Source organism: Helicoverpa zea, chromosome 13, assembly GCF_022581195.2.
Source record: "Helicoverpa zea isolate HzStark_Cry1AcR chromosome 13, ilHelZeax1.1, whole genome shotgun sequence".
Lineage (NCBI taxonomy): Eukaryota > Metazoa > Arthropoda > Insecta > Lepidoptera > Noctuidae > Helicoverpa > Helicoverpa zea.
Window position 1 is genome coordinate 5,571,888 of NC_061464.1, and position 58,762 is coordinate 5,630,649.

General features: G+C 35.1%; 3 protein-coding genes and 1 long non-coding RNA gene across 6 annotated transcripts; 2 read left to right on the forward strand and 2 right to left on the reverse strand.

The window, feature by feature from the left end:
- Positions 1 to 14,993: 14,993 nt before the first annotated feature.
- On the reverse strand, positions 14,994 to 16,540 carry LOC124635926. The gene is made up of 3 exons (XR_006985079.1): positions 16,305 to 16,540; positions 15,796 to 15,919; positions 14,994 to 15,324 (listed from the first exon to the last, which is right to left on the reverse strand). It is a non-coding gene; the product is annotated as an uncharacterized LOC124635926 (long non-coding RNA).
- A 235-nt stretch (positions 16,541 to 16,775) lies between these two features.
- Positions 16,776 to 19,590, reverse strand: LOC124635689. Its single transcript, XM_047171641.1, has 7 exons — positions 19,155 to 19,590; positions 18,845 to 18,873; positions 18,585 to 18,631; positions 18,409 to 18,497; positions 18,127 to 18,159; positions 17,416 to 17,539; positions 16,776 to 16,994 (listed from the first exon to the last, which is right to left on the reverse strand). The coding sequence occupies exons 1-7, from the start codon at positions 19,240 to 19,242 to the stop codon at positions 16,841 to 16,843; spliced, it is 564 nt and encodes a 187-aa protein (XP_047027597.1). The 5' UTR covers positions 19,243 to 19,590; the 3' UTR covers positions 16,776 to 16,840.
- An 890-nt stretch (positions 19,591 to 20,480) lies between these two features.
- LOC124635653 lies at positions 20,481 to 50,789 on the forward strand. 3 transcript variants are annotated; one of them, XM_047171590.1, is made up of 8 exons: positions 20,486 to 20,910; positions 21,534 to 21,737; positions 26,383 to 26,421; positions 32,991 to 33,101; positions 45,970 to 46,134; positions 46,450 to 46,541; positions 47,157 to 47,304; positions 48,135 to 50,789. In XM_047171590.1, exons 2-8 carry the CDS (start codon positions 21,626 to 21,628, stop codon positions 48,413 to 48,415), a joined length of 948 nt encoding a protein of 315 aa, XP_047027546.1. In that variant the 5' UTR covers positions 20,486 to 20,910; positions 21,534 to 21,625; the 3' UTR covers positions 48,416 to 50,789. The 3 variants fall into 3 exon arrangements, with proteins under 3 accessions (XP_047027548.1, XP_047027546.1, XP_047027547.1); XM_047171591.1 differs by having other exon boundaries at positions 20,486 to 20,904; XM_047171592.1 differs by lacking the exon at positions 26,383 to 26,421 and having other exon boundaries at positions 20,481 to 20,910.
- On the forward strand, positions 24,295 to 26,058 carry LOC124635652. Its single transcript, XM_047171589.1, has one exon. It carries the CDS (start codon positions 24,443 to 24,445, stop codon positions 25,655 to 25,657), a length of 1,215 nt encoding a protein of 404 aa, XP_047027545.1. The 5' UTR covers positions 24,295 to 24,442; the 3' UTR covers positions 25,658 to 26,058.
- Positions 50,790 to 58,762: the final 7,973 nt, after the last annotated feature.

Genomic DNA, 58,762 nt, shown 5'->3' on the forward strand with positions numbered 1-58,762 from the left:
GTTCACACACATTTATGGCACGTTGTAGCAGGCGCGAGGTATTACAAATTACAATTTAAAATCAGCTCAAAATGGCTTAATAACAACTACTTTTCATATAAATTGCGCTTCGCATTGTATGAGGGTACCAAAAAGTGAAAATTTCCTACAACCGCTTGGCACCATTATTTACTTGTATCAGTTTTCCTGCGTTGGCAACTTGGGAATAAAAGGCACATTTATTAATGGTTAGTTAGTTTCAGTTTGATGTTGACCTTTTACTATAATTCTCTTTATACAAGGTGTTGATTTGCATTTGTGCCATAGATCAGGAGGAGGTCATAAAATACGTAAATAATCGATTGGAATTACAGTAGACGGGAAATGGCTAATGTGCACTGGTTTTTTTGTAATTGCAATGTCGTAGTATTTCAGAAGTAATCCAATTTTATGAATGAAAATTATGAATGATCGTTGCGTATGCTTTGTGTTTGCGTTTGTGTGAGGGCGCAGCACAGTTTTAAGGCCAGTAACACACGCGCCAAGTTTAAATATGGCCAGATGACATTGACGAAATTCCGAAAAAAAAAAATACGTAACAATTTTTTTGTTGATTTGGGTCGAGAATCATTAGCACAATTATAGTTCGGCCATTCAGAGAATGCGTTCCTGACACGTCGCGATTGAACTGACGACGTAACTTTGCAATGGCGTTGCAGTTACGATAAAAATATTTTTGCTGGTTGTTTACCGTTTTAACAATTGAGGAGCATTAAAACAACATTATTATATCAATAATCAATGAATGTAGTTACGTCGTCAGTTCAATCGCGACGTGTCAGGAACGCATTCTCTGAATGGCCGAACTATACGTCCTTGAATATGGCACGGATGCAAATCAACAGCTTGTATAATGCTATTTATGAACATTTGAATCAACAACACCGAAAAATAAACATTTATTTTGGATTTCAATCCAACACAAAAAAATTAAGCAAAATCTCCTGAACTGTCAAATAAAATATGTAGAAACTTGTTGTTTCTGGAAAAAAAGTTTCATCAGTGTTTATGCACCTAGGATTGACAAAAATTATGATGCCAAGGCCAATTTTTATGCAGAAGTTTCATGAAGAACACAAACGCTATCGAAAATCCCCAAAAGGTCAGATACACGTGATGGGTGACTCTAATGCGAGAGTCGGGCAAGTTTAGCAAGACGTAGGCACTCAAGAGATGGGCAGAGCCTTTTAACAACTTGCTTAATGTCGATCGAGATGTAGACAGTTAACCAGCTAGGCGATCCTCTGACTGCGAGAGGTCATTGTTACCTTTCAGAACCCGCAAAACAACAAAGAGGTCCGCATTAAAATGTTCCTGGAGAGCTCTTGAAATATAGGGGTACGGAGTCGCACGGGACCATCTTGAAACTCTTCGTTAGGATATGTGACGAGGTACGAGTACCTGATGACTTTCGAGTCTCGCTGGTGAGCTCTATATAAAGAGATTAATGACGCCTTTCGCTAAGACAAAACAAGGCTAGTCATAAAGATAGAGATTAAAATAACAACACGTTTATACGGCAGTAAATCTTTACTCAATCTCGGGGAATAGTGAACACTGTAACATAATCGCCTTGCATTCAGTAACAAACAGGATTGAGTACGGCGTTGATCGCGTTAAGCTTCATGTGCTGTGTAGGGAACGAATAGGCACCATTTTCAATTCAAAGCGGACCGTTTAATTGCGTGAGTTTATTCGAGTGAATGTTATATATCAGACAGCAATGTATAAACAAAAATATGATATCTTATTAAATCCAATACCAAAATTAGGGCACAAAAAAAATGGTTTTTAAACTTACAAAAATATTCTGAAACTTTTAAAGTTGTTTGCTGTAGGCATTCGGTATTGCTTACAATTACAAAGTACAAACATCCTCTTTTTTGGGAAGTTGGTTCAAGTAAAAGGTTAAAAATATTATTTATTTATTCTTCTACCTTGTTAATTGTAGCTTAAATATGCATGATTTAAAGTGTTACATCAACATTTGTAATTTTGTATGTAAGTGCTGTGTCTTCTTTAAGTGATTTATTCACCATAATGTGATGCATGTGTACCTAACAACTTACGTTTGCTTGTACAGTATTGGATAAGTCGTTGAAATACCTAATTATACCTAATAATTTAAACAATCTTTATTTTCATTTCCATTATCAAAGCAATATTAATATAAACTGACAGGCTAATGGCACGATTCGGGACCTTATTTAGTGTTATCGTGTCATCGTGTCAATCAAAGGGTCGAGGACACTTTGGAACTAAATCATCTCCTGCTAAGTGGAGGGCGGTCTGTTGATTGAATAACGTGGACACTTTGAGGTCTTCTTAATTAAATTTTCAGTGTTCAAGAAGGAATATAATTCTATAAATTATTAAGTAGAAAGTTTGCTCTGATATTTAAAATGATATTATGTATTTTAGATTTAATCATTATTTTTGAGTGCCATCAAAAAGCAGGTTTTAATTCAGATTAAAGTTTAACTTGTATTTAGGTTTGTGACAGTTTGTAATCAAAGCATTGTAAACTTGAGAGTTTATAATGATAGAGTGTAATAACGTTCCTTTAGTAAAGACACAAATTGAAACCAGCTCCACAAAGTATTTGAGGTATAAGGAGTGAAGCTATAATTCCCTATATAAAAGCATAACAATATTCTAATCAATTTTAATTGATATAGAATTAGTAATTTCGGATCTGCTGAAAAACAAAACATATTGCCAAAACAAGTCGGTACAACAAACCGGTATTTCGCCCGGCTGGGTCTTCGCAGATCCGGTCCAATCGGATTAATCTCCGGATATTGTTTCAGAATTGTCTTCTTGTTATTTTGTATTAGATGATTATTTATTGTTATTCATTATCTTTATCCTACCAGCCCTTTAGCCATGATATTATTGAGCTTCTGTCACATATGAATAATAACAATTTCTAAATTACATTCTGCATTTTTGCACAAAAAAAAACAGAATCTTCCCTAAAAAACGTAAATAAATGAAGAAGAGAAAATACGTAAAAAATATTTTTACTACGCTTTAGATAGCTGCACGCCGACAGTAGATTGGACGACGAATGAAAACCAACGGACGCACGGAAATTGGAAATCTCATGGCGTAATAGAAATTTCACTGTTCAACTGCAGTATGATGCTTTTTGAAAATGCACTCTCTTATGATATGTATTTTTATGAAGTATTCTTGTTTCTGCGTTTACCTGACGAATATCTACCTAAACATATACAAATTACATACGTATGTATTTTGCTTATTATAATTTTTATATGAAATCGCAATGATATAAAGCATAGTAGAATGATATACATTTTCTGGTTGTATGTGCAAGAAAATTTGTATGATGCAATTTTCTTTTCGTGGTTTACCCGCATTCTGAGAGAACTACTTCCCGTGGCTAGATGCCACTCATAAAAATTAAAAAATAGTGAATACCAACTAGCATTTGTGATGATCAACAACCTGTTTTGGACAATTCAACACAAATAGTGTAGTTGAATAGAGTACATGAAATAGAATACAAGAAAAAAATTACTTCTAGGAAGTCAATACCATATTTCAAACCCATGCTTACCAACTTCTGAAATCAACGTAAACTAACAAAACAAAATAAAATATGAAAGACGTTTCAAGATAATTTAGTATTCAACGAATTGTGACAACCGTAATTCCGGTAACAATTCAATGTAGATCTCTCCGGATTTAGGTTTAAACGCAAATATACTTCATCCCTCGAAATTAGAACCGGGGAACCTCATCCGGGATACCCGTATTGTACAATGGCAATGCCGCAGCTGCCGGATGTTAGCGTCCACTGATCTAATTCTGATGAAAGATTTTTTCTATATACCTGCTTATGTACTTTAACACTGACACACCATTGTCTAAAGGTAAATACGCATAGAAGCGTCCTTACACCCTAGTGCGCCCTAGTGCAATATCTAAACTGACATTAATTTGAGTGTTTAAAATTAAATAACTATCGCTCAAAAACTTTTTTTATAAAGGCTAGTCGAAAGAAGTGTCCTAGCCGCCAGACTTTTGGCGTTCATGAAAAGCTCAGGTTTTTTTGGTAAATGATCATATTCCCAAAATAGACTCAGGACGATATTCAATTCGTGGATTACGCAACAAAAATCACAAAGGAATTGAAAATCATATCATCACGACTACATTTTTCGTTTTTATTTCTATACGGTCAATTGCATTACCTTTGCTTCTCCAACTTTGACCCGGAGTTAATAAAAAGAAATTGAACTTACCTTTAAAACGTTCCTGTTGGATGTGATTTCAAAGCAATACTCAGGAGAAATATATTTCTAGTATACTTAGGAATACGGAATATTACAGACTTTAGAGTTTCGCATTTTCCAGTAGAATTCGTTGGGTAATGGAGCCTAAATAGCCTTGAAGAATTAGCACTTGATAGGCAGAAATGGAAGGATGCACTTAATAGAGCTTTACACATTTTTCCTTTATACATACTTTATAAAAAATGAGCCTAATTGGCAAGAGCCAATCTGACCTACCGGAGTTAAGCCTTATTAAAATTTAGTGTAGTGTTTTGTTTTATGAAGTAACCTAGTAAAGACAAAGTTTAGAACAAAAATCACTGACGTAAAATGTGGGTACTATGAAATATTGGACAGATCAATAACTGAAAATTCCAATAGCAATATCAAATTATAAAGTTTGTAAGTCAAAATTCAACAGAAACGAACAGACTAAAGTTTCTGACTGTGTACGTAGGTATCTACAAACTTTGTTTGCGTGTTTACATAACGTGTTTCACCTCAATGAAGACGAAACTTCGTGGAAACAAGCTCATCGGCAGCACTTCTAGTACTCACTTTGTGAACCATTTATACCACGCGATTTATCGTCACGATCCATTGTTTCAAAAAAATAAAAAGTAAGTAGCAAAAAGACATAATAAATATATACCCATTTCGGTGCACTTATGGTTCCGAGCAAATACAAAACACTCAAGCGCACTGTATTGCTCGATTCGATCCTGACCAGTGACCACCGCGAAGCCGAGCAAATATGAAACACTCAAGCGCACCGTATTGCTCGACTCGATCCTGATTACGACTACGATGCCGAGCAAATACGAAACACTCAAATCATCATGCAGCATCTTGTTGCTCGTCAAGATGCAGATTATGGTATCAATGAACAAAATGCAGCTGAGTCTCGTACTACAAAGGTTTATGTCCAATTGGGAAGCTGTTTGTGAAGACTATCTTTCTGCAGCACAAGAGGAGCATTCCAACCCATGTCACTGTTGTGGACGTTTGTGGCATAAGAATATTAAAATTTCAAAATCTTCATTGAGATTAAAAAGTGTTAAATATACCGATGACTATTCGTCACAAATATTCCATCTCCAACCAGATGTAGATAAAGGTTGTTTTTGTAACACATGCACAACAGATGTACGGTGTTTTAAAGTTCCTCGTTTAGCCAGAGCAAATGGATTGATATTTCCTGAAATACCTGACTGAAACTCCTAATATGGGCTCGAATATAAAATAATTTATGAAAATAGGTATGTAGAGCTATATTCATATTGACGAGAATTGGTCATTTGATTATCAGAATAATAAAGATATGTGTACGTGTCATGAGCTGAATAATGAAAATAACACCAGTGAAGACGAAGATCCTGGTTGTACTGAAACCTTTTTAGATCAGGTTTTCACTTTGATTATTGCTCCAAGTGAAGGAAAACGGCCGCTATGTCTGCAACGGTCTGATAACATAACTGGTTTACGTCTTGTTATCACAACGGGGTACCTATACTCAAATAGATAATGTGTTCAGCAATATGGATTTGAATGCTAGAACTGTACACTCTTTAGTAACAAAGCCCTTTATGGATACAATTTAGAACTGAGTAATAGATTTTATCAAGACTATCCGGAAATCAGAATAAAATAAGTATAATGTTAGTAATCAGAATAAGTTTATCTCCCATAACATATTTTTTTGTCCGTTTTATAACTAATGGTACGGAACCCCTTCGTGCGCGAGTCCAACTCGCACTTGGCTGGTTTCTTTTATTTATTTCAATTTCACGTATGTGTCCGCACTTATACGAAGTATTTTTGAACTGGGTGGCAGATTTTACCATTGCATGCATTGTATCTCAATTTATATAGAAATCACGCCTAGCACAACAGACTACCGACTCGGAAATGGGCGAGTTGGCGCCCCACGCGCAGTTTCTACCAATTTATGTGGGAGCGTGGGGGGCGGCGGCCACGGGATATGGTTTGCATGATTACTTGACGATTATTAACTGATTTGATAAAACCAAAATTGTATTGTAACTGCAACATCATGTAATTGAATAAGTTCGTCCATTTACCACAACGATCGACAACACAGTGATGAGTTCATTTAGCGCGAGGCCATCGTAATCAGCGTCTCCGCGCGGGGTAGCAAATTACACCGCTAGGTAAGGCAGATCTGCGACTCCGTCGCCGCTTGCGTTATCTGTCGCTCCGCGCACTACGGCGGGACGCATTCTCAGTGGGTGGAGAGCTTTAGTGCATTTTTTTTGCAGGAAATTAATAAGTGAAACACTTTTGCTGAAAAAAATCAGCAAAACACAATAACACCATCTACGACTACCATACTGAACGTCAAGCAGGAACATCTTCAAAAAAGAGAAAATATGATGAGTTCTATCTGGGCCTATGGATTTATACAAATAAAAAATGCTGAAAATTCTGATGGAAAATGTTCAAGGTTTTGACAAGTAGCTCCCTGGAAGCCAATCATCCTCATCTCAAAAATAAAAACATAAATTTTTTGAAAGACAAGAAGATGTTCATCAGGCAGGTGTGACCGCTTTATAAAAATATGCAAAAACCGATAGTGAAAAAGCCACGAAAGCCTCATTCATGCTTAGTTACAAGATTGTGCGGGTTGGAAAACCTCACACAATAGCCGAAGATTTGTTGAAACCATGCATGACTGAAGTTGTTGCCTGCTTGCTTGGAGAGGATGTAGCTAAGAAAGCCTCAGCGGTGCAGTGTTCAAACAATATCGTATCTGACCGTATTCACAACACAAACAAAATGCCTCATGTAAATTTATTTTTGCACAAAATTGACCAATTTAGAATAGTACCTATTATGAAATATTACTTTCTTATCATTTGCCTGTATTGATTCTTCTTTTTTATTATTATTATATGTATGTCTCTTCCAGACCTCGGGACTATAGAGTCCCGGATTTTTGGGAGGCGAACGTGGGGACATTATTATTATTATTTTTGTTATGTATTTGTTGTTATGTATAGTTTGGTTTTGTTTAATTTAATTTGAGTGATTTTTAATTTGAGCGTTGTGCGCACCTTTAATTAACTTATTTACGTAGGACTAACCATAATTGAAAATTTATATATACGAAAGTTATTGTAAATAAGTTGTTGATGTGCCTTGTAAATAAATAAATAAATTTCAGATCAATGTATTTTCTTTGTTTCAATACAACGGGAGAAGAAATTTTTAAAGCTATTGATGATTACATAAAAAAAGACTACATTGATTGGAACAAATGTATTAATGTATGCAGCGATGGAGCTGCAGCCATGATTGATAAATTAAAAGGAACGGTGACAAGAATTAAAACCGTTGCGCAAAATTGTACTAGCAGTCATTGTATTTTACATCGTCATGCTCTTGCCGTGTAGAGTGCCATTTCATTTAAAACAGGTCCTTGAACCAGCCGTACAAATCGTCAATTTTGTGAAAACACGTCCACTGCAGGCAAGGCTACCTATTCAAAAAAACGTGTGAAGATATGAAAAGTCAGCATCAATAACTCCTTCTACACACGGAAGTGAGGTGGCTTTCCAGGGGAAGGATTTTTAACAGATTATACGAATTGCGCGATGAACTACGAGTTTTCTTCCAGAGCCTTCCTTCGCCTGCAACTGTTAGCCATTTTGGACTGTTAAGTGTTTTTTTTATGTTGTCAAGTTATCGACACAATACTTAAGTTTTCTTAATTCTAGCAGCAATTTGAACTTAAGTTTTGATAAAAATAACTATGAAGATCAGTTGAATCCAGAAGTGAAGAGAAAGCATTTTCAATTCTCAATGTGTTTCTTGCATCCCATAAAAATTACTTTCAAATGGCTCGTTACGTTGGGAATATTGTTAAACAAAATCAGATGTTATACCTATTGTTCGCCGTAATCAGCGTCTCCGCGCGGGGTTTAAAATCACACCGCTTGGTAAGGCAGATATCTGCGCCTCCGTCGCCGCGCGCGTTATCCGTCGCTCCGCGCAATACGGCGGGATGCATTCTCAGTGGGTGGAGAGCCTTACTGCATTTTTTTTTTGCAGGTATTTGATAAGCGAAACACATTTATTGAAAAAAATCAGCAAAATACAATGACACCATCTACGACTACCATTCTGAACGTCAAGCGTTTTCAAAAAAGAAAAAATATGATGAGTCCTTTCTGGCCCATGAATTAATACAAATAGGAAATTCTGAAAATCCTGATGGAAAATGTGTTGCACAAGGTTTTGACAAGTAGCTCCCTGGCACCTGCAATGCTTAAGCGTCACCTTGAAACCAATCATCCTCATCTCAAAAATAAAAACATAAATTTTTTGAAAGACAAAAAGATGTTCATCGGGCAGGTGTGGCCGCTTTATAAAAATACGCAAAAACCGATAGTGAAAAAGCCACGAAAGCCTCATTCATGCTTACAAGTTACAATATTACGCGAGCTGGAAAACCTCACACAATAGCCGAAGATTTGTTGAAACCGTGCATGACTGAAGTTGTTGCCTGCTTGCTTGGAGAGGATGCAGCTAAGAAAGTGTCAAGGGTGCAGTGTTAAAACAATATCGTATCTGACCGTATTCACAACATTTCAGATCAATGTATTTTCTTTGTTTCAATAAAACGGGAGAAGAAATTTTGAAAGTTATTGATGATAACATAAAAAAAAACTACATTTATTGGAACAAATGTATTAATGTATGCAGCGATGGAGCTGCAGCCATGATTGATAAAGTAAAAGGAACGGTGACAAGAATTAAAACCGTTGCGCAAAATTGTACTAGTAGTCATTGTATTTTACATCGTCATGCTCTTGCCCTGTAGAGTGCCATTTCATTTAAAACGGTCCTTGAACCAGCCGTACAAATCGTCAATTTTGTGAAAACACGTCCACTGCAGGCAAGGCTATTCAAAAAAACGTGTGAAGATATGAAAAGTCAGCATCAATCACTCCTTCTACACACGGAAGTGAGGTGGCTTTCCAGGGGAAAAGTTTTAAACAGATTATACGAATTGCGCGATGAACTGCGAGTTTTCTTACAGAGCCTTCCTTCGCCTGCAACTGTTAGCCATTTTGGACTGTTAAGTGTTTTTTATGTTGTCAAGTTATCGACACAATACTTAGATTTCTTAACTCTAGCAGCAATTTGGACTTAAGTTTTGATAAAAATAACTATGAAGATCAGTTGAATCCAGAAGTGAAGAGAAAGCATTTTCAATTCTCAATGTGTTTCTTGCATCCCATAAAAATTACTTTCAAAACATTTTGGGAATATTGTGAAACAAAATCAGATGTTATACCTATTGTTCAATGACTTTAATTAAAGTTTACGTAACATTAATGTGTGTAGGGTGAGGATTTAGGATAAAGACCCGTTGGAATATTATACAGGTACATACATGTAAGTACAAACTCATGGGTTTCCCCGTGAGTTAAGTACCGTAAGCCCAACAAGACCACAGCGAAGGATTTGCTAAGGCTATTCAATCCAATCCATTGTGGAATGGTTTCAATGCCTATGTAAATAACAATATATTAACCACAAATACCTAAATACCTTTGTGTAAATTTATTTTCCGAAAGAGTATCTTACAAACTCTTCTAAATAAAGTTTCATGCTTATCCGCCGCAATACCTTTGTGCCTCTAACTTTAATGAATGCGTTAGAACCCATCTTGTCAGTCCTTATACGCCTACGAGTAGTGCAGGTCGACGTGTCTTTGTGTTGCTGGGGAGTTTGTTGCGCCACTTCTTCTTCCCAGCAAAAACATAGGAAGTGGTGAAGGGTGGGCGTTTTGGGTGCCGTCTTTAGTAAATTTCTGACGTTCGAAAAGTGAATAAAATGAATACTCGCTAATTTTAATAAAAGACTTTTGATTTTATGCTTTGGCAGAATTGAATAAATTGATTTATGGCGGCCATAAAATCTGAGTACCAGTTCGTTATGAAGAAGCTAATAGATAGTGACGATCACTGCTCGCAGTGAAGATACCATGAGGAATAATCAAACAATCATTAAACAAATATCTTCTTTTTACAGCCTTTAAAAACCTTCAATTTCTAGCTTTCCCATAAAAGTATTCTATTGTTTTGTACCGCAATAGCATGTGGAGCCTCTAAGATTTCTATCAAAGTAGGCTGCCGGTCCCTAGATTAATCTTGGTAGGCTGAGTAACGACCCCTTTACATATATGTATCTCGTGGCAAGTTACCTGTGATTACACCTTGGTCCTTTAAGTCGAGTCGAGTGAGGATCCCCTAATGTCAACAAGAAAACTGTGCTGATGTACAAAAAAAGCCCACAGAACACATTCATGAAACTTAAGGTGGTAACATGAAATTGAAGAATGAAATAGTTAACGAAATTGTATTGTGATATTTTACTAAGTTTTTTTTTTGTTTGCACGAACCGATGCCAACGGCTGACCGCGACGCATATGAAGAAGAAAATATTAAAACCATTGTGGTACATGAGAATGAAAATTATAGACAGAGACAACCAGAAACGTACACGTTAATGAGAACTACATACGAGTGAAGGAAACTGCCAAAAAGAGTAAAGAAATCATGAACAAGTATAAATTGCAAGAGATACAAGATAAATAAGAAGACAAAATAAGTTCTGATGACTAAATAACAGAAATATTACACTGATACCTACCTAGAAGGAACATCAATTTACAAACAATCCGTTTTTTCTTGTCGTAACAGATATTTTACAAGGAATAAACGAATAATAAGAATTCTTATACCTCGTTATTTTTTCTAGACCTATAACAATGCTATCAAGTACCGATACTCGAGTTCAATTTTTATTTAGCTTAATTTCTTACGAGAGAATTTGGGTCAAAATAATATAAAGAGAACGACTGGAGGCTGCGTCAACATGATAACAGTGATAAAGCTATCTAAAAGCGTGATGCGAATAATCCTGTGAGGTTGAAGGACGTGATACTAATAACAAGTCAACTGCCTCTATTTTGTGTGGTTATTGCACTGTAAACAACAACTACTTACCTCTAAAAATGTATTTATTATATTATATTTATAACACAATTATCTATACATATAATAAATTTGTAAAAAAACTGTGTCTGTACATTGAATATATTAAAAAAATAATAATTGGGTGGGGTTTAGAAACAGTAATGGAGCACAAATCCAAAAAAAAAAATTCTGTCTGTTTGTCTGTATGTCTGTATGTCTGTTTGTTTGTACACGCTAATCTTCCGAACTACTGAAAGGATTTCAATGATTTTTTCTTTGTTGTATCAGTATTAGGCTTGGTCAACATATAGGCTATAATTTGTCTTCGAAACTTGAAGACCTGATGCAGAACTCCAACAGACCAATAAAACGAATATAAACGTATATAAACATAATTGGGTTGCTGACAAGAATACTTACAGTAAAATAAATAACAAATCAACATTTTTTTTAAAACTTAAATGGGGAGAGCAAGAAAATATTGAAACTTGCTTTTAAGAAATTACTTTATTTCCGTTTTTTAAAGGTTATAATACTTTGTTCTTTAAATCGAATCTTAATTCTTTCAGTCACACGAAACAAATGGCAGTATATATACATTTTTGAAGCAGGCGCATCATCAATAGATAGTAGATAGTGTAGTTAAATTAAGGATATAGAAAATGTTTGGCATATTCTTTACTTAATATAGTCTTATTGTGCGCTAGACTTTAGAAGAATATAATAATTACAGTAGGTACCGACATAACAGATTCTGAAACATTTCTCCGCCATTAATTTCGCCGATGAACGATTCATTTATTTTCACCGATAGAATGTTTCAATGACGAACGGTTCGCCGACTCAACTGTTCCCTGGATATAAAAAACATACGTATCCGACAGAAATAATCGGTGTCACTTGATTCAGGTGTAAAGAATAAATGAAAATAGCTCTAGTCTACATGACAGGCCTATGATTTATATCCCAGGGTCAGACAAAAAGTTGTGTCGGCTAATCGTTCGTCATTGAAACGGTCTATCGAAGAAAAAATTATAAGAAACGTTCTGTCGGTGAACCGTTCATCGGCAAAACGAATGACGGAGAAATGTTTCAGAGTCACATAATATAATAATATTTATTACGTGAAGGTACAATAAGGGCTATCAATCTTTTTTAGCTATCTTTAATATAATTCAATTGATTGTTTCTCTCATCAAATTGGTACTAAGTGTTCATGTTAGAGTTAAACGATATTAAAATAGAGTTTCATAAATAATATATTTTTCAGCTATTCAATTTTATTTGGGCGTTGTTAATTTCGAGTACATTTAGCGATTTAACTCACACGTGTAGGTATTTCCAAAACATTTACAGAAAATTGGCAGAGACATCATCTTTCTGGCTTTACCCCAATTTTATAAAGGGTCAGCGCAGCCTGTTTTACTACCAAAAAAGTGGTATACTGTGTATAGTAAATTTAAAGTCATTTTCAAAAATGTGGCGTCAAATATAAGACTATAGGTAGGTATTAATGAGAATAGATCAATATACAAAACTATTTTAGGCGGAGTATTGATCATTATTAAAAAAATACAAACTCGAGCATTTAGTTTCATTAAGGTAGTTATGTAAAAATATATCTGAATAAGAACGTTCACACTATTAAGGCAAGTTTTTCCACAAAAATGTCTTACTTCTATAGGCATAATGAGATTATAAACCACTTTATTTTAAAGTGAATAAGTTCAACTGAGCTAAAATTCCCTTAATACATATTTTTTTATAAATTCTATGTTTTTACCTGTAGCAAATGTTGGACACTTCTACGCTTAATAAACATATTTACCTCGTATTTGATACAATTGGGAAGTCAGGAGCAGAAAAGAATCTAGATTAGAAATCATGAAGGTATGTATGTGTAAATCTAATAACCAGGCCATAATATGTCTATGGTCATTGGTCATATTAGAATTAGGGCCCTTCGTAGGCAATGCAATACTCACGTGCATTAGTGATAAGATCTAACTCAATGGAGTATTTTAGTACTACAATAATCATTACTATTTAATTAATTTTACTGTCTTTATGTAAAATTACAGTTTATCTTTTACTGAAGTAATAAATACCAAATACTCGATTCAATACAAATACAATCTACCGGTACATAAATACCATCTCACTTTATAATTGAACACTTGAAAGCTACTGAAATTTAAGAAGTATAATACAATTCTGTTTCAATTGCGCTTCTAAGAAGCAAATAATTTACAAAGCACTACTATGTAGCTTGCTAAGCTCCAATGAGCCAAGGTGACCAAGACAATTATTTTTGTATTATTTTTAATATTAATATGACCTGTAAATTGCATTTTAAAATACTATACTATTACTAAATATGCACAATCTAAACCTAATCTGTCTTCATATTAATAAAATGTACATAAAAAACAGCCTTTCTTGGCCAACAGGTAAAAAATAGACAAGTATTGAGTTATCTTGTAGGCAGCACTAAGTCTATTTATCATTTAGGAACTTCAGAGAGAGCTACAGAAATATGAGCTTTAAAACAGTCAAAAAATACCAAATTAAGTTATCAAAGTATCAAAATAAAAATATAATAATTACCTAAATTCTTTAGTCATAAATTAATACTGGTTTTCCATTTAGTAAAAACTATGCATTCCTATTAAGGAATGTCAAATATAATTATTTGACACATGCAACATCCTAGAATTGGGATTTAGAATATAATTTCACATTACACTATAGCTAATATTAACCGCACAGTGGTTTTAGTTTTTTATTTGGCAATTTTCGCTTATACAATACAATGCAATAAGTTAACATGGGGTTTACCCCAAATATATTACAATAGATAGCTACAGAATCTTAGCCTATCACAATCAAACCATTGATCAATATCCTGAAAAATGCTTCAGTTCAGTCCTTTAGCAGAATACAACAAGAACTCTTCTTAAAAAGATTAAAGATTCTTATAAAAACTTGAGTATGTACCCCAAATAGAATCATATCATACTCATATATCTCAGATTATTTAAAAGCAAGTTTTATCTTTAGTTTGTAAAACTACCTTCTCTGTGACTTCTAGTTAAACAAAAGTTTAGTATCAATCTAACTTTTAAACTATTCCAGATTGTTCCTTCGAGAAGCTGATGATAAGTATGACAACTGTTCCCAAGAGTACCCAAGTCAGTGTGTTCTACAAGTTGGGTCTATGTGCCAATTCCTATAAACTTGGAAAAGGCTAACTTGCTCAGGAGCCCAGTGTCTTTAGAGTTAACTTATATACTATATACATTGGCAAATTCATTGGTATCCCCACAGATATAGAATAGTAGATAAATTGGCAATTGATTTTAGTGAAGCCAAAACTCAAATATAATATAGTGACTGACTTTTACATGGGTGTCCCCAATACATATGTGCTGCATTCCTCAACTTCCAAATCGGTATTTGTGGTGTTACGTGATTTCAATAATAGGATTACATATTTAGGGCCTTACTACAAAAACTTTAAACCCTGTTTTACACTTGTCTAATAAAATTTTGGCTGCAAAATGAACCATATGTCAATGTCATAATTTGACATTTTTTTAGACAAGGCATAAACTGACGTTTAAAAGTTTTTGTGGTAAGACGGTTAAAATTTAAAACATTTTTCGAGATGTTGCTAGTTTTTGTTAAAGTGCCTATGTTTTAGACTCATCCCACATAATATATCCTACATAATCTTTGGAACAATAGTGGGATCCTAAATCTATGGGTATCCCAAAACAGTATACTGCTTTAAAAAATAATGCTGACCAAGCAGGTTAAGCTAAAGAACAATGGCAACATCTGGTATCATTATTGTGCAGTTCTCGTTTAACTGTGGCGACTCACATTGTTTGTATTTTGGATCCAGTTTATCTAAATCCACTTTAATACCCTTCTTTTTAGCCATTTCCACTACATAACTCTTCATCTTGCGGTCACTGGAATGATTGGAAGTTAAAAATTAATGATTAAATGCATTTATTTTTTTATATAAACAATTCTACAATTATTATTGATAAATAGATCAAAATCAAATGTCTCTCGTGGAACAATGTCACTATAGGATGACACAATATATTTATATTATAGAACAATGATGCACTTGAAAATTTTAAAGTCTATTACTTCACATGAATTTGTAAATCCAGGATATAACAATGTATAAACAAGTTAATGTCTGTTTTTTTTTTACTTGACCTCTAAAATGACAGCAAGGAGATCTTAATTTAACAGTAGATGTTCATTTGAATATGGAATGCAATTGTGATTGATTGCAGGATATGCTTGGCTCTTTTCATTGAATGACTCAAGGAAGTTTTCAATTGCTATGTCAAGTTGCGAGTTTATAACAAAGACCAACAGCAGATATTCAGTATAATATGCTTCAATAACAATACACTCATACAAACCTGAATTTCATACAAATACAGCATAAACAGCTTAACATCGCCATACTCAATAGTACGCCCAGAGTAGTCAGAACCATATCCATCAAGCTACCGTCCAGCATGATCACCAAAAAGGTTGTATGCCCTGTAAAAAGGTACACATACACATTTTTAACATAATAAAAATTTATTTATTTATTTAACTTTATGCAATCAAACAATTACAAAGGCGGACTTAATGCCATGGGCATTCTCTCCAGTCAACCTTAAGGTGATGCAGAGATAACATGGTAGGTGCATTACTTAGAAGGACATGTATAAGATAACTAGAGATTAACAGAATTGAATACTAAAATAGACGTAAGTACATAAATATTATTACACAAATATAACATACAAAAACATAAAAATACATTACATAAAAATGTAATGTAAAATATATTTTCTTCACTATTATGAAATATAAACAGAAATAATAGGTATCAACAGTAAATAAAAAATAAATGTAACTTGATGATTAACAACCGCACCTTGTTGGAAATCGCGGTAACGTCACAATAGTTTGACATCAGTTATAAAAGCTCTAGCTTATAATTAACAGTATTTTAGTTTTATTTATTCAGAAAACCTCGGAAATTCAGTCAATTCAATACATGGCGCAGGCAGAAAACCGACGAAAACATAAACTAGTCTGTCAGTGTCAACTGCCAAGTTTGTCAAGTTCTTGCTCTTGCTCTACGTCAATTTTTAATCCACCAATAGCGAATGAATATGATTTTTCTAACCAATAAGGTGAGAGCGTTTGGTAGTGTTTCGTTCAGAAACGTCCTATTTTGAAACAGTTTGGTAGGTACATTGCTCGTAACTATATACTGACAATCATCACCTTTTGTAATTTCGTTATTTTCCGTATTTAGATGAATGGGTCTTATTAGAATGAAAAATAAAGCAGCGCTCTTCATCCTTATAGATAAAAGAATCAAATAATATAACAAAAAATGTACTGCGAGAATCAATGTATTATTTACTTTTAGTTATTGATACAAAATTTTATTCACTTAGTAAATTAAGCAACAAAGACACCCGCTGGTTCCACAACGACGCTACAGCTTTCAGATATCGCTGGTAATGGAGCAGGCTTTGGAGACATTTTCTTAGGATCGTAGTTTGTTTTCAGGTTCTTTGCCAGAGCCTTAACGTTATGTTTCAATGTCCAATCCCTGTAAAACAAAAAATGCCTTTTAAATAAAACTACTTTTACGGATTTTATCTCGGTTATATTAATATTATTTAATCCTGACGTTTCGGATCCTTTACAACATCCATGGTCACAGACAGACTAAGGTGTTGGCGTCTTGATATCTTAGTTAGGTACTAAAATAGGTATACTTATTTTTACTTAAATACTAGTTAGGTACTAGTTAGGTCCAGCAGTTTTTGGCTTGAATTTTGATATAATAATTTCTATGATGGGGTTCCAAGCTGGTGGTACGCTCCAGCCATCTTCTCTGTTGAAATTTGGATGTGTTTTTTTTTTTAATTTCAATAGTTGGCGAATCATCCTAGGCACGATACTACAGCAATTAATAATTAAGTTTTTCAGAGAAGCATCATTCCTTACATCAAATAGTTGGCACTTACGAATAATTAATTCTGCAGCAGTAGATGCAAGCAGCTAGAACACAAGCACTTGCGCACGCTATGAACAGGATTACTGAGATCATGATCCCTCTGAATAGATTTTCACCTTCGACGTAAATTGATCCTGGAAATAAAAAATCAAATAGGCTCAAATTGTTGGATAAAAAAGCGCATTGAATGTAGGCATGGGATTTAATCAGTAGAATTTAGATATATGTTTATAGGTATCTTCTTGCCACATCCAAAGTGAGAGGACTCATTTTATAATCATGACTTGTTGTACAAAGTCCATAGATATATCAATATACAGCGCTATACTATAAATCTGCCATAGCAGATCGGTGTTATAAAAACATGTTATTTAGGATTAGTTAACAATCAAGCCACATTACATTTTTAGTGAAAGCAATAAAAAAACGGTGCAAAAAGTAGCGGAGTTGGATTCTATTCTATGAGATCAGCCGAGAACATTTTTTTTTTATTATTGCAGAAAACAGTTGCGATTTATTTTCAATAATAAGCTTAGTAAATCTTATTTAATATTAGTAGAGATTACTGAAGCCACAAACAACAAAATCCTGAACTTCGAGCATTTTGTTTAGTGCAGGAATAGTTACAATGGTCGTGTTTTTACTACTATTATTCGTTCGTTTGAATTTCTTACACAAATGCATTTAAACTCAATGCTTGATCTTGTTCTATCAGACTTACTTGCTAATTCATCATCGGGTAAAGAGTTGACATCTGTAAATCAATTTACAATTAAGTAACATTCGTATTTTTACGATTAGAAGGACCGAGTAAAGACCTGCTACAAAGGTATGTGTAGATGCATTGCTTGCCAATGTTAAAACGCTTACTTAGGTACACAATTACTTTTTACCAGTTTTCACAAGTAAGGTCATGCTTTATGTCCATATGATTATTTTCCTAGATTTTCCTTTTTTATTTCCATATGATACCGGATATACCTATCATTAAGAATTTACTTACCAGCCTTAGCGTAAGGTACCATGACTTTTTTCAAAACTTTTTTGAAATTCACCATACATCTGTCATTAACGGCATCGTAGACAAACATTCTGAAAAAGTTATATTTATTTTTAGGACAACACAAAAAATTAAATTAAAAAAACACACGACAGAAAATTATTTATTTATTTACGCACTCGTCACATCCACATTTCGAAGTTTCATTGTCCGATGGCAATTGCATCTGCAAAATAATTAAATCTGTTATTATAAATTAAAATCCTAGGAAGGTCTAAATTTTGAAGGGTCAAATGTGACTTTGTTTGCCATTCGGTACATACCTATCGTGTTAACTTTCATATTAAATCTACTATAAAAAAATGATATTTCTGCCACCATATTTTACTAGAATCTGCACTTATAATTATTCACTGCTGTTTAATAGGTAGGTACTTACTACATTTTCGGTTGAAGTGTCTTCTGCAACTGTGTAACAGAAAAAAAATATAACTTAAAAATAATATTTTCGCAATTGTAGGCTGGCAAAGGAGATGAGGTCTTGCTGAAGGAAAAGTATGTATGTAATTAATAGATCAATAATAACTGGCAAATCTTCATAACATGATAATTATTACAACAAAGTTAAGTAAAATCATTTTACACTAAAACATTTATAGCAGATGACACGGCACAAGCCACTCAATCAGAGGGTATAATTTCAGTTCTAGATCTTAGAGAATATAAATAAACGAAAAAAAATCACTTACTGGCAATCGCGTTGCAAATAAGAATAAAAAACAGAAAAATACTGTTACAAAACATTATCCGCACCGAATCTGTCCGTACTTGCATCATATTTAGGTATCACTTCTGAATGAAGTTGTGTCCTGTTATTAACCACACAAAGCCGCCTGCTTAAATCCTATTTGATACAATGTTACGAAAGAGTCTATTAATAATATGTAGCGCACTCAATATTTCACTGATAGAAATTAAGTACTTTGTTGTATTGCTTTTCAATAGAAATTATTAGCAGCGCAAAATACTACTGTTTGGTTTGCACCTTTTAGCCAAAGAGTATCCCTCTCAGAAGCGTGGGTTACCGAAATAGATGTATGACCTCGCTGCCATTCGGCTTACGAACGGAGTTATTTTATTTAATCTTCACCGTGCAGTTTATCCACCCATTCCGAAAGTTTGCTATACTCTTTGATATTATAAAAAAAAAATGTGAAAGACACTCTGCCTTCCGGGCTTTCACGTAAGAACTATCAAACCTGTGCCCATGAAGTTGAATTCTAGAAGCCCGCGCTACCACTGCACTTTGTATACTCTCTTTTTTAAGGAGTTCTATGTGCTTCTGGGTGTAGTTCTACGTTATAGTCCCTCATAGATGAAGAGCTTTTTGAGTTTATCCATTACAACCAAACAAACAAACAAAGTCCTCTTTATAATATTAGAATATTAGTATAGAAAATATCATTTTGTCTAACATTATGATATGATATGTTTATTTTTATGTTTATGTGATATGATACGTTTTAGTAGGTATCGTAAAATTATGATGTTTTGTATTTGTGTACTAAAAATAAAGATACAATAATATCAATTTCCAAAATTCTGAAACGTGTTAGATTTTTCTTAAATATTCCCGGGCTTTTAAGTGACGCAATGAATTCCCGCTTTCGTTCAACAATAAATATTGAGTATAACGAAATGTAATTTTTCGTTCAGAAACATGTTACATATTCTCAATCGCAAGAAGTAGCAAAAACAAATGATAATATTTAATGTTTTACGACTGTATTACATTATTTGTCAAGTTACTTACGAGCAAATAAATCAAACACAATTTGATGAATTTAAGTTTAAAGCGATGTTCATCTAATCATTCAATGAGTGCACATTGAATGCAACGAATAGGTAATGAAATTCTTACTAAAATTGTTGTTATCCTTATCTAACTTACACAATACAGTATATAGGTTTTCCGTTAGAGCGAAATAGCAATATTTCACTTAATTGTCTGAATCCCGTGGTTGCAACGCGGCGTAGCTCGCTCGCTCAAGAATTGAGTGAGTCAAGAAGTTGAAATCAAAAAACCAGTTTATTTACCGACCACGTCCACGGCGCGCGCGTTCTATGGCCCGTGCCCAAAATTATAGTCCGAGTTTTCTCACAGAGATTGATATCACGAAGTTAATCTGTGTGGCTAGGTGGAATTATATTTCGTGAAACATTACAATCTACTAGCAATATTCTAGAGTGTGATAAATTGTTTTGGAAAGTCATAAATAAAGTAACCATTGGGAGTGCTAAAAAGGTGTGTCGTGTTTCGAATTTTGAATCGTGAACAAACTTTTGTGCATTCACGTGAAAAATACAAGTGTTTTATTTCGATGAGTTCGTGTGTGCAAAAGAGATGTTGATACGGAAAAGTTTTCCAATCAAAATCGATTGTCAGTTGCATAGTTGAGTGATTTTCGTGTGATTTCTTCAACGAGACGAGTTCGCAAGGTAAACGTGAGTAAAAGTTACGCTAAAATAACTGTTTCTAGCCTTAGATACCAACTGTTCGCTGTATGGTTCAATTAACACGATGAAAAGTTCCCACTGGGTGGTTTCTAGTGAGATTTTAATTGGAAATCATTGTTGTGCATTCCAATAGGATTGATAATAATATTCGTTGTGCCGAAATGTTTTGATTTGACATTCCTTTGTGCTAGTATCGGATGAAGACCGGTTTGTGTACTTTAATTACTAAATAATGTTTATGATACCAGTTTAAATATCGATTGCACTTCGATAATAATTAAGTGTACAGATTTTTTTAAACTAATAACTACATCAACTGAATCCGGATAGACTGGAAGCCAACCCCAACATAGTTGGGAAAAAGGCTCGGAGGAGGAACTGCTTCAACTGAATCTGATTTATTTCCAACTTTAAAGCAGCTAAAATCTATGTTGTGTGTTTTTACCATCATTACTTCAGTTAGGACACACTTCTGGTGTAGGTTCTGTAAACTTATTCTCCTTAAAAAAACCTCATTGTCCAACCATTTCCAAAACATAAAGAAACTTTTAGCGGTTCAATTATTAAAACAAGTGAATCTAGAATCAACTTTAAATATTATTCCTCTGCAGATGTGCGCATCAAGAATTCAAACACACCGAACAAGTGGCCACCAGCCCTGATGCAGTCCGGAACATTCCATGAAGTCGGCTGACATGTAGCCATGGCCAGTGGCAAGGCTCTTTATTCAATAGCAGTGGTGGCACTGGGGTTCATTTGCTTCGTAGTCGGTGCCATCGCAGTGGGCCTTCCTACCTGGGGAAACTTCCATAGCTGTGAGTATTGAAACAAAGTTTTTTATTTAATACCTATCTCTAATTTATGGTGTATTACTTTCCTGCATTGTTAGTTTGACCTGAAAGAAGCTCGTAGGTTAATATGTTAGTAACCAAAAACTGTTGCATTAAATGTATATACATTAGTAATAAAACATAATCACCAATTTTGTAATTTGCACAAGTTTTGCATACTAATGAATAATAATAATTAGAGTAATACACAAATGTATAATACATGAATCACTTGTATTTAGTTAATCACCTACTTCAAGTAATTAACAAAGTATCATTAAAAGCTAGAAAAATATAGAGCATGTTCTTGATCACTGTAAAAAAGATAAAAAAGCTATGCACGGCTGATTTAATAATACAGTGCCGCATTTATCTCGATGGTTAATTAATACTGATCATTTCACAGTCTAATTACATACTTGCACACTGAAAACAATATGAAAAGACAAACTACCATATTATGTTACCTGAATGAATATAATACACGAAATACAATAGAACTTAATGAATCAGACATGCTTTGTTTTAATGTAGGCTAATGTAAACCCAGGGTTACATGACGCTGCTGACTCAAATTTGCTTTAGTGCTTATTTCAGAATTCCGTATACAAGATCTTTCCGTATACAAGTTAATAATGAAACATTGGTTCATATAATTCATAGCAATTACCTGAATACTTTCATAGTATACTCAATTGATGGCATTAAAAAAGTACAGTTGCAACTATTGTTTTAATATCAATAAAATAAATTCTTGATCAGTTAATTTTTTTCTTATTTTTATTTTTGGCAAATCAGAAAAGTATGGACCTGATGTTATTTTTTTTTTTACTCAAAAGACACTGGGCATAATTATGTATTAGCTTATGATATACCTATTTTCCTTCGGAGTTTAATGCTAACGCGGATACAAGGAAAAACGATAAAACAATTTCCAGAATTGTTTGTTTCCTTCCTTTTAAGGACAAAAATATCTTACATTGTTATTCAAGTGATTACAATACAAATACTTACCTACATAGAAATCTTTTTTCACATAATGATTTAATATAAAGAGCTTCAAAATATTTCTACAACTGCATATTTACTTTATTTTACAATTAAAATTGTATATTTTGTGTTGTTTAGTTGTTAATAAGTAGAATTACAATATATTAGTAAAAGGCAAACCAAAATAGTAAGTCCCCCCGCCGTCCACACCCCGCGTATTTTCTGTGCTCCCTGACTTCGCACTTACGTCTTGACTACAACTTACTCGTCGTGACGTCATACGTTATAAGTTATATATATGTTATGGACCAAGTGATAAATTGAGCAGTATACATAATGCCCGGTCATTATGAAAAATGCCCAATATGAGAGCGCAATTTGATAATAATTATTCAAATAATCAAATTGACCGGGCACTATACATATTGCCCGTGACCTTTTGGGCAAAGTAATACAAGCAAAGTAATAACATATTTATATTCAATTTTTTATTGTTATTGCCATTTAATTTAAAATAAACTAAATATTAAACCACTTAAATAATCAGCCTCATGATTTGGATTAATTATGAAGGACTTCTGCCTTAAAAATCCACTAGTTTTTGCATTTAAAAGTTAAGGAAAGTCATATTTAAAGGGTGCTTATTAAACAGGCTCCTTTTTAATATAATTATTCGCCCCGAATAATGTATGTTGCCTTCTAAATTACTAAGTCAGCCACAATTAACGAGCATCTAAATAATACTATCTCAGCCACTCGTTATCTTCTAAGTAAACCGCTCTAAATACAACTCCGCATGATGGTTATTTTTTAGCATCTAAATTTGTAGCATGCGTTCTAACAGTAAACTTCTAAAATACTATTAAATGACATCATAAAATTTATTTATTTAGCTTCTAATTTTTTAACTCAGTACGTTTAAAATGTAAGCAAGCAACATGCAGCAAGCATGGCTTCTGTCACGGCTCCGGTGCTGCGGGGCTCCGGCGGTCCCATGCGAGCTTATCGTCGCAGATGGTTTTCACGCTCACCGCCGCAGCTTCGGCTTGCTGGCCGGCTCTGAGCCGGCCAGCCTCAGCCGCGTCGGCGAGCGTTAAAACTACCTGCGCCTCAGCTCGCAGGCCGCCTCGCCCCTCCACACTTACGCGGTTTTGAATTGCACTCTAGGGGTAGGACAGACAAGACTACGTGGAGTCGGTTTTGCAGCGATAAGTTTTCGTCACATCATCCTCCGAGCCTTTTTCCCAAACTATGTTGGGGTCGGCTTCCAGTCTAACCGGATGTAGCTGAGTACCAGTCCTTTACAAGGAGCGACTGCCCTATCTGACCTCCTCAACCCAGTTACCCGGGCAACTGTTACGTGGGATACGTTTTCGTCACTAACTTCAATTTTTTGCTTTATTATCAAATTGCCCAACTGTCATGTAGCAATATAATAATGCCCGTGCAATGTGATAAATAATGAAGTTAAGATAGTTATTAATCACTTGGCCCGATAAAGCTAGACATTATTCATAATGCTCGGGCATTTAAAAAAAAAGATTAGCGTTAATCGACGAACACAGACGTGCTCATCAAGCAACTTAAAAATAGCGTAATTAACAATTTTTTTATTGTGACCTAGTTTTAGAGTCATAGCGTTTTTGTTGTGAAATTATACAGTATTTATTACAAATATGGACAAAAAGTGATCTACAATTATGGATAGAAGCCCCTCCCACCGTGGCGGACTGCCACATTGCTCATCGCCACCAGCAGCAACACCCAGAAGTCACGCACAGGATGAAACAATTGAGGTTTTTTCTACTCCTGAAATTCAATCCTGGATGTCTAGTATTGAGCAGTGCCTGAATGAGGTTTCGATCACGGTTTCGGAAGGCAAGATGAATTCCGAACAAAAACTAAGAGTCACTAGCCTTTGTCGCAAAGTCGGATACGGAGTCTCTCAAATGGCTGTGCAATATCAGTCATTGAAACATAAAGCCCTTCAGAACTACGCCACCCTGCAAACGTTGAAGGAAAATCAAGACCTCGCTAGTAGTTTGACTGAGATCAAGCAGGAACTACAAGATACTCTCATCAAACATAAGCCGGAAAGCACATCCTTCGCAGACATGGTGAAGGGTACAAAAAGCCTTATTATGCCTCATGCAACCAGCTCTGTCGCTATATATCCTAGTGACCATACTAAGACCAGTGAAGAGACCAAAAATTTAGTCCAAAAAATTGTATGCCCTGAGGAAATGAAGCTAAAGGTACGTGGACTTTGGAAAACAAGAAACGGAGGTGTTATCATAAGCACAGAGACTAAGGATGACATGCTAAAAGTGAAAGAGACTGTCGAGCGTTCCACATCTGCACTTACTGTTGATGAACCTCAGAAGCGGAAGCCTCGCATTATAATTATTGGGGTACCCACTGATATGGCAGAGAAAGAAGTTTTCAAAAGTATTTATGACCAAAATATCGTAGACAAACTTCCAACATTGACCAAGGATACCTTTTTGACCTCAATTAAACTAAGCCACAAGTCAGGAAAAAGGGATGCTGACAGCTGCAACTATATTGTTGAAGTTCCAGCCAGCATCCGGAAAGTCCTAGTAAATCAGAACAGGCTTTACATAAACTGGACGTCGTGCCCGGTACATGATTTCACCCTTGTGACTCGGTGCTTCAAGTGTCAGCAGTATGGTCATGCATCCAAGACATGCAAATCTGCTACCTCTACTTGTGGCCACTGTGGAGGAGAGGGACACGCGACTCAAGAGTGCTCTTCAAAGGAAGAACCGCCGAAATGTGCAACCTGTAAGCGCTTTAAAAAACCCTACAATCACAAAACGGGAGATTCCGAATGCCCTGCTAGAAAAGCCGCTGAATATAGGTACATCAACTCCGTAGACTATAAAGGCGTCTGATAGCGTCAAACTCGAGATAATATTTAGCTGTAATCATTTCTACACATTATATAATTTCATATTTTACTTAGGGATAGTGGATTACTGATTATTTTTAGGCCCGCATATTTACACTCAAATATTGTATGTAATATTGTAGGTACGCAATATGGATATTTTAATTAGTATGTAAGCATTATAACAAACATGTGTAATAACTCTGTATTTGTCACATTGACCTAGTTTTTAGTAACTAGCAGCAATTTATTGTTAATTAGCTATAAATATTATAATAAGCACTTTTACGCCCGAGACACAGGTTTTTACCTAGTTCGGGCAAATTATACATCAGCACTTTTTAGAATTAGCAAAATATTGTAAAATGATGTTCAAAGAGAAGTAATAAACAATTTATTTATTTATTTATTTATTATTAATAATGCCCGAATTAATCACATGGTCCATAACATATATAAGTTATAACTTATAACGTGACGTTACTGTTAGACGATTCACACACGACATAATCCCGCAGCGGTTCTCCGCACGGTCCATGTGAAAGATACGACTGAATTTCATAGAAGGTAGAATAACAGGAGATCCTTGACCTACGCCTGCCTCGAAGGAACACGGTGTCGTGTGTGAAACACCTTACTGTTTTGATTGGCCTATACACTTTAATGTCACTAGTCACTAGTAATTGCTTTGTATGCACCTAGATTTGTATAAAAAACTAATGCTTTCAGATGATTCTGACTTTCAACTCTCAGTCCCTGGGTACTATTGTAAGTATGCAATCCGTTTCTTGGTGATTGGCAAAATCGATACACTTACACTTAAAATGCAATTAACTATTGTGGTGAAGGTTTTATCGATCTACTTATAATGATTTTATATACTATAATGATGAAGATCACAAACTGCATTGAGTACATAGCATGGATCATTATAGTATCACAATACCTATTCAAATCCACAAAGCTTATTTAATTTGTATCTTTAATTACTTAATAATCGCCTTTTTCGCTGATTGTACAAATAGTTTGATAGATTGTAAGTAGTTGGAATCGCTACGTCAAACCGCAACTAGTTAGAAAGCAATAATCTAAAACGTGTCTTATCTCGTAACAGTCTCATCAGTAAACAAATAACCGTGCACGTATAAAAACCGGATTGAAAGATAATAAAAGGTGTTAGTCTACAATATTAGATGCGGAATATGACCCACGCACACACATGCAAAAAGGTATCTCACGGCTATACACTCACACTTAAAAGAACTGCAGTCAGATTACGCTAGTTACGTACTTCAGTGTAGTTATCATCCATTAGAATCTGCCTTATTATAAACAGATGCACTTGTTCGCTCCAATTGGCCTTATGAATCTTAAAATGAACTTTAAAATATCAAGTGTTCCTTTTGCAAACGTGTTGAATTAGTAACTGCATGTCTGCTATCTGCAATATACTATAAATGCATTCTTTCTCGTAAAACATTTGAAAGCGATACATACGTACTTGATTAATAATACAGAAACGAAAAAGGAACAAAATTCAGCTACATTACATGATTTAGCAACGATATCACTTTTTTGCCGGATAATATAATTCTTTTAAGGCTTCCTTTTCCAAACATGTCTTCACATTTTTTGTATACAACCTTCATATGTATACATAATACTACTATGCAGATAGGAAAAACGCTTTGTTTGTGTGTGTTTCTGTGTCTCTTTTTATCTAAGGGCACACAACGGAAGTATGGTCCCAAGCTCATGCGCGCTCAAAGTGGGCCAAACCACGCTCCTACCTACGTCTACTGTTACCTTTGAAACCTTCGCCTTTCTAACTTACCTTAGTTATTTATAAGATAACATCAATGATTGCTCGTCAAATCTTATAGAAACTAGCTTCGTGTACACGGGAAAATCATAGTCATTTTATTATTTTCGAAGCATTGTGGTAGGATAGACATTTATAAATCCATTTCGATTTTTTGCAGTAATTACACTTTTTAGAATAGTTTGAAATAGGTAAAACTATCTGCGCCAAAATTACTTTTCACTTTTACTTCCTAGTACAAGTAAAATTAGTTACAGAAAATTTGGAGATAGTGTAAATTTCGTGTCAAATTCTGCAGACGTAACTGTAATAAGATAACTTTTAAGTTTGATTTAACACCGTTACTAACTTTATTACATTTACATTGTAATAATTAATGCTAAGGCTGCTCTCTGTGCTTACTTAGGACGGTATATTCAGTGTGCACTAAAAAATGTGGCACGCCCGCCAAACGGGTTATTGACCCTGGAGACCTTTGTGACAAAACTTGTGGGAGATGTGCCAGCGGTCGCTGTTATGGACTTGTTTTTTTTTTCTAATTTATACCACATCGTGCATTCAACCTTTCTAGAATATTTAAAGTTAGTATATATATAGGTAGTTAATGCTAAATCACTTTGTATTCGTCACGTACGTTGTAAGCGGATTTTGTAGTTGTTGGACATTCAAATCACAATAGGTACTAGAAAAAAATCTTTGCTTTGATTCGTACTATTCGCAACTACAGGATAATTGATAATAATGAGTAGTTTGCACAAACATTATAATTTAATTATGATAAGACTAAAAGGCTCAATAGGTTAAAGAAAAATTTTTCTAACTTAAATAATACCACAACATTCTCCTTGAAATTAAACGCTTGAAATTAAAGGTCTCAGAAACCCGACAAATTCATCCTTTTCTGGTCACAATATGTTGGGATCCATATCGAACATTAACCACCAACAAAGTTTCGGAATATTCAATTGCAAAAACATAAACTTCTCAAATTAATGTACATGAAATAACTATCAGTTGGTAAATACCACCGTAAAATTAAAGTTAACAACAGGTCTTCCGTATAATTGCGCCATTACATCGGTTCTCAGACGACAAGCTATAATTCTCGCCCACGGTAATAATGGACCTAAAATAGAAAAATGTTAGCTTATTAATTTTATATCAATGCATGTCTAATAAACAGTCGCTGTCCAATAAATAATGCAAACAGATTAATTTGCCAAAGAATTTTAATTTCCTACTTGAGCACCCAAATTCCCAATTAATAAGAAACTGTTTTGAGCGCAGCGCGTGAAACGGTACATCTGACATCATATAATCTGCTTTAATTTTCTTCTTATCATCGATGAAATGTAACTTACAATGGTGTTTCGTGTAACTGTTGTAGGCTCGTCATCTCGAACCAAGCGATCAATGGTCAGCATGACAGCGTCATTTTTTACTGACAGGCAACGACCTCGGCTCAATCGCAAGCACGATACGCGAAGGTCCTAAAAAAGAAGGTTTTTTCATACAATTCTTTTTGTTTAATGATTAGTCTTCAGTGTCTTCATTGTCCGTGACATTGATGCTAAATGAAGTGTCAAGTCTAGTATTTGTAACAGTTCATTTTTAACAGACTGTTATGCATTCCTTTTTTACAATCGTTTGTGGTTCAGTAGGCAGTATTAATTAATTAAGATGTTGGCGCTATATAACACCATTAATTAACAAGATGTAGGTATCTATTACTGATATCTCTTGTCATTGTGAAGTTGAAATTAGAGTTATAAAATACCGTATACATTCCTGAAGTCCAAGCGTTTCTGCTTATTACTAAAGATATTAACCTTTTGTTTCATTTATTTTAATATCATCCAGTGTTGGTTGTACATTATTTTATCAACAATTTAGTATTATATAGTATTAAGGCACATCAACATCAATAAACACAAACGTTTATAAGAGACACGAAACAGAGACATATAGCAAGTGTTGTTACAGACGTGCACAATATTCAAAACTTTTTTTTTTTCGTCGTCCATCGTCCTTTTATTTCATTGATGTGTTATTTTCTAGGCGTATAGGAGCACACTATTGATCCTCTGCGCAGAGTTCTTTAACGTTCACAGTTATATTCTGCCTCGCCGCTGTAAATTACAATCGCAGTCACGAACGCCTTTAAACACTACTATGTTGATTCGCTGTCTTTAGATGGACACAGACAGACAGATAATTGCATAGAATTATCGAAAAATTTTTGAACAGAATATAAAAATATCACGAATATCCATTTACGGTCGCTTTCTCTATATTCTGATGACTATTTGCATTCCAGTTTTTTCTGCAATGCGCCGATCCCGAATTTGCATATTAAGTATACTTCTGTCGGGGTGCAGAATTCCGATTCAAAAAATGTTGAAAATGTATACCTAATATTGCAGATTACTGAGGAATTGGTTTTTTTTTTTATATAATTTAGTCGGAATTTGGGTAATAGGTACTTCGTTATACGAACGATATTAAAAAATCCCAACGAGAGATTTAATTCTTCTCTAAGCAATTATGAACTTTTCGGGATTGCGAAAATCGGAGTGTAAGAAAATAGTTTTTCATATTTAGAAGAGTGAGCGTATACACATTTCATCATCATCATCTCAGCCATAGGACGTCCACTGCTGAACATAGGCCTCCCCCTTAGATATACCCCACTTTAGAACTCAAAATTTTATTTACATAGATATTTACTTTAGAATTTCAAAAACTTTCACAAGAGAGAATTCGTTTCAAAACTCAGGAACCGTTCTGTATTGATTGGCTTCTGCAACTGTCATAAATATTAAATTAATGCATTTGATACTTTCGAAACGCTACTTATTCTACCTTAGCAGACGACCCGTGTTAAATTTGAAATGATAGAAATCTCTTAAAGCCTGTATTTTTTTTTTATTAAAAGCGTCATAAATTTTCATGTTGCTAGTCTTTTTTAATTTACGATAATCTACGTTACGTGCAATTCTGATCAATTCTTTCAACATACGTAGTCCCGTCAAATGCATTGTTGACCCGAACGTTAGGTGAATGTCGGTCATCATGTAATCAATTGACATGTGACTTGTGACTCATTCCATCATTAATGAAGTGCATATGCCTCATTAGTCTAGTAGTCGCAAGAGACTACTTTGCGCAGATTGCCGCAGAGAGGGACTATTCTATCGATAATACAGTTTCAATTCATAGTGCACCTGTGTTTGCGCGTAATATGTCCTTTTGTTTAGCATAATATGTCCTGAGGAGCCAGCTGATCTCTAGCTTCAAGTGGCATAGCTCCATGCCATTTGCTCTTTCTTACAGTGTGTTGACAAACGAGTACCTACTAACTAACGCCTCTCACTTTCTATATTATTGATATTAATTAATTCACTAGAAAAATAATTTAAATATTAAGTAATTAATGACATCACTTCTTGAGATAATTGCATTTTCTAGAAGCCACTAACTAGGTAAATGATCGTAAATGTGTAATAGCTGCTATCAGAAACTCAACAATTAATTAGATTTTAATGTTTCATTTGCAAAGTACGTGACATGACTGTGACTACGATCATACCTCTATAAAAGATTCATAGCCGCTGTAGTAAAATCGATAAGTGGTGTTCGGTGTGCTTCTTGAATTCTAGGCTTACGTGCTTGACAAAGACTGAAAGAGGACGAAAGAGACGGGCAATTCTCGTTAGACAATTAGCAAGGTCTCATTCGCAACACACTATGAATTTAATTAGTGTACAGCCAGGAAATCGTGATGAGGCCCACTGTACCCTTCTTAGCGTGTCGCCGGCCTTCAGATTTGCAGGCATTCAATGGATTCTGCACAGTTGACAGGCTGATGGTCATAGTATTCCTAAATTCCTATTTACCTCCTCCGTAACATGACCTCCAAATTCTTTGATGGGTTCACTAATTGTAATACAATATACAAACATTCACATTGAAACACCATGAAATAATCCAAGGTATGTTCGAAGATCGTTTCCTCCTTTGCGTAGTTGTTTAAATGCTACATGTACTTATATACTTTTGTCAAGATTTTTCAATACCTGCAATATGTCGAGTAAAGAGCTGACTAGATACTGTGGAGCTCTTAGTAAACATATTTATTTGCTTTATTAAGGTATTGTTGCGTCGAAATCTGTGTATGTGTAGGTGGTTTTGAGGCCGTCAATGATTTGCGTTTGGATGCCAAGTCAATATTGTTACGTTACGTCACATGTCTATAAGAATTCTTCAATATCTCCTTGACCTCCTTCATGAGTAGTCAATACATATAGTACCTAGGCCCGATAGATTCTTTTATTCGGACAAAAAATAATTGGTAGTGCTCCAAGAAATCAATCTATTCATTTTATTAGGTAGTCTGAGAAGTATTCTAAAAGCGACCATGATAACTAAGACATTGAAAGGAAATGGGAAAAGCTTGTAAATGATAGCAATGTTGTTTATCAGCATAATTTTGCGGCTTTCCAGCAATGCTGGCCCAGTGCCGGTGGCTACTTTCCTATATTTATCAAGACTAGCGTCCACGTTCAACGTGTGATTAAATCTAGGGGCCTACATATTTTGCTGTGACGTAATTGAGTAGCCTTGGGTGACAGTTTGTCTTTGCAATTTATTTTAATACTTATCATCCATTAATGGATTGTGGAGCTTGTCAATTAACAGAGCACGGTGGAGGTTTGTAGAATACTACTACGATAATGCTTTATGTCATTATCACGCGAGACATATACCTATCATCATCATCATCATCAGCCTATCGCAGTCCACTGCTGGACATATACCTATGCGTTGTGGTTATTGGTACTCCGAGAAACAGGCATTAAAAACTTTCTGTTTTGTTTTCATAATATTTTAATTATTAAAGACAGGTCGTCTTTGGAGGGACGACATTATATTAACACAACGATTGAATATAAATTAAACTAAAAATAATTCAAGTACATTTTTGGCACCTTAAAACAATGACAAGTAACGTAGTTATTTTATCACATAGGCTACATTCATTTACCTCGGCAAGTGTGCGAGGTCTTAAGTCTTTGGCAAACATAATAAAAAATTCAGTTGCTTCAGCTTGTAAACCTAACGAAACTAACTTTGGCCCACGTTATTCACGCAACATTTTAACAGACTTTTAAAAAAGATAGGATTACTCTGTTTCAATTCAGTTGTGAATATTTATTTCTCGGTATGCTGCTATCTCTGCTTGGACGTAAAGGTCTTACATAACTGTCCCTTCATTGACTTTAAAAATATTCTTTATAGTTCTTCACTAACAAAAACTAACTCTACTTTGTGATGGTAACATAACCGTCAATTACAATAAAACTATGCAGGTCGCTTCCAACAGGTATCTGTGAAGATCTAAGGGGAGGCCTATGTTCAGCAGTGGACGTCCTATGGCTGAGATGATGATGATGACAATAAAACTTATAAAAATATCTTAAGTTGTGCTAATAAACATTCTTTCTCTTATTTACAGTAGACAATCCGAACTTCGACCAAGGCTACTTCGGACCATGGCGCGTTTGCAAGAAACTGTTGTACAACAGAGAGAAATGCGGGACGGACGTATCCAAGTTCCAACCATCGAGTAAGTTACCTATTAGCATATACTTATGGTTTTATTCACATAATGTTGTTAGAAAGCTGATGACAGAAACTCATTGATAAGACATAATCAAACTTTTTCATTCTCTTTTTGACCATCTTCTGGACACAAGTTTTCTTTTTTGTTCGAAAAGAGAAGATTACATTTTCATTAACTAGCTCAAAGATTCTTCTTTGTTTATTCCGCCCCAATTACAAGTTAGATAACAAGAAGTTTACAAAAAGCATAAAAATAAAAATCGAACCCCAATTTTATAGCCACTTTTTGGGTCATTGGGTTATGATATGTCTATTGCTGATCTAAATCGTTGAAGATTCTTCATGATTGAGTAATACGACGCATTTATAATATTATTGGGATTATCCAGTTCACCCTTGAGACTTGAGACGCATTAGTGTTATGTTTCTTATCTAATATTACAAGTACGTCAATAAATGTACCAATAGTGCGATTGTGTTATGAAACAGTTGTATTTCCGATGAATGGACGAATGCTCTAAACTGTAATGTATAAAACATTTTTTCTATGTCATGCTCCCGAGACATAAATTTTATTCCGTTCGGTAAATGTATTCACTGACCTATTTTTGTAGCCCGGCAACGCCCTTAGTTTCTTTTTGTTGTCGTTTAATGGGTTTTAGCTAATTGAGTTATGTTCAGTCGTCATATATTTTTCAATATTGTAAGTACTGCATTCATAAACTAAAATATAGTACAAACAGACGCATTGCGAAATATCTTTTGAATAATAAAAAGGTAAAAAAAATATCCATTGGAAGCATGTACGTCCTTTTTACGTCAGTTTCAATTGCATTTGTAGCGTTATTTTTATTAAGTGTTAATATGTTGTATGGTATCAATTAAACATTGTATGCAAGGTAACTCTATATTTTGCTCAAAGGGGGAAGTCGTTGAGTAGGAAACCATCGTTGTTGACGGGAAGTTAGGGAAACGGGTGCGTTGCCATAACATAAGGTCTGTGTCTTTATTGATTAGTTTTCGAAAACAGGACACGGTTTATATTTTGTTTTTGGTGTCAAAAATACTAGGCAAATATTAGGGGAAGGTCTTCTGAAGCAGGGGTTAACATTACCGAAGTTAGTAAAAGAAAACCTGTAGAGGGTGCTATGTACTCTAGTATACTGAAAAAAACAGTCATAATTAAAAAGAAAAAGTTTTAAAAGAGGCTAATATAAAGCTGAGAAAGTGCTTATATCAAGCTAAAGTTGACACAAGTCTATATAGACTGGACGTAGATTACACGTGAAAGTTTAGATAAAATACCTCTAACGACAATTACTTCACGACAGACAGACAGCTAGATCGAAAATAGATCTATGTGGCTATCGTAAACTTAACGTTTTGTGACCACTTAGGAAATTGGTCAGGATGTTTTACATTGCCTTAATTGAATTGTTCTGTGGTAACCGCTCCTTTGTTGACTTTTCATAGAAAAGTGATGTTTTAGTTAAAGGAAATAATACATTTAAAATATAATATGGACTATTTACTATATTTTCGGCACTTGTATGCATATTCCAATTTGTTGCACGGTATAATTTTTCCTTTTCTCCACCATTTCACTCATGCTTTTTAGTTTTAGATTTTTGTTTGGTTTTGACTAGGATAGTTTTTACATATATTGTAAATATTATACGTCATTAAAATCATTAAATTCTTTTGGACTTCATTTAACGTAGACTGTCTTATGTCAATAATTGAAGGGATGACGAAGGGTATAATGTCGAAGTACGTGACCCAACTTTTTATGATCACTTAACATGAATGACAATGGTCGCTTTTTTGCATGTCACATAATAATGTGTTAAGGGAAAGCCCTTATTAGCACTTACCGTTCAACAAACTAACCGTCCTAAGCTAACAGAAGATATAGAAATACGTTAAAAATCAGATATGGGAATATCACAGGAATGTGGCTTGGTGTCGTGGGAGGATATGGTTTCCTCTGCCACTTCAGTAGTTTTTAGAATAGTTCATATCACTAATAAATATTATTAGTTAGGAAGTATTGTCCAAGCTGTTCTAAACTATGTAGTATGCGAGGTACGTACCTGCGAAGCGATTTTAGTGTACCTTGTCATTAGGTAAACATTCCTCAAGATAAAATATCAGATAGCTTTCTGTTGGCCAAATGCCACACCGGCTGACACTCCACGATTCTAAATACACACTCCTTAAGTAACAGGTCACTTATTTGGTCGCATTGATCCGTCCGCCAGTTCTCTCGGTTCAACGGACACGAGTGATAGTCAAACGTGTTAAGTAATTAACTGCTACTTACAACGTAATTAGGTACTTAATCGTAGCTTTCGGCTGTATCTTTCACGTAATACAATCGCTTTAGCCATTAACAGTGGAAGATTACCGGATTGGTGGACTTTGAGGTGATTTTAGATTATCTTGTGTGCTCCGGCTCACTAGGTGAACGGTTTCACCCGTTTCTTGAGGGTATTTCTTCTAGCACCTGGATAAAGAGAAATTGTTTATGCTATATATCTCCTATGTTACAGCAATATCAGCGTTTTGTAATTTTTGTGTGAAAGGTATGAGGTGTGGATGGTATTACTAAAGAACCTACATAAAACAAGTAATTCAAACGCTTAGGATGGAGCCTAGCCCTCTTTCTATGAGTCTAGCCACTCTTTATAACTATTTAGATTTATTTTTAACCCCCGACGCAAAAACGACGGGGTGTTATAAGTTTGACGTGTCTGTGTGTGTGTGTGTGTGTGTGTGTCTGTGTGTGTGTGTGTGTGTGTGTGTGTGTATGTGGCATCGTAGCTCCCAAACGGATGATCCGATTGTAATGCGGTATTTTTGTTAGAAAGGAATGTCATTCGGGAGTGTTCTTAGCTATGTTTGGTGGAAATCGGTTCAGGTCTTCAAGGTCATCAGCTCGTTGGTTAAGTGTGATAGGAATGTTACACGCTCAGTTTACTTGCAAGCATATGTGGGATCTAAAATTTGAAATACTAATGTCTTCTAGAACCACTGAGCTGGTCTGCTGTTAGGACACGAAGATAGGAGACGTAACCCTGAACTGCCTTTTAGTAAACCCATCGAGTTTGGGCTCGTTTAATTTGTCTTGACTAGTTCTCTTCATGTTTCTAATTGACAAGAACCTAATGCTGGAAATGGGATATGGCGGATGAAACCCTAGAATGGTATATAACCCTGGATCACCAAAGGTTAATCTTTATTGTTTCTCAATCTGTGCAATTCTCCCAGAGCCAGTTTGTCATGAGGATTGTTAAACAGCTTCCTTTGGCTGAGATCGCATATAGCGAACCCATCATAAAAAGAAGGAAAAATTAAGGAGCTCCTTTAAAAAACCATAAAATAAAATTAAATTATAAATTTAAAAAAACCCCCGACCCAAAAAAATACGCAATTATTATGACAAAATTTTATAAACGATAAACCCTATAAAAAGCAAAAAATAACTTTAAACACTACGTAAGTACCAACTAAAGCATGTCAGACTAAACAAAATTTTGACGTGTCGGGGGACCGCTTTTTACCTTCAAAAATACTTACACAAATCAAATGAAAACTACCTAATTACAACATTCGTATAAAAAACACGTATCTAAACAAAATTACATAAAAAGTTATAAGAAGGAATATATAGTAGTATATAATTACTTCTAACGTTAGGCTAATAAATTAGAGCGGTCCCCCGACACGTCAAAATTTTGTTTAGTCTGACATGCTTTAGTTGGTAATTACGTAGTGTTTAAAGTTATTTTTTGCTTTTTATAGGGTTTATCGTTTATAAAATTTTGTCATAATAATTGCGTATTTTTTTCTATTCGAAAAACTCACGCATACAAATATAGCATCTAAATAAGCATTCTCCTCATGAATTGATGTATGACGTATTGTTTCACGTGGGACATGAAAGTTCCACAATGTGTGAGATTCACAGAATACCTTCTTCGCCAATGCGTATACATCACACGTGCTACTTTAACAATAATTGAAACTATTTAATTTATCTTCATATTATAAAGAGCTTTAACCTGAGAGAAAATTGCTCTATTTATAATCCGTTCACTTTCACTGTACTTAACTCACGATTTTCAAGAGCGACCTTTTTGTTCAAATGTTGGCTGTAAGAAGCATTGATCGTTCCGATGCGATGATAGAATAGTTTGCAAGCAATAAATGCAAGAATTTATTTATGACTAGCTTTTTGCTGAAGAATCTTTTGTTCCATACACACATTAACATCTACATCAAAGCTTTCTTGCAAATAAAACAATAACTGTTTTTACACACGGGTTGTTTCTTAATCTATTAAAAATGTTATTACGGCAATGGAACCTGCTGATTTACCTGGCTTGGTACGTGTACCTATTACAAGTGACTTACTTATCGCAACAACCTATTTGCCTAGTTGCTACTCAAAAGTTGTGATAAGCAGCTAAGTTTACTAGAAATAGTTTTCTTACCTCTCGGAAGATTTAATTATTTTTCCAGGAAGTGATTTTGATTACTATTCCTTAAGATGGATCAGTATTTAGCGCACAATAATGAAATAACAATAGTAAATGAATGCTTAATTTTACTTTTAATGTGGTAAAAATCTAGTTGAATTGAAATATTGTCATGTTGTCATCTTTTTACTAAATTGACGGAAAATAGGAAAAGACCACTAAGAAAGCAATATACCAACAACTTGTGTGTTAATGAGCATAAGACAGCTTTATATAAGAAAAGTGTTCTGGGTATGTGCCCGGTTATATTTAACAAAATACATACCAGATAGCATTAAAAATGAACCCTTGTCAATCTTTAAAAAAAAAATTAACATCCTACTTATTAAAGAAATGTATAGATGTTATTATTCTATCTCCGAATTTATAAGTGATAAAATAGACATTGTATAGCATCCAATTTTAATATTGTAATTAGCCGAATGCATTATAACGTAGTTAACATATTCTATTGTAATTAATCAAAGTTCCTAATTTTGCATGCCTAAGGTAGAATGTACAAGGATCGGCAATTGCATTTTTTGTAACATCTGTATTTATATTGTACCTACATTCCGTTGCAAATAAACTATTCTATTCTAAAAAACAAGCTCGTGGCGAAGTCACAGCCACACAGGTCGAGCTATCAAGCGCTTAGCAAAAGTTAAACTATAATAAAATCAAATGTTTAATTAAATGTTATTTTTCCTTCAAAATGACTGAAAAGAATCATTAGTAGCTTTTCTTGCGACAATTATGAAGAGACAGAGGGAAGAGTACCTATCCCTGAGCTACCCAGTACGTCGAAGTCTGTGAAGTCCACGATTCGGTAAAATCGTGGCAGAGTAGTAGCAGTGATCTAATGAAAATACCTTTATTGCCCAGTAGAGCAGAACCCAAGTAGGGGTGGCGAATAAATAAACCTTAACAACTAGACCTTTAAGACTCGCAAAACTACCAGTTCGGCTATTTCCGAATCACACATTTCTTTACTTCATAAATATTCACTTGCACATATGCATGGCATACAAGTTTCCTTATTGTTGTGTTTGTGGCTCCTAAATAATTTTTAATACCTGCGATGTTTTGAAGACTATAACGGGAAGCTATATTGTTCCCCACAGTACCTATAGTCTGTTTACTCGCGTCCACGTAGTGCTAAAACAATGTCATTGTGCAGTTGACGTATGCTTGTGTAATGCTTTCATTGTTTCCAAAGCATCCTTCGTTTAATGTGTAAGCGAAACAACAGAAATTAGTAGCGTGACTATCAATGCAGTCTCTACCTTGACCTGATGCAGACAACTTAGTTACAAGACAATTTTTTACGTGGATTGTGTGAAAAAACCTGTATTACCGTCGTTACCATCGGAGGAAAATCCGCTACGCCCAGCTCAAATAAAAATGATGGTGACCCCATAGGATAGATTAGGGCAGGAAGATGATAAAGAATTTTCCAAAACTTATAATCCAACTAATTACAAGCAAAAATTTAAAGCAACGCACACCTTTATTTTTCATACATAGGTAAGGTACCAAAGGCAGTAAATATGTACGTTGTTTCACAGGATTTCATCGCAATTTCTTAAATATCCCGGATTGAACATGGCTCTCAACCGTTTTCACAGCTGATTCCGATTAGTTTCACGTGTAATTCAAGAACCGTCTGACACAAATAGGGGACTGAATGAACGGCTAGTGAATACCAATCCTATTGTAAGGCCGGTTTACACAGGTGTTCAATGCAACGCGTTAGGATTCAATGCGTGCTGTTAGCCATATTCGTGAATCGAGCTGTTCCGTGGCAGGCGATTATAACTGTGTTGCTTTAGTTATGTTACGCAAAACTGTCTAGCGGTTGGTTGCACCAAATTCCTATAGATTTATATTGTTAATTTGCATTTTATACTACTGGTTATTTGGTAGCACATGTGTAAAACATGTATTTTTATAACTTGTGTATTTCAACGCGTCATATTCAGGCTTCTTAGGTGAATTCGATGGTGACAGACTTTATCACAATAATCAATTCTACAAGTATAAGTTTTGTTAAAAAAATATGTCGCTTGCTTGCATTATGTATTGTTAAGCAAAATAAGGACAAGCTAAACAATATAGAGCCTTGAAGCATTTATTTCAAAGAAACTGGATTTCTGCTTATCAGCATCTTGTGTCACTGCAGAGAGATCTCGAGAGTTGTTTGAAATCGTGTATTTTAAACTCTTAGGTCAATGAACACGAACTCGTATTTTTTTCTTAACAGCGTTTAACCCTCACGTAATTCAAAGTCAGCCAACCCAGACCAAAGGCGTTTCTAATTCAAGTTATAATTTTCATACAACAGTCTACAAATTAGTATTTTGTCTAGGTGCTGGAGAAATACGGCTGGTACACACCACTTTCAAATCATTTATATCCTTAGAACATGCTCACTTAGCGTTACTGGACATTTAAGATGCAGCCGAAACACACTTATGATGAAAATAAACTGGAGCCACCAAATACCAATTCGATGACTCTTTTACATTTATAATTTTGTATTAATTAAAATATTTACTAGTACCTCTACCTCCTGTAATCTGTATACACATTTGAATATATTTATTACGTTGTTTGTGGTTGACATAATTATCAATTTTGGGAAATCCGACCTCAAGCCAGCGTTTTCCTTGCCGATATGGAATAGATCGAGTCACAAGAGGAAGGTGTAGACTGTATTATTCTTTGGTTGCAGTATAAAACCTGTAGTGAGTCATTGTAGTAATCGGATGCAGTTCACGATTGCGTGTACTCAATTTGTATTCAACATTTTATTGTCAAGGATCTAGGAAAAAATACGATACTATTTATGATTGCTTAGTCATCGGCCTGACTGTCTACTTACGAGCTAATGGAGCCTTAATCTTGTATCTCAGGAATTATATAACTAAATTATCAACATGTTATATGGTCTTGTAATTTACTGAGAACACGTGCCAATATTACAAAAATAATACTGGATTTGCTAGCCTGTGAGATAGAGAACAAAATCGGCAATCCAACAACCTGAGTTCAGTGGGTTCAAAATATTCGTGTACAATAACACTGATCCCATAGAAAGTCATTCAATATCAACAGGATGTATACATAATTTTAATTCACGGCGCTTATAAGGTATACTCACTGTTATTTATTTATTGCAAAATGTATACAATTACAGAAATGCATCCTTATCCTAGGTATACATTACCCTGTTAGGGCGCAGCAAATTAACTTAAAACTATCACAACACAAACAAAATATATATTTACTGTTTAATTCTTAACTAGACTTACATCTAAAAGGACGTATAGTTATTTATTTATATTTTGTAATCAACAAATACATACAGTGCTATTTAGGAGCCCATGCGTATGTATAATTTTAAGCTAGTTCACTTCAAACTGATGTTCTGACATATCAACGCATATCAAGCGTGAGTGTCAGAAATCAATATATCAACGATACATAAATACGAGGTAATGTTAACAAGGAAAAAACATGATTTAATATGATATTCTCAAAAATAATATAATAGATCACTTAATTTGCGCACACCATAATCACCTACGCTGTTAATTAACGTTTGTAATATTGCTGGCATAAAATCGACCTTAAAGAAGACAGGTACAATATTTCAAAATATTTTTCCAAATATAATCTCGTTAAACTTTTGTGAAAAACAAGATTATTTAATATGTAACTATCATGTTCGGATCATTAGATGCTTCTATAAGACTAATTGTAATTTGTACCTAGTTCTAGATACTACATAGCTAATTATATTTACCTCTATATGTATAAGCATACGGCCAACCTTGCAATGTCGTGAGTCTCCATTATAATTGTGATATATCTAAGAACTAGCGACCCGCCCCGGCTTCGCACGGGATAACAGTATTTCCCCAGTATTTAATGTATGTTATTATACATGTAAACCTTCCTCTTGAAACACTATCTGATAAAAAAAAAAACTGCATGAAAATCCGTTGCGTAGTTTTGAAGATTTAAGCGTACAAAGGGACGAGGGACAGAAAAAGCGACTTTGTTTTATACTATGTAGTGATTGTATCACTTACCGTCATCTGTTTTTTTTTGCGCAGCAATCTGAAGTGAAACTATATAGTATTTCAGACACTTTTTATATCGGTTCCCACAAGACCTCATTTGGCTCATATTAGTTAAATATACATTTAAAAAACTTCAAAAAATTGCCCCCCATCGCTGTCGACAGGGAGCGTGCGAGGCTCGCAGCATAACCTCGTTGGATTGCCATTTCATAATTAAATTATTGGGTACAGTAAGAGTATATTTTATTGAATGCGTCCGTAGGTCTTGGATGTGAATTAATTTCCTCTCACTCTCAAGACAATCGAGCATCGCCGACGGCATATTATTATCGTGTTTGAACGGGCGTGACTCATAGCATTGTCAAACGTGCAAAAATGTTTGCTGTCGCCACAACGTTCGGCGTAGATACTGCATTCAATTCAGTTTTAAACAAGAAATCCTCAATTCGACGCGTGTGTTTTTGCTTAGCATCTCGTCTAAATGATACCAATCTGCATGGATGATTTCGTTTCGCGGGTAATGTTCCGCATATTCGCCGCAGTTAATCCGCTCAAAGGTCGGACAGTGAAAATAAACATTTGCTCCAAAAGCCTGAATTCGTTGGAGAATTTCACTTTCCAAATTTGACAATAGATGTGAACTGTCGCTGTCAAAATACTTTTGGTATGAAGTTTCAAATTAAATGTCATTTTGCAGAATGCATGCTAGTATTTTCCAATTTTACTTACTCTTCTTACCTTTGTTCCATATAATTCTGCAGCGAATACGTCTACTTCTTCCCATCCCTGTCCATGCTACTGAATGATCTTATTTCATTCTTCTACATTCATAGATATCATGTTTTCTCCTTCACACATGATAATGTGTTTCAGCCTTCTAAGCCATATTTTTCGTGAAAAAAATGTAAATCTTTTATGAAATGATGTCATCCTCAGTCTCTCGAACCCAAAGTTGCGGGAGTGCAATGTGAGGTTGTAACAACCGGTCCCGGCACCGACGCTATCCAAAAACATGAATATGACGTCATGTAAAAAGCAACACTTGGAGACAGGAATGCGCTTGCCGCCACACCTGTTAATATTTTTTTTCAAATGTTTTAAACCAGCGATTTTATTTCTTGGTAATGTTCTGTTGAAAATCGTCTAGTATTTAAAATTAGTTCTGTCAGCATTTAAACATACCAGAGTATTCTCCTTCTTCGTCCCCTGGTACTCACTATATGCCGGGCGGCTATATCGGTTCACATGTTTAATCATAAAAACAGACCTTCAATATTGTGACATTTAAACTGTAGTGTGTTTACTATAATATTGTCTGAACTTTAAACGACCATGACCTCTCTTGTTTCTTCTCGGGATCGACAGTTAGCAAACTGCGGTGCCATCTAGCGCAAAGCAAAACCATTGAATGTTATTTACGCCCGACTGAGTCCTGGGTATTCTAGATATTCTCCGAGTAGAATGACTATCATATGCTCGTACGTCATTGCAACTGATCTAGCTATATCTAGGTCTTAAAACGACAATTTGGTTCATTCCTGTTTATGACATATTTCGTTATCATTCAAAGACTACTGGTTTAAAAATTCCCTCAGCCTATTTTCCTCTTTTATGAAGTACCTATGCGAATTCTAGGTATGCGCTTATCTAGTTATAATCTATAGCTATAGTAAAACGATGTCCCTAATGACATTGTTGACATAATTTAGCGTCATTGCATCTTGCAGTTTCTAGAAGACAATCATCCACGAGCGGTTGCATTTTCAATGTCATGCCATTGTTTTGTTATGATGAGCGCTTTTTATGTAACCATGGTAGTTATGTTGTTTTACCTACTGTTACGAGGCATGAATCAAAATGTTGTATTACGACCGCAGAGCTAATAGTAAGTACTAGTAGAGTTTTTATGTCATTGAAAACAATTTAAATACAAACATAAATTGAAGTCAGAGAGTTATTTAAGTAGTTTGACCTCATTTTTTAGTTTGACCTAAATATTAATGGGCAACGTTAGCAACGTACATTGAGTTAAGTCTTGTTAAAAAAATAAAGCAGAATGACAAAAAAAGATTTTGCGCGTCCACTCAAAGAAGTTCATGCATAATTTTGAGAAGAGCATTGCGAGGATTTTAACTGCATCCTTTAACAAAGTACATTCCGAAGATTACATCACACGAGCAAATGAACTTTAGCGACATTGCTAGCGCCCATCACTGTCCCATCTCATCATACATACTCAATGCTCATGAATACATGTATTACGGTACATTCAATATTATCTTTACGCGAAACTTTAAGCTTCTGAACATAAGTAATACCACTTGCGTTTTCAATAGAGCTGTTATTTTCTGATATACTTACCTTTAGCATTACAGCTACTGATCAATCAAAATACAAAAATTTGATAATTGTTCAATATTCAAAAAATTCTAGGCATTGTCAAAAACAGGTACTTAATATAATACTTAAGAAAATACGTGTAAAATACGTAGAAGATTGTGATATACACCAGCAGTGTTATGATTGTGAGCTCTAAAGCCACGACATGGGTATGATTTGCATTCCTCCAGTTTTGTATCCATTCTTGCATTATCTAGGATTTAACCAATCGGTTCACTGTGCAAGCTAATTAAGCCTATCACTACCGTTGGACTGTTATATAATACAATGTCAGGAACAGACGATGTGGAACGGATTGTTTTGGATACATTGTTGATACTAATTTGGACGGACGGACGTCGCTTGATTACGATTTGTTTGGTGCTTGAGTTGGTTCAAATTCTGGCAACCTGAACGTTGCGGATTTCTTACTAAAAGTAAAAGTTTTATAAATGGAAGATTCTAATTTTAGAACTCCTGATGAAGATGGTAAATTGACTATAGCTAAAATCGCCTCGCTAAAGATATTACAGAACTAGTACACTCCTTATAACATGATTTATTCAACGCTACACGCCATGAAACCAAATATGACATAACATACATACTAATTTCTGAATTACAAAACATGACTAAAGACAAGTCCATTAGCTTTTAAAACTGACCTGAAACATGTCACTGTAGCAGCCTTGAAGCTCGACCCAAATATGCAAAACACATAGGTAACACATTATCTTACTAATTACACATACACGGACACTGTGAACTTTGCAAATTTTTTGTGATGGTTAACTTAAAAATTTCACCTGACTCTACAGCTATTTTCGTTGACTATGCCGGAACGCTGCAACTTAGGATTGGATTCAATCGAGAACTCGATTGCCTGTAGAACCCTGAGATTCGAAGAAGAAAATGACGAATAACAATGTAGTAAGAATAAAACCTACATCTTACAAAAGGTAAAAAAAATCGGCAGAGGCATGTGGTCCAGTTAATGCGAGGCTTGTGGTCCCCACGAGTCAATGCGTAATGCTCGAATATGACAGTTACCATAAATCCCAATAAAGTTTTCCAAATAGTCACTCAAGGTCCTGAGTTTTAGTAGTCAGAAGTTTTGTGAAATATAATGAGCAAGAGGAAAGCATTGGTCGCGTGAGTCAGGTCCGAACGGCCTCCATGTCAGTCAGTTGTCTAGTTTAGACCCGTCCCTCAGTGGTAACGCGAGTGAATTTATTTGTACTGTGATAATTGTTTGTAGTCCCTAATTAGATAGGCGAATCGTTCCCGATCGTCGGAGTTTAGGGTGTAGCAGTATGATCCTTGTGATGGTAGTGTTTAAACCGACTCTCTGGAAACTTATAAATGTTCTTGTTATTTCATTAAGTATATTAAGTGATGTGTTCTTGCCATCCATTTTCATCAATGCTAGAATGTAGACAGGTATTTTGGTCAGGCGTTCTAAAACTACTGTTGGGTATGGTTATTCTATGATAGTAAGTTAGAATGCTACGTTACTAACGATGTCAATGCAGTACAATAAGTGCTCCTTAAGAGCAAGTTTCCAGAAAGTATATACTTATACTTAACAAAATTGTAGTAATAAAAGTTTGGCTAGCATAAAGTAACTTACCGGTTTCCCTATAAATATATTATATGACACAATTGCAATTAATTTTAATAACAGAGATGGACTTCTTGATATTATTTAAAAATCAATAAGTTGGTAGTACGCGTAACTCTACTTGTGATGTCTATACGGGAGCATTAAAATATGTTCTGATGAATATATGTAGTGCTGATTATTCACCATGACTACCTTGCTACTAGACAAGAGTCTAATGAAAAAGTCGCCAGTGTGAGTAATTAATGTTTTATCGTTGAACAGCGGCGGTGTACATAGCGGGTGTGGTCGCGTCCGTCGGCGTGTCGGTGCTTGGCGTGTTCTGCGTCCTCTCCGTGCTGCAACTCGCCATGATATCGTCCAAGGAACGAGTAGCCTTCAAGTACACGAATCTCGTCATGATGAAGTTGGCGCTGGCGCTATTAGCTAGTAAGTACCAGACATTTTTCATAGGACCCTTGTTGACGATAACGAACGGCAGCCCAAATTTTTGTGACGAACGACGGGCCGCCAATAAGTTAGCACAGTTTGTTAATGCAACAAAACGTCGCTTCGATGCCCGTCGCGTTAACGCACACCCACACTATAAGCTATTGAACGGCCCGTCGCTCGTTATAAAAATCGGGCTTTTGTTCATGCTCGTTAAGAAGAGAGCTAACATTAAATTAAAACAGAGCTGTGAATATCCTACAGTATTATTTGTGGGTGTGATTGTTGCGTTAAAACCAAATGTATTGTTTCCAGCGTTGCTGTCAATAGTGGCGGCAAGTTTGTTCGCCGTACAAGGCGATGACAGGGGTTTCTTCGTGACGAGGGGAGAGGCGTTTTACGTTCAGGTATCTATATTTCAATATTTTCCGTCAAATAACTTTGCCTCTCTGAAGTTGCCAGTGACTTCAGATTAGAAAGGAGCTTACAACTTACGTAACATGCGTTACTTCTATGAGTGTAAAAGCTATAATATGATTTTATTTTGCTTACCACTAATGAATTTATTGTTTTAGTACTTCATCCTCCGAGCCTTTTTCCCAACTATATTGGGGTCAGCTTCCAGTCTAACCGGATTCAGCTGTGTACCAGTGCTTTACAAGAAGCGACTGCCTATCTGACATCCTCAACCCAGTTACCCGAGCAACCCAATACGCCTTGGTTAGACTGGTGTCAGACTTACTGGCTTCTGACTACCCGCAACCACTGTCAAGGATGTTAAATGACAGCCGGGGCCTACAGTTTAACGTGCCATCCGAAACACAGTCATTGGTGTATAAGATATACTTAGAAAGTACATACAAACATAGAAAAGTTGCATTGGTACTTGCCTGACCTGGAATCGAACCGGCGCCCTCATACTTGAGAAATTGGTTCTTTACCCACTAGGCCACCACGACTTCCCTTGTTTATTTTATGTTTGTTTATTGTTTTAGTACTTACGTGGCATAAATTGTTTACAGATAGTGAGTATAGTGATAAACTCGATCCTGTTTATAATGTCGCTGTACGACGCTCTGTTCTCGCGGAGAGCGGGCGGGGATCCCACTAATCCTCTAGGAGAGCCCGAAGGGACCACTATCAACAACCCTGGATTCAAAGAAGGAAGAGGTAATTACAGTACTCAGTGTAGACGCTCTTGTAAATCCACATTAGGCCATCAAAGTACTTTGTAATTGGTCTTACCTACTATAAAACTTTTAAATTTAAATGAGTTATCGCCTAGCAGTCTGAGTAATCGCCTAGCTCACAGATTAACCCCCGCAAGTTCAACGACAACATAACCCTCAGTTTTTTTTAACAACTGTTCATAATGAAACTTGAACGTGAAAATTCATAGTAAAAAGTTGTTTTTAGGAAACTGACGTTTATGTTGTCTGTGAACATCTCCTAAGACCCCAGGGGCCCGATTCTCCTAATTTTACTTAAGCGCCATTCGATTGACGTTCGACTCGATTCGACTGAGATCCAATCCCGACTCGATTACGATTGAAGCGTATGTGGCATTCCGCTATTTTTTCTTTGAAATAAAGGTTTTTATCCTTTTCTGTCATTCAATAATGAATCATTTTGTCTGCAAATGATTTACGATTGCAAAATGATTGTACAGCAAACTACCGTATAGACCAAAATCATCAAAATAGCAGACCAATCGCACACCAATCAAATGTCAATCGAATACGATTGGTCTTTTATTAGTAGCAGAATGCCCGATATGGTTAAAACTGCTATTACGATCATATTGCGATTCGATTTCTATTAGATTTTGACATTATTAACTTAGGAGAATCGGGGCCCAGGTTCACAGATCAGATTTTCTTAAAACAATTGTTTACTTTGGAATTGAATGTGGAATTACATAGATGTGTATTTCGTCAGTGAACTTAACAGTTTAACATTAAAAGATAACCCTTTTGATACATAACTGACTCATATTTCAGGAATCTCAATGACAGACGCATCAGGTAAGCCGTACAGCACAAACGGTCACGGAAGCGTGGCTTCAATGAACACGACGGCAACCACGCTGACCGGCTTGTCGGACGCCAGTACCATCACCAGGTCACCACTAAGGTCTTCACTCAAGAAGCCAAGGCCCAGGGAAGGTGAACCCGGAGGCCTGGGCATTCAAAACCCAGGCTACTCCGGACACTCACCACCTCTAAACAGAAATGGGAGCCAGAAGAAAGTGCGCATACAAACACACAGTACCGAGGTGTGAACCAGTCTGTATGTTAATTTAATTGTAGTTATACTAACTATTACTGAGGTGGTTTTCAATATGCTAAAAGATTGCAGTACCCAGACAATGGTATGGTAATACTTTTGTGTGATCTCTTCACTGGTATTTTCTGACTGTCTTGCATATTGAAATGGTTTGGTATGTTTCATATTTGTCTCAAGTGCGAAAATTTTTAATCTCATCAGTAGATTTATTAGAAACATGAAATCACACTAATTTATTAATCATGTTTATTGTGTGCATGTTTGTTACTCTTTCAAGAAAAATCTATCGAATGGCTTTTGATGAAACTTAGCAATAATAATATATTGAAAATGATATCACGATTTACACTTTAGACAAATGGGAAAATCGGACAAAGGGAAAATTATATTATGGAAAAGTTGCTCCTTCTGTCAAAATTGTTCAGTTGTATGTAATTGTTCAGTTGTATGCAATGAATTAAAGAGAAGGCAGTGGCTAAAAAGATACAGGTGAAGAAATAAGATTGAATGCTAAATAGAGTGAAGCCATAATTCACTACTTTCATAAAATGCTCAATCATTGTATTAAATGGTTGAATTTCATAAAATGTGTCATTGCCTGTTGGTCACATCACCATGTGCTATGGGTAGATCAATGATGAGATTTCTCAAGATGATGTTTACTTGAATATCTTATACATACAGTTAAAAATTTTGACATAAGGTGCAGGTGGTCTATTTATTTAAATGGATTTTGTATATGGATTTAAATATAGATTGACCTTTTAATATTAAGGAGACACTGATAAATTTTAACACTATAGTGTTAGGAAGTTTTTTAATCTTATATTTATATGTATGTAATATCTGATTAGGTAATTTTTTCAAGTTTTATAATAGAATATTCGGTTTGCGACATGAGTTGAATAATGCATTACTTTAGTACGACTAAAATATTTGACAAAATGCGACCTCCGTGGAGATAATTCTCAGTTAAGATACACCATTATTTTGTATTAAGATTCGATGACTTCTAAAATTTCAATATGCATGAAGGCATTATAAATAACAGTTTGGCATCTTACACTAATCTAAACATGGAGTTAGTTTATATTGTCTGCACTCTCATTTATGGTTGACAATTAAAGTGCTGCCTAACTTTTGTCGTTAACTGTATATTTCACTATACAAAAATCACTAGGATAGAATAGAATTCATTGCACTTTCGCAAATGGAATCCACTTATCACGAGCTGATATTACGTATTTTGTTTTAAATTTAAGAATATTTTTATATTTTACAATTTATAAGACATTGCAATCATCTGTATATTTCGTTTGAACAAAGTTCTTAATTGAATATTTTATTGTGTATAAAGTGCATATGTGTACATAAATCAGCACAAAGTGTTGTATATTAAGAAACTTTTTGAATTTGTTACTTTATACAGCTTTGTTGTATGTTAACATGCAATTTTAATAATATGTTAACATTTATATTTTAGATTAAATTCCGATTTATTTGTAAGGTTAAAGTTAAATATGTTTAAGTGTAAATATACATGAAAACCCACCAGGCTTTTTGAGGATCATCACATTTTCTGAAACTATTTTATTTACCTTTCATAATTTCGTATTTATTGTGAGAATCGTGCCTTACCTTTTAAATCCAAATTTGTGCCTTATCCTAAAAGCCATTTGTAAACCTATTGAAAATTGTGTATTATGAACCAATTTTATTTACACCATTCAAATGCAGAATTTACTTTATTTTCAGGAAATAAAACCATTCTTAAAATAAATGTACTATAATCGTAATTTTTATTACAAATTGTGAACATTTCTATATGTTAAGATTAATGTAAGGGTATAATTTTTACTCTGTCCGTCCAAATTCTGGTCTTAAGTTTAGTTTTGACATTATTATTTGCTTAACAAGTAGTAACTGTCAGTTAGGAGCATTAAAATAATATTATGCCTGGTTTCACCACCTACAAATAAGTTTAATTAATAAACATATCTGTTAGATAAATAGCTGAATTACATATAAGTTAATCTTGAGGATAAGGCCTTTCCAGAGTGGTGAAACCGGCCGAAATTATTGTTACTTTTGTATTGTTGAGGTAAATATGATATTTTATTCTGCATGTTTGTGGACAGTCGTTAAATTTCTGTATGTTAAATCATATTTCCGTCTTTTCATAAAAGAGTATTTCTTCTTTAAACAATTCTTTATTTGTTATTTTTTACATCAAACCGATATTTTATTTTTAATTTAACGGTATTATACAATTCCGTCCAAAATATCCCATTATGTTAATGATCTGATATTTAGTTATTATATTCTGTAGTAATATTTTGCTGAATTAAAAAGCAATTGTTTTACAACCATGTGTAATTGTTTTATTACGAAAACCTAAATTCAGTGTTTAACCGTTCTGGTAAACGATAATAATTATTTTTTTAATTCAATGTAGGCTGAAAATCAGCACTTTTTGAAGGTCACGTTTACAAAAAACAGCTCCCAAAAACTGCTTTGTTTTAGCTGGTAAATTAGTGCACATAGCGGATACAAAGAACTAAACCGATTCTTCTAAGTTATGCTATTTATATGATAGAAAAGTGCAATGGATGGTTGCGAGTGGTGTAGCTATGTGCAGAGCGTACATCACGTAGCTCGAGTTGCGCATCTTTCTCGCATCGCTTTGCTGCTGCGTATCTTCCTTGTACCGCTACATAGGTTAGCGTCAGTGGAAGTGGTCACAAAGCAAAGCTATAACATTTTCGTAGCACTGCTGCATAGCACGTCTTCGGTAGAAAAGCAAACTTATATAATACTAGCCGTCACCCGCGTCCCACGGGAGCTACTGCCCTGCCCGTACCCGGGTAAAATCATCTTCCTATCTTCACTGGGGATAGTGTGTGTCAACAGTAAAGGGATTTTTCAAATCGGTTAAATAGTTTGGAGCCTACTGGGTTGAGGGGGTCAGATAGGCAGTCGTTCCTTGTAAAGCACTACTCAGCTACATCCGGTTAGACTGAAAGCCGACCACAACATAGTTATTTTTAACCCCCGACGCAAAAACGACGGGGTGTTATAAGTTTGACGTGTCTGTGTGTGTGTGTGTGTGTGTATGTGGCATCGTAGCTCCCAAACGGATGATCCGATTGTAATGCGGTTTTTTTTGTTTAAAAGGAGTGTCATTCGGGAGTGTTCTTAGCTATGTTTGGTGGAAATCGGTTCAGGTCTTCAAGGTCATCAGCTCGTTTGTTAGGTGTGAGAAGAATGTTACACGCTCAGTTTACTTGCAAGCATGTGTGGGATCTGAAATTTGAAACACTAATGTCTTCTGGAACCACTGAGCTGGTCTGCTGTTAGGGCACGAAGGTAGGAGACGTAACCCTGAACTGCCTTTTAGTAAACCCATCGAGTTTGGGCTCGTTGAATTTGTCTTGACTAGTTCTCTTCAATTGACGAGAACCTGATACTGGAAATGGGATGTGGCGGATGAAACCCTGGAATGCCGGAATGAAACGGATAAACCGATTTATATCTTCGCTGAAAATCTAGAATGACCAAATGTGTATGTTTCCTCAATCTGTGCAATTCTCCCAGAGCCAGTATGTTATGAGGATTGTTAAACAGCATCCTTTGGCCGAGATCGCATAGAGCGACCCCATCTTAAAATAAAAGAAATTAACTGAAAGAAGGAAAAATTAAGGAGCTCCTTCAAAAAGCATGAAATAAAATTAAATTATAAATTTAAAAAAACCCCCGACCCAAAAAAGTACGCAATTAGTATGACAAAAGGTTAAAAACGCTAAACCCTATAAAAAGCAAAAAATAACTTTTAACTCTACGTAAGTACCAACTAAAGCATGTCAGACTAAACTAAATTTTGACGTGTCGGGGGACCGCTTTTTACCTTCAAAAATACTTACATAAATCAAATGATACCTACCTAATTACAACATTCGTATAAAACAAAATTATATACACAGTTATAAGTAGTATATACTTAATTACTTCTAACGTTAGGCTAATAAATTAGAGCGGTCCCCCGACACGACAAAATTTAGTTTAGTCTGACATGCTTTAGTTGGTACTTACGTAGAGTTAAAAGTTATTTTTTGCTTTTTATAGGGTTTAGCGTTTTTAACCTTTTGTCATACTAATTGCGTACTTTTTTGGGTCGGGGGTTTTTTTATGTGTATAGTTTTTTGTGAGGATGATGATGAGTTTGGGAGCCCATTCATGTCAAACAAACAAATACTTTCCCTTTTGACTAGTCGTTCTTCAGCGGTTTTACAAATCGGCTCAGAAGTCACGGTTTAGTAGAAAAAGATATCAAAAATTTGGGAGCGTTCAAAAAAATATTCATCTTTATTTCATCAGCGGTCGGTAAAATAAACGGAAGGTGGGCCGCACTTGTTAATTCTAGATTCCAACTGGGTTTGGGTTTGGTTTTTGGGGAGGCCACCGCTACAAATATTGCAGTGAACGTCTATCGATTGCTATATTAAAATAACCGGATTAAGCTAGGCCGGGGTTTGTTGCAAATTCGACCAAGGGGTTTTTTTGAATCAATTTTAGGATAGGATAGAGCATGAAAAGAGAGAAAAGAATAGGTCAGGGGCCCGATTCTCCTAAGTCAATAATGTCAAAATAGAATAGAAATCGAATCGCAATATGATCGCAATAGCAGTTTTAACCATATCGGGCATTCTGCTACTAATAAAAGATCAATCGTATTCGATTGACATTTGATTGGTGTGCGATTGGTCTGCTATTTTGGTGATTTTGGTCAATACGGTAGTTTGCTGTACAATCATTTTGCAATCGTAAATCATTTGCAGACAAAATGATTCATTATTGAATGACAGAAAAGGATAAAAACGTTTATTTCAAAGAAAAAATAGCGGAATGCCACATACGTTTCAATCGTAATCGAGTCGGGATTGGATATCAGTCGAATCGAGCCGAACGTCAATCGTATGTTGCTTAAGTAAAATTAGGAGAATCGGGCCCCAGTACTTGCGTGTAGTGCACTGCAAAAAGTACAAACACAACCTTATATTTTCTGTAATTTATGGATTTACAAAACGTTCACGGGTCGCAAGTAAGATGTCCGCCGGGCCGCGGTGCGGGTTGCCGACCGCTGGTATAGGTGCATGAGGCGCTTTACTTTTGACTGCCTCGTTAGTCTAGTGGTCGCAAGCGCGGCTGCTGTGATCGAGGTCTCGGGTTCGATTCCCGAGTCGGGCTGAAATCGCTTTGTGGGTTTTCTTAAGCTTTCACAAAGCAGCCCGTAGTCTGGAAGTTGGTGATTAATTCACCCGTGCATCGGAGAGCACGTAAATGTCGGTCCTGCGCCTGATCTCTTTCCGGTCGTGTCGGATTGCCGTCCCATCGGGTTATGAGACTTAAGGAATAGGGAGTGCACCTGTGTCTGCGCAGCTGGCTGATCTCCTTAAATGAGAACAGCCACCGTGGCTGAAATCGGCCGTGGACGCCACTATGAGGAGCTTCCTATGACACTATTTGCAAGGCAAATCTCTTATTGTATTGTAAAATATATTATTGTTGGAAGTCCCGAACTTCGCAGTACTAATAATTTAAAAGTAATCTGTAATAGGAAACATATACTTGTTGATTTGCGGTTCAGTGCGTACTGCCGAGGTGGCAATTTGCATTTTATTTATACAAACTCGATTCACCGCATCCGTGTTGTGTTCTCTAGCAACATTGAATAGTCTGTGGCTAGCAGCGTATAATCTATGGTGCAAGCGGCTCTGTCAAACTGTCAAGTCCAAGTCCACTAAGTCCATCGATATATATGTACTACGTACTAGATAGAACGTTCCGAACAAAAAGCTTACCACACTGAACTGCACTGCAGATTATGCAGTGCCCAAAATGGCAAATCAGAGCGATTTTGACACCTGCGTCAGATGGATGTCTATGAAACTACAATTATAAAATAGAAAATACATATCAAGGTATAAACTTACACATATAAACTATTCGAGAGTCAAGTTAGTAAAATTACACGCTGTTCATGCTATTACAACGCTTGTATATCATACTTTTCATTTACAATTCAATTTTACAAATATGCATTAATTTGTTCCCGCCCGCCATCTTGAATTATGGATTAAGAAAATCGTGCAGAAACAGATGTGCCATAAAACTAGCAGTAGGTAAAATATCAATGAAAACAGACTTCACTTTGTCATGGTATGTTCTTACTTTCAAGAAAAAATAATTAAATTCGCGAAAATTTGTGATAGCCCTCTTAAGAAAAAAAACATCGTAATTAATATTAAAAACCCTAAAAATAAGTTCCTGGTTTTAATATATTACATGATTTTGCATTCAATTAGATATAAATAAACTTTTTGATATATTACATGATTTTGAATTCACTTAGATATAAACTTTTTGAGTAATGAAAAATGTAGGCAAAATACGAGCGACACTTCTGCAATTAACATCAATGAGGATGACTACATGTCACAATACGTCAACGAAATGTCAACAGACGACAGCGGGTAAATTATTTGTATGGATGTTCTTGTCTATCGCTAGAATATATGTCAATGACTAAGTCAAACATGTACTGTCCACTTTAAAATAAATCGTCAAATCGTGAATACAGTGTTCAAAAGCAAAAGTTGAAATATTACCTAATCTATCAAAAGTAATGTAACTTAAGCGATGGGTGGTTGGGCGATATTGTTTGGTATTCGAGTTTTATTTGGCTCTTGTATTCTGTCGGTTGGTGTCGAAGAACTCTATGATGATCGGTGAACCAAAAGACGAAGCCATTCGATGCGTTTGAATGCTGGGGTTGTTTTTATTAAGTTTTTGACCATTGTATTGCGTTTACCGTCGTCTTTTGTTGTGTGGTGTATTGTGGTCTCTCGTCTGTGCTTGTCTTGGCATTAAATACTCGTTAGGCTAAAAGGTACAAAAAAAATCCGTTCTTGACAATTGAAATGGAGGTTATACTTGATCGAAAGTATATCGCTTTGATAGAGGTGTCTGTCAGTGGGTCGTCTTAGGGGCGGAATCCTACTGTTTGTCTTAAAAAAACAAAAAAACTATCTTCCTACGACAGTGATCTTTGAGGAAATTTTGTCTAAAATCGCCCATCCATAACGTGCAAGTGGTGTGATTAATGCATTTCTTTTCTGTGAAAACCTGTGTGCCCTGCAATATGATAAAAAAGGCTGTTGATGAAAAGTGACAATAATTTATACCTTTATATTTTTCTATGTTGCTCTAACAGTAAATGATCAATGCCAAAACAAACTCACCCAAGTAAACTATCATGTACAATATCAATAGTATTAAGTGTGTTAAATGTGTGCCTCTTTTTGTAATGTGAGAAAACTGCTTTTTGTTCCTTCATTGAAACCGGAATTGCTATCTCGATTTCTGTACAATCAAGTACAATTTTAATGTTTGGGGATGGTGCAAAACATGTTGGTATGAAGTGTTTTTTTCTCTGCTGGGAATTACATCCATCATTCCTTTCAATAATATATCATGCAAAATGTTAAGAAATGCTATAAATGTATTTTGAACAGTGGTGGAACTGACCTTGAATCGGTGTCCCAAATCAAAGTATTGCAAATTAAGCCTAAGCTTCATTAATGTGCATAATGATTGATCGCTAACATTAATTATTTCCACCTTCCAACCCATGAAATAATGTATTTCAAATCTGCTTATCAGTTCCACTAAAATTTGAAAATGTGAAGCTGTTGGCAATCCTGTATATTGAAATCTAAAAAACCTGCAGGTTTCTCTTCTAGAGACATGGTTGCAACCGGGAGCAAAACAATATGGCATTATATACCGTAAAAACCGTACAGCTTTGCCCAGATTTCTTGATATTTATTATTTTAAATTAAATAATATGTCTGTCAATATATGACTGTGGTACATAATTGATAAATGTAGTGTTCTTTGCATGGAATATAAAATAATATCAAAACAATGCATGTTTTTATGTTAAAAACCTAAATTTTGACAGCGGGCCAAATATATAGTACTTTTTCAAGTTTGCCCATTTTGTAGATACTTTTATAAGTTAAATGTTTTCTAACAACACATCCTTAAGGATCGTTTTAGAAAAACTATCGTTCTATCATGCGGTTTTAATATTATAAGTCTAAACGTCATCAAAACACATCATATCGAACCACCCAGATTTGTTTCGGTTATACCCAGCATTTTTTGGACCATTTTCGCACCACCTGGTCCACAAATGATCTGACTCGTAAACCACATAGGGTGGTAGGCAATTTCCGTCAGCAGTTCCACTAAACATGATTGATACTGCACTTTTGCTAGCATTAATGACCCTTTCAGGGTGTTTTGTCCCTATTTTAAAAATACATTTTTTATTTCCGGGGTCGTCGCTTAAATTTGTTTCATCGAAATTGAGAATATTGGGGGGAGCATCTTTAAGAGAAGTTTCAAGATTCGTGTAAAATTCGTTCATTTCCTCAACTGTTTTCGTAGCACGGCTTCTTTGTCAAAATCCGTCATTTTGTGACGTCATGGCTTCCACGGTCTATAAGTGTGGTATGTCGTAGAGAGGTATTATTTTTTGCTATCAATTTCAAATATTGAATTCTGTGGCCATTTTTTTTTCAATATGCTCCTCTAGTATCTTCAATTAAATTATTTATGGCACTTGTGTTGGATGTGCCTTGGCACACACTGTGGCTAAAACGGTAAATCCAATTAGATGTAATTGTTTTATAATTTTCTTTATTTGTGCAGCCAAAATTTCTTTTGGTATACTGCCTGAGCAGAATGAGTGATAAATGGGCTGTTTATAATTTTTCATCACACCTCTAATCATAAAAACGACTACATTAACTGCAAGTTTCCGTGTTGAGTCACCATTGTGGTTTACAAAACCCAATACTTTATCTTTCTTGGCATTAAACTGCATATGTGGTGGGTGGAGCCCCATTTGTGAAGCTTATTTGGTAAATATGGCTTCAGGAAATGTGCAATTTTAGTGGAACACATCGCACACCGGGTTGAACAACGTCATAAGTACATTTTTTCCAGGAGATCGATTTAAAAGTTGTTGTTTTAAGTAAAATGTATTTACGATATCATTATATATCGATGCCCAAAATATTGTTTGTACTCCATATTTGAAAATTAAGGTTGTTTCAGAAATAAAAATGTTATATAAGTGGTACATCTTTAATGTTTTTATAAACGATACCTACATTTATGACGTTATTGTACAGAAAGTTAAATTAACATAGAACTTTTCAGTACAATAACGTCATAAAGGCCAAACTAAACAAAAAATCAAATCTCTAAATGTCTTGAATTGCACTCATAATTAACTGTTTCAGTGGTTAAAAATAATCAACATTATTATTAAAATAAATGGCAAACGGTTTTTAAACAATAATGAATAATTTCTTACATTTAAGTCCTCATAATCAGTCTTTTTCGAGGAACTAACTGGCTAGAAATAAAATTTATAGAAAAACTAAGTGTTTTTTTACAATAACAGGCTTATAATGGTTCAGTTATGTAGCAGTTTATAATAAGTCTAGCGTTCTTAATGTTTTGGTCTTTGGACTTAGTACCTAAGTACTCTTACATTTAATAATAATCCGCTTTCATTAAAAACAATCTTAAAAATCAGAAGTTATAAAAATAATCAGTTTCATTTCAGCATTGGTCCATCGCACTATTTCATTTTTAATCTCGTCAGTTATAAATAATTGAAAGCAGGCTCATATATATTTTTACACATGCGAGTAGGCCCTCTAGATGTTCGTACTATGTTTATATTTGCAGTTCTTCCTCTATTTTGACTCTTAATTGTAGACCAGCAATGATTGTTTTTCCCGCGCAGTATACGTTGAGTTAGAATAATAATACGCGAATCCAAATTCGAAGTTGAATCTTGGTTTGGTAAACATGACGGAGATGATGGTACCTGCTATTCCTCCGATGTTGAGTCTATTGCTTCAGCGGCAACTTCGTCCAATTCGGCTTCGGTTTCACTCTGCACGTCATCTTGATTCAAGTCATCCTCCACTTCTCATTGTAGAGGTTGTGTTTGTTGCCGAGTTGCACACTTTACCATCTACCATGGTGAGTAACAAGTTATGAGTAACTGTTATTCCGCAGGACCCGAAAGTTATCTTTGTGCCAATTAACCGTTTAATTTGGTCTCTGTGGTAATAATTTCATCATTTGTTACATCTTTGCTCTCGTGTACCTCGTGTGTTCATAAGTTTTGAGACGAAATAAAAGTTGCATAAGATATGCAACTTATATTTATAAAAAAAATAGTAAACATCAAGTAGAT

Coding starts and splice junctions, on each gene's coding strand:
- LOC124635689 (XM_047171641.1), bottom strand. CDS start 19,242: ATGATGCAAGTACGGACAGATTCGGTGCGGATAATGTTTTGTAACAGT. Junction 18,632..18,844: donor ACACTTCAACCGAAAATGTA/GTAAGTACCTAC, acceptor ATTATTTTGCAG/ATGCAATTGCCATCGGACAA. Junction 17,540..18,126: donor ACCCGATGATGAATTAGCAA/GTAAGTCTGATA, acceptor TTTTATTTCCAG/GATCAATTTACGTCGAAGGT.
- LOC124635653 (XM_047171590.1), top strand. CDS start 21,626: ATGGCCAGTGGCAAGGCTCTTTATTCAATAGCAGTGGTGGCACTGGGG. Junction 21,738..26,382: donor CTGGGGAAACTTCCATAGCT/GTGAGTATTGAA, acceptor TAATGCTTTCAG/ATGATTCTGACTTTCAACTC. Junction 46,542..47,156: donor GAGAGGCGTTTTACGTTCAG/GTATCTATATTT, acceptor AATTGTTTACAG/ATAGTGAGTATAGTGATAAA.
- LOC124635652 (XM_047171589.1), top strand. CDS start 24,443: ATGGATAGAAGCCCCTCCCACCGTGGCGGACTGCCACATTGCTCATCG.